The sequence below is a fragment of the Leguminivora glycinivorella genome, chromosome Z (assembly GCF_023078275.1).
Source record: "Leguminivora glycinivorella isolate SPB_JAAS2020 chromosome Z, LegGlyc_1.1, whole genome shotgun sequence".
Taxonomy (NCBI): Eukaryota; Metazoa; Arthropoda; class Insecta; order Lepidoptera; family Tortricidae; genus Leguminivora; species Leguminivora glycinivorella.
Window position 1 is genome coordinate 36456899 of NC_062998.1, and position 69044 is coordinate 36525942.

At 37.8% G+C, this 69044-nt stretch overlaps 1 protein-coding gene across 1 annotated transcript; it reads right to left on the reverse strand.

Moving 5' to 3' along the window:
- Nucleotides 1–703: 703 nt before the first annotated feature.
- LOC125240660 (multidrug resistance protein homolog 49-like) lies at nt 704–49990 on the reverse strand. Its single transcript, XM_048148662.1, has 26 exons — nt 49883–49990; nt 48407–48446; nt 40257–40453; nt 39731–39875; nt 37059–37159; nt 34088–34259; nt 33705–33829; nt 25007–25199; nt 24665–24889; nt 24348–24534; nt 23965–24107; nt 23219–23427; nt 22763–22857; nt 22369–22539; nt 22159–22274; nt 21210–21350; nt 20759–20941; nt 18354–18557; nt 17519–17648; nt 10589–10784; nt 9217–9379; nt 3770–3964; nt 3248–3457; nt 2410–2556; nt 1168–1275; nt 704–846 (listed from the first exon to the last, which is right to left on the reverse strand). The coding sequence occupies exons 1-25, from the start codon at nt 49906–49908 to the stop codon at nt 1228–1230; spliced, it is 3762 nt and encodes a 1253-aa protein (XP_048004619.1). The 5' UTR covers nt 49909–49990; the 3' UTR covers nt 704–846; nt 1168–1227.
- Nucleotides 49991–69044: the final 19054 nt, after the last annotated feature.

The window sequence follows — 69044 nt, forward strand, 5'->3', positions numbered from 1 at the left end:
ATGAACATTGTCAATCCTTTATAAATCATCCTTGGTCGAAATGTATCGCTTTAACGTTTAACGAAGTTAACTTTTTTAGTAACGGATTTAGCGGTGGTCGAAATGCGGCCTGGTAGCGACGTCCTCTGCACAGAGTTTTTCGTGATACCCCATATTAATAAATAATAGTATTTTATGCAACTGACGTTTAAGTGAGATTAAAAAAACGAGTGGCGTGAGTAACAATTTGAAGCGAAGCCGAAAATTGTTAAAAAATACACCACGAGTATTTTTTACTCAGTTAAACACCGGTGCATACAATACTTTTTCTACGACCATGCACTTACTTTCTAATAGTTTTCTAGAATAACTTTCGTGAAATTCGCACTGTTTCCTGTATTTTGACTTGTCGGCCTCCCCTCTGTTCCTGCCTCACCCTGTCGCTCGCACGACACGCGCCCCCCTATATCAATTAAAGGCTTCCTAACAATGTTTTAAGAGCTATATCGTTTGCGTGGGTGAGCGGGGCGCCGGGCCCTGGCTGGCATCTTTTATGTAGGGTTTTAAAGATCTATGCACGACACTGTAAATGACGAATAATACGGCCAGTACGGGAGTAGAAAAAATAATTTAACAATCACCTCAAATCATAAATTCAACTTGCTTAATTTAAAAATCAAGAACCAGGATCAAATATAAATCATACAAAGTATTTAGGAAGTAATATAATTCTTTAACTAAATGACTTTTTTATGTACAAAGAAATACGTTTTCAACTTCAGGCGAGGTGTTGTCCTTTTTCCATTCGGTAGTAGTAGCCCTTCATCTCTATCAGTTGATTGTGGGTGCCTTTTTCGATGATTTTACCTGATAAAAGAAGTATAACAGTCATATTATTAATAATGTTGGAATTGTTAAAAGACGAAATTCAGAGAATGTAGCCAAGAGTATATACGCAACTGGCTCTGTAACACGGCCCCGTAGTCGAATGGCAATGGAATTGAACTCTGCGGCGTAAAATAAGCAAGAGCGATAGAGATAGATAGCTACGAAAGAGATATTATCGTTCGTGCATTCGACTACGTACGGACGAACGATAGAGAGAGACAACTACGATACGATACGGAGCGTCATTGCATTTTTGGCTACCGGCCCAGAAATGTAACAAATAGCACTAAGTGTCCTTACCTTTGTCCAGTACACAGATCAGATCGGCGTCCTTAATAGTGGACAGCCGATGAGCGATAGTTATGCACGTCCGGCCTTTCGACGCTTTCTCCAAGCTTCGGTGACAGCCTAAACAACAACATTAAAGATAATACAGATTAGAAGAGTGATGATACAGAGGAAAACTCATGACTTATCGAGAAAGCATGATGATTATTGTGTGTAAAGTCTATGGGAAAAGAGCAGTTACACTGTATAAAACCCCTACACTTCACATTCTGAACAGACTCTTCGTGATTTGTATTGAAAGGTACTATGAAGCAACAAGGAGACAGAGACAGAGGACGTATACAATATTGGACGTCCGCCCGATTCATAGTAGTGACTAGTGAAATATACCTACATAATTATTTACAAATTATTAGACTTATTACAAGGGCATTTTCAGAATTTGGGACCCCCAATTAGCGAAAGTTGTTAACAAAAATTAACTCACTGTCAGTTTTGTGACGATAATTAAAAATGAAATGTCAATAAAAATATTGTTTTTGTGTTCATTAGGTACATAAACTTTAAGCGATAATCTACATTCAGAATGTGAAAAAAGTAAATTTTTAGTCAAATTTCATGCTTAATTGTCGTCACAAAACTGACAACGAGTTAATTTTTGTTAACAACTTTTGCTAATTGGGGGGACCCAAATTCTGAAAATGCCCACATATAGTATTCGGACTCGTTTGAGTCGTTTGCACAGGAAGAATCCACCAATTGCCACAATTTGGGTAGTAGTCGGTGTCGGCTCGCGATCATGGTTTATATGTATATGTATTAATCAAGGACTATAATATAATACCGGGACAGACAAAGCCCATACAAAAAATCGTACCAGCAGTCAACCAAGCTTACCTAAAACTAGATGACGTTGTTTTGCAGCCTGGAAGTGGCCAAAATCATATTTCCCCCAAATATTTTTGCGTGTTTTTTTTTATAAGAACAAATGACATGTTTCTTTATTTTATTTAATACTTATCATGATATACGTCAATACACATATTGAAAAAAATAAATGTGTACTAGTGTAGGCATCACCAGTGTAGTTATGATAGTATTGAATAGGTGGTGCTAAAAAAATGAGGTACGATTCTTAGTATGAAGATTGTAAATCCTATATAAATGATCCGTGTTGAGTTGTAAGATTGCTGCGCCCTTGCACCCTGCAATATTATATTAAGTCCAGGGTAATGCTTGCTTGTTTGAGTTCACCTTTTCGCTGTTGGCGTCTAGCGCGGAGGTGGCCTCGTCGAGCAGCAGCAGGCGCGGGGAGCGGATGAGCGCGCGCGCGATGCACACCCGCTGCTTCTGCCCGCCCGACAGCTGCGCGCCGCTCGCCCCGAGGTTTGTATCGTATCCCTGCCGACCATGTACGTCAATCAAACAACCACATCTTTGCGCTTATTAGGTGCCTAACAGTTGTGCCTATTTATTGATTCGTTCAGCGCTCCAAACGTCATTATTGAATGTGGTAAGAATTTGGAGCAACGTTTTTAGAAACACGTCGTTGAAACAATATAGGTTAGACATGTTTTTATTTTTCAGTTTCCGTAGATTTCAGCTATATGAATTGTGCATAGTTTTTTTTTTTCATTAATTTCGACACGTCGAGGCTCGGTATCCCCTTAGAGGGTTTTCTCACCAAAATAATTGACGCCCTGTGAACCTTGTGATTTTAAACAGTGAAGGTCCTTTAGGTATACTTAGTACTTAAAATAGAGAAATCTTAATACTTATTGATAATTGTCTTTTGGCAACCGTAATTGTCACTTTAACGAATGTAACTTTTGTCAATTAACATTTGGCCTAAAATGTATGTGCCTAACTGTAACATGAGTAATAAAAAAGTATTATTTCTTCACATTTAAATATATGCATGCATAACCTTAACGAAAATCCTGAAAAGTTTTTAGAATTAAGTATCATATGATTAATGATAAACTGACAATCATTAAATTATGACTTGTAATAATTATGTCAAACAGAGAGATCCGATTGAAAACTCAACACAATACCTACTTACCCATAATGTGCAAATATGGAAGCAAACCTGCGGTAAAGATACGATGAAGTCGTGTATGTTGGCCTGCTTGGCGGCGGCGACCACCTCGTCCATGGAGGGCGCGCGCGCGTTGTCCCCGTAGGCGATGTTGTCGGCGAGCGAGCGGTCGAACAACACGGGCTCCTGCTGCACCACGCCGAGCTGCCGCCGCAGCCGCGGCAGCGTCAGCGACCGCCGGATGTCTCGCCCGTCCAACTCCTAACCAAACGTACAAATCGTTTATCAGCAAATTAAGACTGAATATGTTTAGTTTTGTATGTTATTTTATTAAGTTTGGTGTCTAGTTATGATTAAATTGATTAAAGAAATAATATTTATTGAAAAACTTTCTATTACATTGCGCAGACTGTAAGATCATATCATAAGCAGAAGAATTCATTTTAAATTGGTATTGGTATTAATAATAATAATAATTGGTCCCACGTGTAAAGTAGGCTTAGTTAGGTACCTATAGCCTATAGTAGTCTGTTTCAAGAGTGTGTGTAGGTCACAACTTTTGTCCCAACTTACGACAGTCCCCGAGTCAGGATCGTAAAAGCGCTGCAGCATCTGCAGCACGGTGGACTTGCCGCAGCCGGAGGCGCCCACCAGCGCCACCGTCTTGCCGGCCTCCACCTGCAGCTCCAGCCCGCGCAGCACGGGGATGTGCGGCCGCGTCGGGTACCTGAACTCAGCTTCTTTGATTCCGAATTTACCGGTAGCAGACTATAAAAGACAAGCAATCCATTACCCTAATTATGGACAAAGATTCAATGCCAAACATAGAGAGAGATCATCATCATCATCAATTCATCGTTTAAGCCTCCAATCGTTCATTACAGCTTTATTTATTCAGTGATTTACTAAATATAAGTTGTTTTAATGTATTTTGTTATATTTCTTTGTTTCGCTAATCCCTTATTGGGTAAAAGTCTCATTAGTGCCTAGGCAAAATTTACTTTTCCTATTTCTGAGCTAGAAATAGAAATGGCTTGAGATTTTCCTAAGATGGAGAGAATGTATAGGTACAAGATTTTAGCTTCGCATTTTTGATGTAAAACAATCAAAAAACAGTATACTTATGCCTTTTTTTAATTTTTGGACATTTTTTTTTTAATTTTGTTTTACTATTTTTGAATGTAGGTACTAGCTGCAAAAGTGCATCGCGAATTTATCAATGTTTTCATTCATAATTTCTGCGTGCAATTTTGCAGCTCACTGTACCTATTTAAGTGTTTAAAAAAAAACAGATCGGGGCGTGTTTGGTCCTTCTTCTCAGAATCACCAGCTGATTCGATCCCGACGATAAAAAAAATGTGTCTTCATGTTTTTCCTTTACGTCACGATTTTAGTAACTTACCTACTACGAGCGTGACATATTGGAAAATTTGGAAACTTGAATTTGACCTCATTTTTGAAAGGTTTACTTCTCACTTTTTGACACCGTCAATGAGGATAACTTGAGATTATATTGGGTTGGTAAGAAAGTAATGAGCGATCGATTGAATTCCACATAAAATTTTTGAGAGAGTTCTAGAATCTTCTGTGGTCGAAAGTATATAAAGGGCGAGTCGCACAGTTTCTCGTCAGTCATTCACTAGCTGTCGCCGAGCTAATACACCGTGTTTCACTTAATACTAAAAACCTGAAAACAGTTTGTTCAGAATCGAGAGTAGAATCGATTGAGCTATATCTTGATGGGGGTAATATTTTTATTTAAATTAGTATTATTGGTTATTTTTTACGTGCCTATTCTATTGTACTCGTAAGACAACATTGTGTATATCGCATTGCTAGAGGTTGTTTACCTTTTTCAGTATTTAGGGGTATTAATACTGGCTGGTTACTTGGACGATTATTTTTTCCGCTACGAGTTTGACGTTGTTTGTCAGTTTAATCTTAATGTTTATCATAAGTCATAACAAATTGAACTCGTACCTAATTACAACCTTGTCATTTTGAATATTGGGTTTAAATTTGCTTACTGCGATTACCTGTCCAATTTGAAGTTTACTGTGACAAAGCTTTAAAGTGTTTTACAGTGACATCTTAGCTGTCTATTAGTAAACCTTATGTCGTTGCAGTAACGTACACAAATAAATAGTTTTATGCTTTATGGTGGAAGTTAGCAATTATTTTATTGAGTGTAGAACTAAAAGTCAAGTAGAACTGTACAGAAAATTAAAAATTCAATTAAAAAAAAAGTAACCATCAGATTAAAAGATGAATACTCTCGATGAGTTTAAAAAAATAAAAATCAGTTGGGGTGTCTGAGGTTTTGAGTGTTACCGGAAACACGTTGTATAAGGAAGAAAATGGACGAATTAAAAGTGCATGTAAGGCATTGCTTACTACTTATATGAATTTCAGTCTGGCCATTCAGCCGCCGAAGCAGTGCGTAATATATGTCAAGCGTGTTGCTCCTGAAGTTGTGTCTGAGGCCACGGCGAAACGATGGTTCCAGCGGTTTCGTAGTGGCGACTTTTCATTATCAGATCAACCTAAGTCTGGTCGACCGGTGAAGATTGATGTAGCCAAATTAAAAACCTTAATTGAAGGAGATCCGAGGCTAACGAGTCGTACTCTTGCTACCGAGTTAGGCTGCTCTCATGTCACCATAGAAACACATTTACACGACTTGGGAAAAAACTACAAATACAGTGTTTGGATACCGCACGAACTTGATAGAGATCAACTAAACCGCCGTGCCGATATCTGCTGCATACAACTTCTGTCTTTTCGCCGCACATTCAACTGGTTGGACCATCTTATCACTGGAGATGAAAAATGGGTCTTATATATAAATCACACACGCAAACGTCAGTGGCTAGCTCCCACAGAGAACCTCCTATAGAGTAGCATTCTTGTATATTTTGTTCGCGATACGAGTCACCAGTGCCAGGGGTGCGAGGAGCGGGCGGGGAATGTGTTAAGCGCTCTGTGATTGGCCTTTTCAAGGACGGCGGGCAGTCGCGCCAGATGAAAGGGACTGTCCCTCTACTGACGCGTAAGTGGCCAATGTAAGTTGACCTATGCCGGCTCTGAATAAATTATAAATATGACTTTTATGTGGAATGTAATGACGTCTGTTTTTAAATTTGAGCTTCTTGTTACCTTTCCACACCATTTCACACTACAGGTGGACATCTTTAAGACATCAAAATACCCTTTTTCAATTTTTTTACTGCGAAAAACACGCGCTGCTTTCGGGTCTGTTACTTGGTCGCTACTGATCGGGCACGGCGAGCGCCCGCGCTTATATCAGTGCAAATACTAGGAAGGCTGGCGACCGCGAGTCGTCTTGTAATGGATGTCTATAGGGGTTGGTCTGTGCTAGCTCCAAACGAAAAAGGAATAGAGGCACCAAAAACAGAGCCTCACCCGAAAAAAGTTATGCTGTCCGTTTGGTGGGATATTCATGGTATTATTCACTGGGAACTCCTACCAAGTGGAATGACTGTTACCGCATCAGTATACTGTAATCAGCTTGAAAATTTAAACCAAAAAATCTGTCAGAATCGTCCACAGCATGCTAAAGTTTTTTTCTTACACGACAATGCTCGCCCACACATTGCAAAAGTGACTCGGCCAAAGCTATTGGAGCTAGGTTGGAAAGTGATACCTCATCCACCGTACTCTCCAGACTTGGCACCTACGGATTACGCATTGTTCAGATCGCTAAGCAATGCCTTGAATGAAAAAAAGTTCGATGATCAAGCCCATCTACGACAGTACATAGCTGAGTTTTTTGAATCTAAACCTAAGAACTTCTTCGCCGATGCTATTCATTCTTTACCAGAACGATGGAGACAAGTAGTAGATAACGAAGGCCGTTATATTTTTGATAAATGATTAAAATAATAAATTAAATAAAAATTACAATATTGGTTAGGATTCGCTCATTACTTTCTTACCAACCCAATAGGTTAGTTTCCTACTAGTCAAATCAGCTTCTTTTTATGAACTGTCAAAACGATTTGCTAATATGAAATTACTATGAAATACTGAGGAGTGACGTCACGGTCAATTCATTTACTTTATATCTTTCTCTTTGACTTATTAAATAAAAAGTATGTTTAAAAATAAGTACCGTCCATATTTTTCTACTAATTATTTCGTGCACTGCATAAAATATTTTATTTTAAGTATAGGAAACCAGCCTATTCTCCATAATGGCGTCAACACCGTTAAAAAGGTCTTTTGTACTGGGTAACCATATTTTTTTTTTATTGGTAATAAGTAACTCTGAAACTAGGCGATATCCAGAAAAGTTTATATGATGACATTATATCAAAATTGTGTCAATTCAACAAAATTTTTGAAAAAATAGTCACTAGCCAGCTTTCTCAAGTAGTTAAAAACCATATCAGCCCCAATCAACATGGTTTTTTCAAAGGTCGGTCGGTAGACACTAATCTCTTAACTTTTACCAATGATATTTTAGTCGCAATGGATGGAGGCTCATGTGTAGAGGCTGTGTACACTGATTTTGCCAAGGCCTTTGACAAAATTTGTCACAATAAGCTTCTTCTTAAGCTTTGGCACCTCGGGATACACGGAGACCTTTTTCGTTGGATCAAATCTTACGTTGAAAATCGAAGCCAATGTGTAGTATTATCAGGTTACACTTCTCAATGGAAAACAATTAGTTCCGGTGTACCCCAGGGATCTCATTTAGGCTCGTTGCTTTTTACGCTATTTATTAACGATTTAGATAAATATATCAAACACTCAAAGGTTTTGCTCTACGCAGATGACACGAAAATTTATAAAGTCATAAATACTGTTGAAGATTATTATTTGCTGCAGGATGATTTAACTAGTTTTGAGACATTCTGTAAAGATAATGATTTATTTTTAAATATAAATAAATGTTCTGTAATAAACTTTACACAAAAAAAAAATAATGCACAATATAACTTCACATTATGTAATAATCACCTGCGTAGAGTAACACTAATCCGTGATCTTGGAGTTCTAATGGATTCTAAACTATCGTTCATACCTCATTTAGATTCTGTCATAAAAAAAGCTTACAAACAACTGGGCTTTATTCTAAGAGTTGGTAAACCTTTTAAAAATAGTACCACCTACAAAATCCTTTTTAACAGTTTTGTTCGCAGTCATCTCGAGTTTGCTAATACAGTATGGAAACCTTATCATAATATCCATATTGAACGACTAGAACGGATACAGAGAAAGTTCCTTAAAACTCTTGATTTTAGAACTGGTCACACACATGTTAGTTATAGCGAATCTCTAATCCACCATAAATTTCAAACACTCAGTAACCGTCGAGATATCGCAGATTCCGTCTTACTCTATAAAATTATGCGCAATGTATTAGATGTCCCCTCACTACTACACCAAATACAGCTCAGAGTTCCCCGTAGACGTCAGCGCCACTGTCAGAAGAAAAGATTATTCTCGATTCCCAACAGTAGAACGTGTTATGCACAAAATATGTTCATAAGACGTGCCTGCAAACTATTTAACGAAAATGCCAAGCTTTCTAACATAGATATATTCACTTGTTCCATCAATACTTTAAAACGTGCTTTTGTTTAGGTAATAAGGTACCTTTTCCTTTTCTTACGCTCTCAAATGTTTAGTTTTGGTTAAGTAACATTTAAAAAAAAACAGACTGTGATTTTATGTAACAAATTAATGAAACTCTAGGTCTATATACTTTAACAATATTGTATAAGTACTGTTTGTAAACGACTGTATGTTTCTAAAATATAATAAATAAATAAAATTATAGTCTCTAAGGCCCACTTGCACCAACCACTTAACTCAGGGTTAGTGAGCCATTTTCGTTGGTGCAAGTGGCCCTAAATGTGGTCAGTAATACACTGTTGAAATATTTCGAGTTGTTCGGGCCCACGGCAACTGAGATATTTCCTGAAATTCACTTCCTCAATTGACGATACAATGAGGTGATTTTTTTATTAGTTGCATCATGTTATGTTACTGACCCAGTGCGGGGAGTCGTTGACGCCGGGCTCCGTGGTGACTTGCGGGTGGCGGTGAACGACGGACAGGATGCGCGCGCCGCAATCCTTGGCTGCCTGGAAGCTGGGCGCGTACACCAACGATTGGCCCAGCATGTATGCGCCGTACATTACTGCCTCTGTTACCCTGTCAGCGAGCAGATGCAATCAATTAAGCTAATCAATAAGTAAGCAAGGTACAGCATGTCAATTTCGACTGGGGAGCAAATGCAACTGATCCATTTTTTTCCAGGTTTTACAATGGTTGCATTATTAATTAGAGTGTCCTAGTTATATAATATAGCACGCGTGTTCAGCGGATACAGGCGGAACTCAACTTAATAGTGTAATAATGGAAAAAATGGATCAGTTATAATTGCCCCCCAGTCGGGATTTGTCCCGCTGTACCTTACGTGATATAAGGAATATTGTCATCCTAAGCGACATTTTTTTTTCAATGTTTTATTGCATTTTCCTAAAGGTCACAAGGTTCGATTTCACGAGATATCTAAAAATAAAAATTTATTGAAAAGAACTTTATAAGGCTACTATTAAGACGATACAGGAGGGCTCAATTCTCCATACAAACGTTCTCGACTATTTACTCCCTGGTTTTCGAAGATAGATTTTTTCAACACAGATTATTATTATTTTTATCTGTGTCGGGCAGTTTTGATTTTTTTGATATTCTTATTTTTAAAGACGCTAGAGGCCATCAAAAATTTGCAAACATGGCCTTATTGATAATGGCGCAAAAAAAGGTGTGATATTCAAAATTAGTAACAATTAAAAAATTGTTTAAAACATAGTAAATACGCGATTAAGTCCCGTTTGCAATTTTAAATATAGTAACAATTAGCCAAAAAGACTAAACGGTCCGACACAAATTAGGGAACGTACCCAAACTACGTGACACGTTTAGGGGGGTCGTCAAAATACTACGCATCTTGATGATCAGTTCTTTTCATATACTACGCTTGGACACGCAGGGGGGGAGGGGGGCAAAAAACGGCACAAATATGGTCACGTAGTTTGGGTATGTTCCCTTATTTCATTGTTATTCAGATTCTCAAGTTTCGATTGATTAAGTTTTGAAGGAGGAAACAGTCGAGAGCGGAACCTCGATTTTAAAGATTTTTTCGGTATATCTTTTAACTGAGTTGTTCTGAATGGATATTTTTTTTCGATAAATCTAATTAAAAATTCCCTAATTGAAATGCTCCTTTGCATTTTAGCATTTTCGCTCCTGCAGCGTCTTAACTTCTCTGGCGTTATCGAAAATAAATGGCATTTTAATACTTTTATACTGGAGCTGATGAACGTATAACTAAAGACAGAAAGTGTGAAAGTGTATTACAAGAAGACGATGGAGAAGGCGAGCCCCTCGTAGGCGACGAGCGTGGCGCCGTAGACGACGACGCTGCAGAACGCCATGAAGGGCACGTACACGCCCAGGCCCAGCACCAGCCCGCGCCAGCGCCCCTTGCGCGCCACGGCCGAGCACGACACCACCAACTCCGCTTCAAACTTCTTTATGAAATTATCTTCTATGCCTATAACGACAAAAACATAGTGCGTGGAATCCTCCGCGCGGTAGAAGTGAAACTTCATATTGTGTTGTTCTTCAAAATTAGAGTTGGCAACACTGAGCGTTAAACGTTTACGTAAGGCCGCATCGGAAAGCCTTAAAATTCATCTTTCTCTTTCAAATATCTGTTTTTGTGTAGGAGTGTCGAAGTTTCTAATGTGTTGGCAACGCGCACGTGACATAATTCCTAGAGTTGCAGGCGTCCATTGACCGCTTTTCATCAGGCGGTTTTATCCGTTTCCATAGTTTTATTTCATGAGTAACTATCGCGGTAACCGAAGACAATATTTTGAACATACCCGTTTTCATACAAATTAAAACTTAAATAAATCCTTATTATATAGAAAACGCTCCGTTCATCTTTTGGCTAAGAAATCAACGACCAACAAGCAATCGACTTGATGTAACTGTACGGACTACAATTGCGTTAATATATTACTTAAATAAAATTGATTAATTTGAAGTAGCTCCTGAAAATATTGCATTAAATTCTTACTGTAGCTATAGAAGTGACTTCGTCGTCACGTGGTATGTTTTTGCCATCCTCATAATACCTGAAAATTGATATTGATACCTACACGTGAATATTTACAATCTACGTGCCAAACCATAACCACTGGCAATATTTAGGAATGTTATTTTTAATCTTACGTGAATGTCACTGTACCAAAGAACCTCCCCGCCACCCGATTGGCGTGAGTTTGGGTTCTTTGGACAAAAGGGCGCTGGTTCTGTCCGGAAATCGGCACCTAAGGAAGATTTTCACCGTTTCGGGGTGCAAAACAAAAATGAAGAGAACTTAAAGGAAATATATATATAAATAAGCCCTACACTCACCCGCGCTTCGTGTTGTAGGTCGCCGCGTAATATGGTACGGCTTTTGCGCTCACCGTATATTAAACTTTATCCGCAGTCCACCACCGCCGTGGACGTCAATTTTCTTCCTTCCACTGACATTATTTTATTCTCTTGTCATAAAATTTTTAAACTTAGTTCCAAATATAAGTAGCGTCTTTTGCGCATGCCCAATTCCCCATACGAAATAAATATATATGATAAAATGATGTGCGAGTGAGACATGACATGTAAACAATTTAGAAACGTTCCGAAACTGGTATTAAAACTAAACAGTCACATTCTCTAATTCGGTGTATTTCAGTGGAGCATTGTCGCGTTTCCTATAAAATAAAATAATTTGTTTGCATCTCAATAGTCACAATACCTTAATGCTTCAGAAAATCATAAAAAGATACATACTCTTCCGAATCACATGACATTTGGTCCAATGACGACTCCAATGGTTTGATTTTCAAACTCTGTTCTAAATCTCTGAAATATGTGTCCATTACCAAATATTGAAATAAATTTTGTTTAATAAAACCTTTTTAATACTGTTAATTATTAAATATACGTTGTATGATGTTAAATTTAATTATATAGAAAGGTATAGGTACTTGTTAGTTTTTTATTTTATTTATTTATTTATATCTCCATATTCCAGGACGTTAGAACTATTTCAATCAGATGAAATTTTGTCTAGATATCTAAACTCTTTGACAAATACTTTAAAAAAACTCATTTGATTAGACGATGTGACAAATAGTAAGTCAAATGATAATATTTACCTTTTCTTTACCATATTCTTAGCACGTTCAATCATCATAGCCTTTCTTTTTCTGGTTTTACCTGGTTTATTCGCCATTTTATGTAGTGTTTTTCTCACGGATGAGCTTTTTGTGGACTTTGTTTTTAGAAGCAAAAACGACTAACGTCCTACGCTTGTGGCCGGTGACGGCAGAGTGAAGGGGCAGCGATCTCATACAAAAATGCTTGCGCACTAGCTTATTCTATAAGGACGTATGCGGAAAAACGGTTTTTACCGCTTATAGTATAGAAAACAACAATTATTCGATAAATCACAGTGATATTATTGAAGTGTGTGTTGCGACTAATCTACATGGTAAGTTTAAAGCTTTAAATCCGCCCCATTTGTCTGTACCAACCAAATCTTTGTAAAAAAAGAGTCATCTTTGAGCCGAAAATCTCTGCTATGAAAGTTAAATAATCGTGTAACGACGATTACAATAATGTAGTAAATATCCTCAATAGTAAAATTGTCATTCAATATTCTAATCGGTTGTGTAATTACTGAGATACATTGGTATATCTGCCGCTAATATATACGCTACCACGTCTTAATTTGACTCTTAGACATTGTGAGAATACGAAATTTGAGAAGTAGGTTTAAGTCATTTCGAGTTTTAGACATTATGAGACTAATCTGGTTTGGTATTGCGACGTTATAGGAATAGGTATGATATTATAAAATTTGGTTGTAAATAACCGTAATCAGAATCCTAACAGTAGGGGAAACTGGGGACACTTGATCCCCACTTTGATTTTATGATCTTACGTGTACATTTTCTAACAAATATAGCACGTGTATAGAACAAACGGTGCATAATTTAACCAAGTACCTGTTTATCGGTAATTAGGATTATACCATGTTATTTATAAAAGTTAGTGAAGTAAAACTGGTATAACAGGTTTGCATCAAGTATCCCGTATGTAAGGGAGCATGGTTTAGTTACATAAATAGGTGAGGATCATGTATCCCATAGGGACACGTGGGTCATTAGATAGAAGTAAATGGCTACATCAAGTGTGAGTTTTATTTTCCCTCCCAATAATAATCTGATAATTTAGTAGTGAACTTAAGGTAATTAATTACGGCTCATAATCAGTAATAAGACGATAATTTTTTTGAACTTTTACCTCAGTAGGATCATGTCTCCCGTAGAAAGAAATGCAATAGTGATAAGGTGGAATTAAGTTAAAATTTATTTGAAGCTGGTCCATTTACGTAAATATAGCCTAAATATTTACGTAAATAAATCAATCAGTCTTGATTACAAGTTACTAACTAATATTGTATTCAGCTGTACCATCTGTCCCACATTGTAAGGGATACACGATCCACCTATTTGGACGGTGGATCAAGTCTTAGACTAAACGATGCATAATTTAACCTCCTGGGGTCCGAAGTGATAATACTAGGACAAAATCAGTTTGCAGTGAAAACCCAAGTATCAAAATATATACTTGGAGCAAAGACCCAACGTGATAGTACTAGAACAAAATATTTACACCCACCAGGTGCGTTTGAATTACCCGCCATATCACTTTTACGTTACTGGTTAGTCTGTGGATATATTTGGCATTGTGGCAGCACTGCTTAAAGTGAGCGGGAAGGGATATTTTCGGATTTCTGTCACAAAACGTTGCAGCAATGACACGTGAAACGAGAAGAGGTTAGTTTAACTTATTATTATCTTTTAAATCTTTATATTATACTGACTGTAATTAGTTTTATTTTCGAGAAAAAGAAATAAATTATTCGTAAATACTCTTAACTTAATTTTGTATATTTGAATATGAATTTTGTGTGAAAATGTATTTGTACTAGTACTAGTACGCTGGGCAGTTATACCATAATTTGCCTTTCATATTGGTTTACTATCCTTCTTACTCTAATGTGTTTACGTGCTCGTGTGATAAAGAAAACAATAGATATTTACATAATAAAACAACTTAAATTGTACTAGTATTAGGCTGTCGGGCTTATAAAGTTATTTACAGCTTTAAAATTACTCATGTGTTGGAATTACTCCAGCCGTCTGATTTTGAAGACGACGAAGATAATCCTTTTGGAGGAAATGATACAGATGACGAGTACATTTCTGGTGGGGACAAGGCCAGCGAAATTGACAGCGATAGACATATCAGTTCCGAATAAGAGCCTGTCAGTCTGAGCCCTCCACCGGCCCCGAAAATTTTTCAAGGACGAAGTCGAGGTGGCGATTTTAAATTTCGGTTGTAAAACATGCTATTTTTTGTATCTTAAATGATAAAAGTGATAACTTAGTTGATCTCTACTAGTAAAAAGTGTCAAAATTATGGTTTTCTGTAAGATTTTTAAGAGTGATTGATGTGCATTTATTATAAGTAAAAGCCCAATGTGATAAATATAGAACAAAAGATTTTGGTGTTTTTTTTTAATTCCCTGGCAAGCACCGTAGACCGCATCATCACTTACCATCAGGTGTGATCGTGGTCAAACGTCTACCTATCTATACTAAAAAAAAAAAAAAAAAGCCTAAACCGTTATTATAACACCCCTAAAATATGAGACTTGTATTTGTTACGATTAATCAGATATGAACAATTTTTGGTCTGGGCGTTCAGTACTTCATTAATTAGTTCTAATATTAGGACATTGGGTCTTCCTCGGAAGTACCCTCTAAAAATTTGGGCCGTAGGAGGTTAACCAAGTACCGGTTTATAGGTAAAAGGATTATATAATATTATTTGTAACAGTTGTTGAAGAGAAACTAGTAAAACAGGTTTGCACCAAGTGTCCCGTATGCAAGGGAAGGATGTTGGACGTCCTAATCCGAGGCGGATCATGCCTCCCATAGTAAGGGAGACATGGTTTAGTTATATAAAATATGGGAGGATCTTGTGCACCATAGTCAGGGACACATGGGGTGATCTAATGAAACTAAATTGTTGATATAAAGATATCTAACCAAAATCGAAAATAGCATAAAATAACGTTTACAAAATTATGTTTTAGTATTAAAAGAAAAAGAATATCTTAAATAAATCAAATATAGTATACATAATTTTGTTTGATATTCTATGGTATTCTATGCTAGACATGGTCCCCTTAAGGGAGACTTGATCCTTGGTGATCATGTCTCCCGCAAAAAAATGTACCAAGTCTCCTTTATAGTATTAGGTTAAGAATTATTTCGTAAGCAAAGTTATACTTTAGATAAACGCTATTTTTCAATCAAAACGCATGGCTAATCAAATATCTTACAAAATGAAACAGTTTCTTCTGCAAATCTATACTTTTTTGTAATAAATAAAAGCCTACAAATACTCATCAAAATGCTCTTGCGCCGCCATAGAACATGTGAAGACCTGTCACTTTGAAACGTCATATAGTTGACACATCCGACTGTGAAAAAAAGTTTGCCCGTACCATAGACAAAAAGTGTTGCTAGCTAGTGTTATTTAGGAATTTTAATTAAATATTTTGCAACTATTATTTTTTGTTATATTTTTGGCTACTAGGCTAAGATCTAAAACCCAATATATACTTTGAATTTGATAGTTTTTGGTGTCATCTATTAATTTATTTCCCGGGTCCCGAAACAGATGCCTTGGCCAATTTCAACGTTTTAAGTTATCAGTTGCTTTAATTCTCTATTTATATTATGCGTATGACATGATCTTGTTTAGGTATTAAATAAAAACCGGCCAAGAGCGTGTCGGGCCACGCTCAGTGTAGGGTTCCGTAGTTTTCCGTATTTTTCTCAAAAACTACTGAACCTATCAAGTTCAAAATAATTTTCCTAGAAAGTCCTTATAAAGTTCTACGTTTGTGATTTTTTTCATAATTTTTAAACATATGGTTCAAAAGTTAGAGGGGGGGGACGCATTTTTTTCCTTTAGGAGCGATTATTTCCGAAAATATTAATATTATCAAAAAACGATCTTAGTAAACCCTTATTCATTTTTAAATACCGAATCCAACAATATATCGTTCCACGTTGGGAGTTGGAATTAAAAAATATCAGCCCCCACTTTACATGTAGGGGGTACCCAATAAAACATTTTTCCATTTTTTATTTTTGCACTTTGTTGGCGTGATTGATATACATATTGGTACCAAATTTCAGCTTTCAATAGTGCTAACGGTTACTGAGATTATCCTGGACGGACGGACGGACGGACTGGACGGACGGACGGACGGACGGACGGACGGACAGACAGACATGGCGAAACTATAAGGGTTCCTAGTTGACTACGGAACCCTAAAAACTGAACAAAGTAATATCATATCAAATATCATGCACATTTTTAATTGTTTCCTCACGACCACCGGTCTAATGTAGGTAGTAATCTGTCCGGTGCAGTGCAATTGATGGTCTTGGGTTCGAATCCCGGTATGTGCATTTATTTTTGTGATAAGCACATACATGTTTTCTTGAGTCATGATTTCATGAATAAATATAAAATATAAGTAGTCACAGTCGTTTCCGAATATATCTATACGTTTTCGCAACTTTTCCCACATATCATTGCCTTCATCAGAACAGTGCCTTAAACGAGCAAGTAAGTTCATCTTATTCAATAACTTTCATCTAGTGCCTTTATTAAGTAGGTATTTTGCCAAATTAGTATGCAACAGCCAAACAAGTGTCAAATTGGAACAAAGCCACGCTTTCAAGTGTGGTACACGGCAAATTAATGTCCAGATAGGGGTAGCAGTGTATGCGTTAACTGTTTCTGTGAGGACGACACAGGAGGCGTGTCATCAAGGGTTTTTGCGTGTCATTCTAAGGCAGCGTCCACACTCATGAGACGCATGTCTTGCGGCGCGGAACGGACGTCTCCGCCACGCCGCCAGGACGTCAAACGCGCCTCCAGGCGTCGCGGCGCGCATAATGAGGAGACGTTTTTTGAATTACATTCAGGCGGCATGGCGGAGACGTCCGTTCCGCGCCGCAAGACATGCGTCTCATGAGTGTGGACGCTGCCTAAAATCGACAGGTTGTTCACCGCTACAGCGAACAGATTCAGTTTTGGAAAATGGAACACGCAACGAATCGGTTATGAGTAAGTTACCCAAGCTCTGCACGGTCCTGATGCCGACGACGGCCTCGGTGGCGACGGAGGTGGCCGACTCCATGGCGTCGCGCTCCTGCTGCACCGACTTCTGCGCCATCATGCCTTCCAGCCAGATGCTGCCCACCATCTGCCACCAAACGGTTGTCCTTATATTACCTACTTACTTCCAAAAGAGAAGTATGGGCGTCGAATGCCATCTCACTTTATGTGGTGCACATCACTGACGTTATACTAAACAAAGACGGTCTATTTAATTGAAAGCAAATACCTACACTGCGGAGAAAACAGCTGCCAAATAATACTAGATTCTACTAGTACCGTTGTGTTCCTGCACATCGTGCCGGTAAGTAAAGTTGCTACCGTTCAACGAGGCTGCGAAGTAACGCTTATGTAACACCTCGAGAGTTGCGAGGGTAGGTAGGAGGGGAGGTAGACTGTATAACATGAGGTGAGTAGTATGCTAGTTTGCCGGGCGGATAGTAAGTCTAAGGACGCTCATACTGTAGGGCGTGAAGCGGGGTGGAGCGTGTGGCGTGCATGTCAAACAATGGAAGCTCAGTATCCTGTGTGCGTAGCCGAATTCACAAACGCTCACGACAATATCTCTTTCGTAGCTATCTATCTCTATCGCTCTTGCGTATTGGCGCGACAGAGCCAGACTGTATTTCTGCCCCGTTTGGTGTCGCAGAAATGCCATTTGGCTACGGGGCCTGACGCTGTATAGAATATATGCACGCTCGCCCGCCCCACTGCACGCCCCGCCGAACGCTCCGGTTCGGGCGTCCACTCAACCCTTACATTAGTGTAAAAAAGTATTGAAAAACATTCATACTAAAGGCAAGAACGCGGCGCCGAGTAGCGCGAGCTTCCAGTTGTAGCTGATGGCGAGCAGGAAGCCGATGACGACGGAGCTGACGCCCTGCAGGATGAGCCCGATGCGCAGCCCCGTGGCGCCCTGCACCTCCGCCGTGTCGCCGCTCAGCCGCGCGCACAGCGCCCCCACTGTGTTGCTCTCGCGATCGAAGTACCCTATTTCCTTGGGACAAATTACAAATTCATTTTATATTAGATGTAATATCGTCACTAATTTGAAAAAAACTCGAAGCTTTTTCTGTCATTGAAAAATCAGACCATAAGAGTGCATAAGGAGTTATTGCGTTTCAATATTGCAGTGTGAGATACGAGATTTTTCCAAAGTAGTGACGATATCTAACAATGCGTTTTTAAGGCTGGTTTAGCTTTGTATAATTTTCTTGAGATAGAATGGTAAAAGAAATATACTTATTGTTTTGAGACTTCATAAGTAGGTATCAAAGACATATATAACTCCGTATAGACAGATAAAGTCTAAGAAAAAAACGTACCTCAGTACAATAGGAAAAAGGTACGGTTGCCTAGATGGCATTACACCTTTGGGGTCCGCTCAGCTAGATGGCGCTAATATTAATATTTGACATTTTAACACATATCAAGCCAAGTATATGGCCCAAATTGTCAAAACTGAGGTTCAAAAGTTTTAAGCCTATGTCAAGAGATGGCAGTCTATGCACTGTGATTACACATTTTACTTCGACAGTAACTCTATAATACTCGATCCTCTTTGGTAGGTATGTATTGGGTTGGTAAGAAAGTAATGAGCGATCGATTGAATTCCACATAAAATTTTTGAGAGAGTTCTAGAATCTTCTATGGTCGAAAATATATAAAGGGCGAGTCGCACAGTTTCTCGACTTTCTCGTCAGTCATTCGCTAGCTGTCGCCGAGCTAATATAAGGAAGAAAATGGACGAATTAAAAGTGCATGTAAGGCATTGCTTACTATATGAATTTCAGTCTGGCCATTCAGCCGCCGAAGCAGTGCGTAATGTATGTCAGCGTGTTGCTCCTGAAGTTGTGTCTGAGGCCACGGCGAAACGATGGTTCCAGCGGTTTCGTAGTGGCGACTTTTCATTATCAGATCAACCTAAGTCTGGTCGACCGGTGAAGATTGATGTAGCCAAATTAAAAACCTTAATTGAAGGAGATCCGAGGCTAACGAGTCGTACTCTTGCTACCGAGTTAGGCTGCTCTCATGTCACCATAGAAACACATTTACACGAGTTGGGAAAAAACTACAAATTCAGTGTTTGGATAAGTACCGCACGAACTTGATAGACATCAACTAAACCGCCGTGCCGATATCTGCATACAACTTCTGTCTTTTCGCCGCACATTCAACTGGTTGGACCATCTTATCACTGGAGATGAAAAATGGGTCTTATATATAAATCACACACGCAAAACGTCAGTGGCTAGCTCCAAACGAAAAAGGAATAGAGGCACCAAAAACAGAGCCTCACCCGAAAAAAGTTATGCTGTCCGTTTGGTGGGATATTCATGGTATTATTCACTGGGAACTCCTACCAAGTGGAATGACTGTTACCGCATCAGTATACTGTAATCAGCTTGAAAATTTAAACCAAAAAATCTGTCAGAATCGTCCACAGCATGCTAAAGTTTTTTCTTACACAACAATGCTCGCCCACACATTGCAAAAGTGACTCGGCTAAAGCTATTGGAGCTAGTTGGAAAGTGATACCTCATCCACCGTACTCTCCAGACTTGGCACCTACGGATTACGCATTGTTCAGATCGCTAAGCAATGCCTTGAATGAAAAAAAGTTCGATGATCAAGCCCATCTACGACAGTACATAGCTGAGTTTTTAAAATCTAAACCTAAGAACTTCTTCGCCGATGCTATTCATTCTTTACCAGAACGATGGAGACAAGTAGTAGATAACGAGGCCGTTATATTTTTGATAAATGATTAAAATAATAAATTAAACAAAAATTACAATATTGGTTATGATTCGCTCATTACTTTCTTACCAACCCAATATATAACAGCATAATATTTAGGGCCGGTTGCATCAAACCATCTGTCATCGTTAAAGCGTTCGGTAAATTTTACTGTATGAGAAGTTCCATAGACGTCTGCTGCGTGATGATGATGTGTCTGTCAAATGTGGTTGGTGCAACTGACACTTAGAGACGTTCACAGACGAATATCAAACGAATTTTATTTAAGATGTTACTGAATTTTATGAATCGTATCGGAGCTAGCTGATTTCAAATTACTTAAATTGGCAGTAGGTATTTTCAATAACGTAAGCTATCAATCCTACATGTTCCCTAATAGCAATCATGTAAGCAGACTTCAATATTCAATAAGGCGTTAAAATAGTTGGACGGTCTAACCTGCACGAGTAAACTGGCGAAGTACTGCTGGCGAAGGCGTGTAGTCATCTTCAGGCCTGAGTTGGTGAAGGTGACGCTCTGCAGACACATGGTCACTCCCGCCACCGCCGCCACCACCACAAACAGACCCGAGTACAGATCCGCCATGCTCACTAGATACTCGGGGTCAGAGGACGTGAAAATCTGAAATGAAAAGATTTATATTTTTTGTCATTTTCATTCGGAGTGAAATGGTTATACACCAATAACAATAGGGTTCTCAAAGGTCGGTAACGCATAAGTAGTTCATGGGCGGCGATGACTGCTTCCAATCAGTCGTCAGTTCGTTTGCTGCCTATATCATTAAAAAAATATGGCGGGTGATACCTCTGTGTGCACATGGGCAAGAGCACCATTGCCTTTTCGCACCCCTTACGTTTCATTAAAATGTCAAAAGGATGTCATTACTTACCGCTACAGTGTACCCTAAAAGCACAGCGAACGCCGGGAAGCAAGCACCCTGGATGGTGGCGGCGATGGCTCCGATGGTGAGGAGCGGCCATTCTGGTGCATTCAGCTTCAACAAGTCCCAGTCACTCACGGGTTTCACTTCCTGTAAACAGGATGGATTATGGAGATTTTTTCGCAATAATTTGTTGCAATTTGCACTGACTGGCCCTCTAGCTAAAAGTAAAACTGTTGATGCTCCATATCAAGCTGTAGTTATCTCTCTCTTTCTATCGCTCTTCCGTGTTGGTGCGTCAGAGCCGATTGTGTATCTTTCGTTCGCCTCGGAGTGTCAGCGATTACAGGGCCTGACTGATACGAGTACGGTTCAGGATAACAGGTTTTATTGATTTCAAATGTCTACGTAAAATTCTCTCTTTTGGAGAGAAGAGAGAATTTTACGTAGACTTTTGAATGACATTCTCTATTGGAGAGAAGAGCCTATAAGGCTAGTTTCGTACTAGTCAAATCAGCTTCTTTATAAGAACTGTCAAAAAGATTGCTAATATGGAATTAGGTACTATGAAAGGCGGAGTGACGTCACGGCCAATTCACTTACTTTATGTCTTTCTCTTTGACTTATTAAATAGAAATTATGTTTAAAAATAACTACTGTCCATTTTCTTCTAATTATGTGGTGCTTGATTTCGTGCACTGCATAAAATATTTTATTTGAAGTTATAGCAAACTAGCCTATTCTCTCGCTCTTCCTATTCTCTTTTGGTATTCATCAACCTTATTTACGAACGGATAATGAACATCTTTTTAGCAATAACGCGCGTGGCGAATCAGGAACCCTATACAATTAATTCCTCAAAAATAATTAATTTCCTTTAAAAGTTGGAAGTCAGTTTTCATGGTTTTAAGTAATTTTTCAAAGATATCTCAAATTACTTTTTAATCAAAATACATACCTCCTGGTCGTCCTCTATTTCCCTTATTTCTTCTCCATATCTACGTGAAAAGTTTTGCAAACCATTTGAAACTACTGAGGAAATGGAGCTACGAGGAGTCATCCAGTCACAAGGCTCTGTAACAGAAATGTTGAAATAGGTATCAATCCCATAATGTGACATTGGGCACTTTCGATATAGGTATAACAGAACGTATTTGGGGGTACTTACCTTTTCTACTAGAGTACTGCCTGACTATTCTTTTAGTAGAGCGCCTTTTGATTTCACGGTGAACTTCATTCTCTAGTCGCTCAGAGTTATTTTCTTCTTCTTCGGGTAAAGATTCTGTTACGACCACTTCTTTTATATTACCACTGGCGTTGACTAGTTTATAATAAAAGCCTGAATTGACAAATAATAGATATTAATTTCCAGGAAACTAAATCAACTTGAATTTTCAAGTCATAAATCGAATTATAAAATTTTCATATAGGTTCTGAAATTGAATCCAGATCGAATGCATATTTTATTAAAATTTATCCCGTGTAAACTAGTGACCCTTTCAAGTAAACATAGATACCTCAAAGTATGGTAAAGAAAAAAAAAAGAAAATGAAAACACGTACCTTTGGCTTTCAAAAGTTCTTCATGTGTGCCCGACTCTACTATGACACCCTGGTCCATGCATATTATACGATCAGTGTTGATAATGGTTGACAATCTGTAAAAGCCATGTCCATGTTTATTAGGTATCGTAGGTACCTTAGATATGCTTAGGTACCCCGGTAACTTCCAGTCATGTTCTTAAATTCGCTCTTTTCTGATTCCACAACTTTCCTAGGAGACTTGTCTATCTTGTTGATTTCGCCAATGAAATCAGCTAAGCAAGCTCATGATGGGCGCAACTTCGCCATTCGAATTCATGCTCATATTCAATGCCAGCGCGTGCTACGTGCTACGAGCGTAGCCCATAGCAAAAATCGCCACAGAACCCGATATCGGGTCATTGTCCCTAAAAATATGTAGAAACGTAGCACGGGGGAAACAAGTCGCGCCGATCATTTGTAAAAGATGATAGAAACCTATGGGAGACGGTGAGAGTGGTCCTGCCGACGCTGGCCTTGTCGAGCGCGGCCTGCACCTGGCGCTCGGACTGCGGGTCCAGCGCGGACGTGGCCTCGTCCAGCAGCAGGATGCTGGGCTGCCGAAGCAGCGAGCGCGCGATGGCGACGCGCTGCTTCTGCCCGCCCGACAGCGACGCGCCGCGCTCGCCTATCATCGTGTCGTAACCCTGGACATATTCATCGTTTACTACAATTAAAAGTAACTATAATACTGCTACGGTGCCTGCTGCTGCCCATGCATCACCATCTACACATGATACACCAAGTTCTACCGAGTAGTCGCCGCAGAGGTGCGCTTCTGATGCTTGTACCAGAACCCGTGTTGTGTGGATGTCATATTCTCACAATTGTTGTTGCGTGATATATGTATAGCAAAACAAAAATATTAGCTATGAGCCTATTTAATTTTTTTTTTAACAATTTCAATAGCTGAAAGAGGTCCATAAAATCCAACATAAAGGTACCTTATCTAGTGAAATATTTTTGTAAAAGCTGGACATAGGCACGTACATGTAAAAATAAGTTGATTGGTTAAACGTGGTTAAACTAATAATTGATGATCAAACGAACTTCTTGAAGTGAAGTTCGATCGAAATTATATGAGTCACTTCATTTGAAGATATATATTTATATTAACCATGTAGTTGACCATGTAGTTGAGTGACGAAATATAATTTGTATTTAATCAATAATTATGCACTTACATTAGGTAATCGGCTTATAAAATCGTGAGCATACGCCATGGTTGCTGCTTTGACAATTTCTTTATCACTCGCTTCCGGATACCCAATCGCTATGTTGTCGCGGATTGTACCTCGGAATAGTACAGGTTCTTGGCCGACGACACCTAAATTTACGCATAAATCACGTTAATATATGGTCATTTAGTATGATAACACCATCTGTGTGCGTAGCCGAATGCACAAACGCTCACGTAACGCATACGATAATATCTCTTTCGTATCTATCTATCTCTATCGCTCTTGCGTATTGGCGTGACAGAGCCTGACTACATTTCTGCGGCGTTTCGGTGACGTTTCGCGTCATTCGGCTACGGGGCCTGTTTTGAAAAGAATGTATGACTGACCTAAAGAAGACCTCAAGTTGCCAACGTTTAAGGTCTTCAAATCGTAGTTATCAATTCTAACCACGCCGGAGGCCGGATCATACAAGCGTTGCAAGAGTTGTAGTATCGTAGATTTTCCGCATCCCGACGACCCCACCAACGCTACGTTTTCACCAGGGTTTATGCGAAGAGAAAATCCTTTTAAAACCTGTTCAAACAACAATGTACTTATGTTTATTTCGGTTTTAACAATGTATGTGTTATTTATGAAACATGAATACCACTAAAATGCGTACACCACATGTATATTTTCGAATGTAAAATTAGAGCGAACTCACTTTTACTTCGGGCCTCGAAGGGTAACTAAATGTTACATTCTCCAGGGTTATTGAACCAGCTAACTTTCCGGGCTTAAGTCCCTTAGGGCTCAAACTATTTATATTTGGCACGCGGTCCAATATACTGAACACTCCGGCGGCCGCGGCACGCGCCGCTGCAAAAGACTCCGCATGAGGTACTATAAATGTTATGGACTGAGTTGCCATGTACACGCCGAACATAATCTGTAAAAAAAACCCTTCACATTAGGCGTATATTTAGATCTATGTAGGTATAGAGATAAACATGCAGTCCAGGTTAAATCGGCGCGGTAGGGTAGATATAGATACATAAGTACTTACGGAAAACATTTTACCCATCACGTATCGGGTCGGGTCGGAGCTGTCTATATCCCGAATAATGAGGCGAGTTCCGTAGCTGAGGCCGATGGCGTTGAGCGAGTAGGTGAGCACCCAGTTGAAGCCGGTGCCCAGCCCCGTGTACAGCCCGCGCTTGCGCCCGTACCGCTCCGCAGGCGCCAACAATTTCTTATACCTACAAACCAAATCGTTCCTTATTGATTATAATACAGTGCAACATAATCCAATATTAATAATTAAATGTTAAATAATTGCACAACGTGGGAAAAAAACAAAATCCCTAAAGCTAAAGTCACTGATATCTTGATAAGAGTATTAGTTATATAACAATAATTATGTACTTAACCTTAAACAAATGTAATAAGATAATAGATAAGTAAGATAACGCCGTTTAATATAACAAGTTCCCAGGGCTACCAGACATGACTTATTTTCTCATAAATAATATGTATAGGATAAACTACCTAGTGTTAAGGTATCTACATACCGGTGCCTACTGCCTATGATCTATGATCGTTAATTTTACTATTTCTCAAGTTTGATATAAACTTGCAGTTTTGTTAATAGTGTTAACCGAACGTGAACATATAATTTAAGCTCATTCCCACTTACAAAACTATAACATTATGCATGTAAGAAAAGTTAAGGCGCCAGTGGTTATACATACATATACAATACAATACAAATACACTTTATTGCACAACCTCAGAAATGTACATAGGAACACACACATTACAGTAAATTTTATTACAGAGGTAAACAACAGGCGGCCTTATCGCTAAAGCGCGATCTCTTCCAGGCAACCTTTGGGTAGTGGAAAAATGGTATTCATAACTTTAACTAATTAGGAGGTGCAAAAAAAACTAAATTAAAAGTAATTAATAGTAGCTAAAAAGCATATACCTACATAATACATATAATACCTACACATACATATACATACATACTGTTTATATATTATATACCTACATACATATATAATAATACATACAATATTTCGTGCCAAACGTGTAAGTCAAGAATTTACAGAGACACTAATGAAGGGACAGATAATAGTCTTTCAGATGGGATTTAAAAGTAGCAAGGGATTGAGCGCGTCTCAATTCGACAGGAAGAGAGTTCCAGAGCCGAACAGCCCGAAAAGTGAAAGAAGAATTGTAGAATTTGGAAGAGGAAGGAGGAACAGAGAGAAGCAAGTTTTGTGAGGATCTAGTGGAGTTTAAATAACTGAATCGTTCTTCTATATACAGGGTGGTTTAACACTATGTACCTTATCGGGAACATAGCGTTATACATATAAGTGCAGCAGAGTAGATTAGTGAAGGTTGGAATGATAAATTACACAAATTCACTAACTTTTGGCTCTGGTGATATAACCCTACATGCACATACCATATTGTTAGATTAAGGGATTGCAATCGGGAAATCTCGGACATTGTTTGCATTATTTCCGAGCGTTGACATTAATACACTGATGTATGAATGAATGACGCATGTCAAATACTTAATAAATGAAATAATGGCAAAAATATGATTATCAATCTTTATAACATACTTTTAACTATTTTTAACACTATTTTCACGTTAACATCCTACGGTGTTCAAAAGTTCAAATGTTCTTCCATCTTCGTAGGTATGCATGATGTCCCGTGACGGTGTAGTCACATGATACATGATATTTAATATTGAATGTAATTAATGTTTCCCTGAATTCCGGCGATAATACCGCAGTATTTTTTCATCAAGTCTAGCTGCAGGCCCCGCGGGTTGATTCGTTGGTCATTTTGTGCTTTTTCGTCATAGCCACATTGGGATAAGTTTGTAATCTAAGTGACTATATCATGAGCACGTAACATTTGTTCTATGCCCAACCTGATGCGAGAGTGGATTTGATTTGTTACTTTTGTTAACAATCAGTCACATTACAGTTCCATTGCAGTTTCACGTAGACAAAATTTCAATAATCTCGATGTTTTAACATAGGCAATTTTAGTTGAATAATTATGATATTAGGTTAAATGACAATACCTACCTATCATTTCAAGCGTCAAACAGGTTTTTGACTGAGTTTTTTTTTTCGTATAATACAAAGAAAAGTAAGTCAATTTGATTGAAGAATGTTTTATACGTTTTTTTTAGTAACTAATCTGGCAATACATCACAGTGTCGGAAAGAGATAGAACATAGGAGTAAAGGTGAATGAACCTGGCTTCAACTTCTTATCAATTTTCGACCACGCAAAGAGTTTCGCTAGTCATTGAAAATGTAACCTATTAATTTTGCGAACCAAATAATAGTTAAGAACTAAGTCATGCATGAAAAAATGTACGCCCGGCGTTAAAAACAGTGACGTGAAAAGCGGTTATACCTATTATTACATTATAACAGTCTTAAGTAAGATATACATAACTTTTTAGGGTTCCGTAGTCAACTAGGAACCCTTATAGTTTCGCCATGTCTGTCTGTCCGTCCGTCCGTCCGTCCGTCCGTCCGCGGATAATCTCAGTAACCGTTAGCACTAGAAAGCTGAAATTTGGTGCCAATATGTATATCAATCACGCCGACAAAGTGCAAAAATAAAAAATGGAAAAAACTGTTTTATTAGGGTACCCCCCCTACATGTAAAGTGGGGGCTGAATTTTTTTTTCATTCCAACCCTAACGTGTGATATATTGTTGGATAGGTATTTAAAAATGAATAAGGGTTTGCTAAGATTGTTTTTCGATAATATTTATATTTTCGGAAATAATCGCTCCTAAAGGAAAAAAAAGTGCGTCCCCCCCCTCTAACTTTTGAACCATATGTTTAAAAAATATGAAAAAAATCACAAAAGTAGAACTTTATAAAGACTTTCTAGGAAAATTGTTTTGAACTTTATAGGTTCAGTAGTTTTTGAGAAAAATACGGAAAACTACGGAACCCTACACTGAGCGTGGCCCGACACGCTCTTGGCCGGTTTTTTTATGATGAAAGAGGTCGCGATATCGTCTTTAATTGTTAATGCCTTCATGTTTATGATTAGTTTATAGTCAGTGGTTGTCATATCTAATGTCACTTGAACAATTTTTGTGTTGATATTATTAAAAATATGTATGTAACATAAGCTTTCATCTGATAATTAAACAAAGGGAGCCACAAAGTGAATGGTCCCTGAAAATCCTGCGACGTTTGTTACCGGTGTCGGAAACAGATCCAAAATGGTACGGCATCAAATTAACCTAGTACCTAAATGTTCTGTCATCTAACGATTGTTTACAAGTAAGGTCATTGACCCTGTCATCTGTTTAGGGTTTACACCTAGTACATTTTTACAAAAATGTTTGAAAGGCTATAAATTGAAAATAGTTATAGTAAATTTTCTATAGTTTCTAGGGGCAAAATGTTGTCCTAAGGCTACACTATCTCCCATTTCCCGAAATGATCGTCGTCCGATTCCACGTGGTATATTATTGTATGTACTTTTTTGTGTAGGTAGGTAGTTGCAGCTTGTTCCGAAGGCTACTTGACCGGTTCTAAAGTTAAGGTAAAATAATGCTTATAAAGTTTTTTTTTAATTTGATACCGTAAACAGGACAAATGGCCACCAGGCCGAGCTAGTAAATACGCATACATTTAAAGTTCACACTGCCACTACTTTATCCCACACATTTTATCCTATACCTTTAAACGAGCAATTCTTGTATATTTATTTATTTATATATATTTATACCGACGATCTCGGAAACTGCTCTAACGATTTCGCTGAAATTTGTTATGTGGGGGTTTTAGGGGTGAACAATAACCCAGAAAACGCAAATTTTCGAGTTTTCATGCGTTTTTCTTTCGTGTTAGTAAACGTAAAATATGGTCGTTAAGACGTGGTAGCGTATATATTAGCGGCAGATATACCAATGTATCTCAGTAATTACACAACCGATTAGAATATTAAATGACAATTTTACTATTGAGGATATTTACTACATTATTGTAATCGTCGTTACACGATTATTTAACTTTCATAGCAGAGATTTTCGGCTCAAAGATGACTCTTTTTTTACAAAGATTTGGTTGGTACAGACAAATGGGGCGGATTTAAAGCTTTAAACTTACCATGTAGATTAGTCGCAACACACACTTCAATAATATCACTGTGATTTATCGAATAATTGTTGTTTTCTATACTATAAACGGTAAAAACCGTTTTTCCGCATACGTCCTTATAGAATAAGCTAGCGCGCAAGCATTTTTGTATGAGATCGCTGCCCCTTCACTCCGCCGTCACCGGCCACAAGCGTAGGACGTTAGTCATTTTTGCTTCTAAAAACAAAGTCCACAAAAAGCTCATCCGTGAGAAAAACACTAGGTACATAAAATGGCGAATAAACCAGGTAAAATCAGAAAAAGAAAGGCTTTGATGATTGAACGTGCTAAGAATATGGTAAAGAAAAGGTAAATATTATCATTTGACTTACTATTTGTCACATCGTCTAATCAAATGAGTTTTTTTAAAGTATTTGTCAAAGAGTTTAGATATCTAGACAAAATTTCATCTGATTGAAATAGTTCTAACGTCCTGGAATATGGAGATATAAATAAATAAATAAAATAAAAAACTAACAAGTACCTATACCTTTCTATATAATTAAATTTAACATCATACAACGTATATTTAATAACACTGGTTAACAAATTTTAAGGTTTTGTTAATCCATGAAATGAGTTGTGCTAATTGCGAAAGAATACCTCTAAATATACATTTTGATGTAAGTTTTAAGGTCGAGTTAGCTCGCGTTTTTTGTGGAATCAAATAAAAATCTTTTGACTTAAGATAACATTATATTCATAAATCACATATTATAAAATTTAAAAATGAGTCAATATATTGCTGTTCCGTTTATAAATAATATCTACAGCCTCTCTCTTCAACGTCCAGCAGTAGTCTGCTAACATAGCAGGACTCTATTTGCCCTGGTATCGCTGTTTCATGCCTGAACTTTTTGCGCGTATTAAGCCCTTCTGTCTTATTTATTCAAAAATAACAATCTTCAATGTGATCCTTTTAGGCAAACATGATCGGCGGCCGGATAGCCAATCTCGCAAGTGTTTACCACAACTCGAGCATATTACATGCGGAACCCAGGGTTTGTCTTGATTTTTCACTGGTATTCCGAAATAAAGTTCGTAAGCACGACAGATTCTGGGACTGAAGTTTTCGCTCTTATTTTTTGTAGTGAATTTACCACAAACGTAACAAAAATTGTTAGGATTACTTTCACAGGAACGAGGCATATCAAAAATATAAATTCACAAAGTTTTAGTTCAAACTTCACAATAAAAACTAAAAACAAAATTTGTTTGATACACTTAAGATGTTGCTGTATGTTACAGTGCTATTACCACGTCATACACTAATTGTATTTTCACGGTGTTTGTTAGCGAACGCCAGCGCAATCTTAACGTTCTTTATGATGTATTAAATCTAGTAAAGTAAAGCTGTGCTATAATAACGAACAAGTCGAAACTTGCGAGAGTGCGGCGAAGGCAATACAAGATTAAACTTGCAAAGCTCGAAAACTCGAGCTAAGACACTTGTAATATTATAATTGATGATTAGTATTTACCAAGTACTCTCTATTTTTGTATTTCATAATTCATGGGCAAAACCATTGTTAACCAGTGTAATTAACAGTATTAAAAAGGTTTTATTAAACAAAATTTATTTCAATATTTGGTAATGAACACATATTTCAGAAAATTAGAACAGAGTTTGAAAATCAAACCATTGGAGTCGTCATTGGACCAAATGTCATGTGATTCGGAAGAGTATGTATCTTTTTATGATTTTTTGAAGCATTAAGGTATTGTGACTATTGAGATGCAAACAAATTATTTTATTTTATAGGAAACGCGACAATGCTCCACTGAAATACACCGAATTAGAAAATGTGACTGTTTAGTTTTAATACCAGTTTCGGAACGTTTCTAAATGGTTTACATGTCATGTCTCACTCGCACATCATTTTATCAAATAAATATATATATTTCGTATGGGGAATGGGGCATGCGCAAAAGACGCTACTTATATTTGGAACTAAGTTTAAAAATTTTATGACAAGAGAAAAAAATAATGTCAGTGGAAGAAAGAAAATTGACGTCCACGGCGGTGGTGGACTGCGGATAAAATTAAAGAAAATTTGTGTTTAATATACGGCGAGCGGAAAAGCCGTACCATATTACGCGGCGACCTACAATACGAAGCGCGGGTGAGTGTAGGGCTTATTTATATATATATTTCCTTTAAGTTCTCTTCATTTTTGTTTTGCACCCCGAAACGGTGAAAATCTTCCTTAGGTGCCGATTTCCGGACAGAACCAGCGCCCTTTTGTCCAAAGAACCCAAACTCACGCCAATCTGGTGGCGGGGAGGTTCTTTGGTACAGTGACATTCACGTAAGATTAAAAATAACATTCCTAAATATTGCCAGTGGTTATGGTTTGGCACGTAGATTGTAAATATTCACGTGTATCAATATCAATTTTCAGGTATTATGAGGATGGCAAAAACATACATACCACGTGACGACGAAGTCACTTCTAAAGCTACAGTAAGAATTTAATGCAATATTTTCAGGAGCTACTTCAAATTAATCAATTTTATTTAATATATTAACGCAATTGTAGTCCGTACAGTTACATTAAGTCGATTGTTTGTTGGTCGTTGATTTCTTAGCCAAAAGATGAACGGAGCGTTTTCTATATAATAAGGATTTATTTAAGTTTTAATTTGTATGAAAATGGGTAGGTATGTTCAAAATATTGTCTTCGGTTACCGCGATAGTTACTCATGAAATAAAACTATGGAAACGGATTAAATCGCGTATAATGAATTTAAAATACATCCCGACGTTTCGAACTCTTTACAGCGTTCGTGGTACAATATTCAAAAAAAAAATATATATATATATATATTGTATAACTAGCCTTATTAATAGTGTGTGAACCTGCCTTAGAAGTCTATATTATTTGTGGTCATGGTTCGTTAATATTTCTTGTAAGTGGGTAGCTTTTGTACATTTTAATTTATCCTCAGTCACCCGTTGACCACGAACGCTGTAAAGAGTTCGAAACGTCGGGATGTATTTTAAATTCATTATACGCGATTTAATCCGTTTCCATAGTTTTATTTCATGGGTATGTTCAACTAAAGAATCTGTACCCAAAACGTGAACTAGGAAAATTTTCTGGTTCATCTTTTAGGTTGCGTTCTTTTAGGATTCTAGTAAATGAATTTTGCGTCAAATTAGTTCGTTCAATTCATTTATGTTGTGTCCAGAACATGAACCAAATAAATTAATTCGTCCAAGTTTTAGGTAGTGGTTGCAAAAATGAACGCTTTAATCTTCAAAATATTTCTATTTTTTTTAACTAACGCATGTTGTTTTTAAATATTGTAAGACCATTTTATATTAATACTAATGCATTTACAATAGGCGCAAAGATAAACTGTTTCCCACAAATGCTACTTTTGCCCCCGTCTGTTCATCTGTTGGAGTTACATCGTTCATATATTGGGCACCTTATTCTGACTTTATCCTGGTTCATCTATCGGGGTCAAATCGTTCAGAGATAGGGCACTTTGTTCAACTACTGGGAATTTTGACCCCTTTTTAGATATAATCATTTTTATAAAATTACTAAATCGTAACACGAGTCCCGAAAGTAGCTTATTCTAAACTCAATTAAATGCGCTATCACATAAAAAAACATATAGAAATAAATTGTCAAAGTTAGGAAATTCGCTTAACTGTTCATCTATTGGTGATTTCACCCTAGTAGGTAATTTTATCTTCTATGCTTGTATGAATTTATTACAATTTCACTACACGTACCTACGTATCTTGAAAGTCTTGAAAACGGGTATCAATGATTTCACTGTTCCTTGTAAAAAAATATTTGGTACCTACATACAAACATAAAATACTGTGTATTTGCTTGAAAGTCCTAACCACAATTATGCGAGTAATATTCACTTCCAATAGGAAGTCTGTAATATCATCCTAATAATTACATACATATGTATATAATGAACGTGTCGAATTAGCAGGTACAAATTATTTGTAGTCGGTTATGAATACACAAATTTAAAATATAAAGTACATTACAGCTCTAAGATGTCTATGTCCTACTGCAACGGGCGGTTGCGATCCACGATGACAGTCATGACATTCATGACGTACACAACCGTGTTAAAAAGCGCGCGCACGGGGAAAGATTGCGGGGGGAGCATAGAGGGGACTGCGTGTTGCGGGGTGCAATCGGCACATTTCAGATTTTATTGTTTACCACTTCCACGCCTTAATTTCGCCAATCGCGCGCCGTTCCGCGTAGCTCAGTCGCACGAGGTCGGTCGAATTTTCGCAGACACATCGCAGGAGTCAGGGTTTCGATTCACGGCCAGAAAAAAAGAGTTTTTCTTATAAGAGTTTTTTATATCTAAAGACGTGATATAATAAAATAGAACCGAGCGAGTCGCCCAGATATTAAATGAGAAAAAGAGTATTAATCTGACTGGCGACCCTGGGATTTTAGACTACAAATAATATATTCTTTCGACTCAGACATTGTTAACTTTATATACACTTTTTTATTTGATCTGAAAGGATTATGATAGCAATTATTATATTAAATATAAATCATCAAACCTGTCAATTTCTTTTTTTTCACCAGCAAATGCCACGATTGTTTTGAAGGATTTAAATATTTCTTCGGCATGTTTTCCAGCCTTACTATACGCCATCAACTCACGCACTGAAGATTTGGATTGATACTAAAATAGGTAAACAACTGTTAGAGTCTTGATTATATCGTATTGGATAATAAGCGGACATCGTACCTTTTTCAGCAATTTTGGTGCAGCATTGTCGCGTTAAAAAGGTATATATGTCCGAAGCCAGCTGGAATAGGTAGGTACTTAATTGGAATTAATAACGGTGATCATTTACCTAGAAAACACATGTATGAATTCATTTATTCACCGAAATTTATGGAAAAGTTACGACGTCTGATATAAGAAAAAGATAATTACATCGGATAGTTTTATGGAGGCTGCCAACGAGAACGGTAGCACCGTGAGACACGCAAGCGTGAGTTCCCAGCCGAGAGGGAAGGACTGGCAGATGCTGATGATGGCCGTGCCCAGCAGGTTGGACACTACCGCCAGCTTCTCGCCCATGCCTTCCTTCAACTTCATCATGTCCCTGTCAACATTCATCACAACATTCAAACTGAAAACATTCGTCAACGATAGCTTTGATTTAGGAGAAGATGATATTAAAAGTAAATATTATTAAATTATTTTACAAGAAAATTATGAGCAAATGCACTACCGAAATGTGTCAAATTTCCTAAATTGATAAAATCTCAGACACCCAAACATGTATCTTTACCACAAACCACAAGTCATTGAAACTATCAACACTAACATATACGATAACGTTTCCATAGACGTAACGTAACTGTATGCAAAGAGGATCGAGTATTATAGAGAGTTACTGTCAAAGTAAAATGTATAATCACAGTACATAGACTGCCACCAAGAATCTTATATATATCTCTGGATAGTGCGTGCCGACCAATGAGTTGAAGCCAGAAAATTTGACCTTGAATTACGTCACGCCGGTCTTGCATCTCTTTCTTTAGGGTGTCCATGATTAAGCATACATTAGGGATATCCCGCGGAATTTGACGTATTACATCTCTCGACACAGGCTTAAAACCTTTGAACCTCCGTTTTGACAATATTCTCAGCTTGATATGATATTGATATGTGTTAAAATGTCAAATATTAATATTAGCGCCATCTATCTGAGCGTACCTACCCCAAAGGTGTATCGCCATCTAGCTCACCGTACCTTTTTCTGTATGGTTTTCAGGTAAGTTTTTTTCTTAGACTTTATCTGTCTATACGGAGTTACATAAGTATTTGTCTTTTACTAACTGACACCTGTGTTTATTAAAGCATGCAATGGAATATTTTAGTGTTTTGGTCATCACAATAATATTTTGGTAGTAACTACTGGGAAAACTAATCCCAGTAGCTATCAACCCCCGGTGTGGTAATTAACAATGTGGGGGAAATCCCAGTAGTTAGGACAGGTAAAAACTTGGTGGTAACTAGTGGGAATAGCCACAAAAATATAAGGGAAGTATTTGTCAATGGGGAAATAATGAAATACTAGGACGTTTTAAAACAGTATCTTTATTCTTAAGCGCCGCCCCAAATCTCAAGGAAGGTGGTTCTCAATTCGTACGTATTTCAATTCTCTTCGCATGTATATATGTATCTCAATTTAATGTTTAGGTCACGATATATCCGTCGTTACTGGACTGATTTTTAAAATTTCTTTCTGTGTCATAATCTTCAGGCTTAAAGTGCAAATCTGCAAATTGTCGAACGCTCTGAAACATTTCCTTTTATCGGTACAATCGACAGCCAACAGCCAATGCTGCCTCCTTCCTTCATCTTTTGGAACACTGAAAAGTTTAATATTATTCATGTTAATTGTAAAGACATAAATTATATAAAGTTGGTATTATTATACTGTGATATGAACTATGAACATAGAAACCGTACCAAGTTGATAGATTTAGCTCCATTCAATAAGAGTAAATACCATGCAAGAAAAAAGATTGGTCACCCTAGTCGTAAAACCACACATAGCATTATTTTTCTTTAAAGGTCATATTTATCGTTCTAAACCTATTCGTGGGAATTTTGATATAATTTGAGACAATGAAACCAATATAATGATAAGAACTAACCAAGATTACAAGCAAAATAGAAGAAAATTTATTGCCAGTGAGGTTTATGAACATTTTTGTAAAATAAGTACTTACTTGTGAAATTTTACGTCGGATTTCGGTTTCCATTTACTTCCACAATGGTTCACTATGCAATACATAGCTCAGAACTTAAGTAAATCGTCGAAAAACGTTTATTTTGCAAAATAAATCTCTGAATCGGTGAATGAATTTTGACAATTCTGACATATCGGGCATATTTTTTTATTATTAGTGTTCCCATAGTACGCAGGAGGTAAATACCGGAGAAATAAGGTTTTTGATTGAGTTTTTTTTTGTATAATACAAAGAAAAGTAAGTCAATTTGATTGAAGAATGTTTTATACGTTTTTTTTATTAACTTATCTGGCAATACATCACAGTGTTGGAATGAGATAGAACATAGGAGTAAAGGTGAATGAACCTGGCTTCAACTCATTGGTCGGCACGCACTATCCAGAGATATATATAAAATTCTTGACTGCCACCTCTCGACACAAGCTTAAAACTTTTAAACATAAATTTTGACAATTTGGACCATATTCTTAGCTCGATGTGTGTTAAAATGACATATTATCGCCATCTAGCCGAGCGTTCCCCAAAGGTGTAACGCCATCTAGGCCACCGTACTTTTTTCTCTAGGGCTTCGAGGTACGTTTTTTTAGACTTTACCCGTCTATACGGAGAACAGTTACATAAGTATGTCTTTGCTTTAAGTGAATTTCGCTAGAACTTACAGATTAGTTCAAAAGTGTTTAGACTGTCGATGTATGTGGCCTGTCGTGGTACGAGCCGTGTTTGTATGATATGAAAGTACCTAAATCGAATTAATTTATCTAGAATTTACACGTGCGAAGAGGAAATTCGTAACTTCATTTGGTCGTGTTTTAATTTATGGCCAACTTCCACTTTTCCGCACTTGTATTGTAATGTAATATTTCAGTACAAGTGGTGCTACTTTATAGCACTAGTGCGAGAAGTGGTGCTTTTGCTTTATGTGCCTAAATATGTCGAAATTTAAGGGCTATGTATACTGAACAACGTTACAAACACACGTACGAATAAGATATGATTCGTAACTCGATTTAAAACACTTCGTAAGGTCTTGTTTTAATTTAACGCCACTGGTTTCGAACTTCCTCTTTTCTGCACTTGTATCGTAATGTATCATTATTTACTTGTATCGTACAAGTGACGAGATAAAAAACGAAACTCACTCAGACATCCTCGAAGCAAGATTGAACTCGGAATCAGTATCGAACCATGCCATATCTTGACCCAATACAGCAATAAGAAATTTTTTTCTTACTTTTGTAATCTGAAAAAATAAAACTTACATTACATCATCTGAAAATATTGACATACGAGTAGGTAGTGCATTATTTACTACTGCAGAGTTGCCGGCTGAGTAGTTATAGGCTGATAGGGATACGAGGCCGGCAAGCCCTTTTTTAAGGCGACGCATAGATACCTAATTAATGCTTTTCTCGAATGCGCAATGAAACAAAAAAATATAATGACTATTTTATGCCTTAATTTCATTTTTTTTAGTGCGTGGATTAGGGGAAGAAAACGCTATTGTTTTTTTTAACCTATGATACACGGTTTAGAAAACAGCTTTTTTGTTATCGTTTTTTTTTTCACTTTAGAATGTTACTTATGTTACGTAGACTAAGTAACATAGGTAACATTATAAGTAATGCTGAAATAGTTACCTACAGGGCTGTATCTTCTATACAGGTACCTATTTCATATCTTATTCTGATTACAGACGAGTAACATAGTGTTTAGTATGTTGACGAGGTTGTAAATTGAGTGATTGTCATCAAGGTCTCATTAATATCCCTAGCTTAATCTCACTAATAGTGGAGGCATTATCCACCATCCTTATCTTTGTTAGTGTGGCTTTCATATCTATTCAGACACTTCAATTGCACGTACTTACCTACTCGAGTAAATACTTTCTGTGACGTTTAATCAGGAGTTAGTACTAGGAAGTCTTGGAAAATAATAGCTATTTGTATTCGAGAGAGTGGAAATGTTACGTGATTTCCATAGGAAATCTTAAATCTAATGATAATGATCATTTCCATACATTATAATAATGCCTTAATAACGAATTAAGGACTAATCCATCGTATCAGAATTTCTTGTGGAATAGAACTAGCAGATGAATTGGTCCTTAGTGCATTTGAAGAATAAGGACCCTTCTGCCAGAGATAACACATTTTTTTTACGTGGAGGTATATTATTATATTTATATATATATTTCTGCCAAACATTCGTCTAATACATCTTTCCTTGATTATTTTTTTTCATAGAAAAAGGAATGTATTAAGAATTTAATAAATTCTATTATTATGTTACAAAAAATAAATTCTATTAATTATTATGTTATGAACTAATATGAAAAATTAGGTTAAATTACACACCAGAAGCCTATTATTACCTAAGATATTACAGGTTTTCTTGGCGATAACTAGGTATACTACTGTATTAGGAAATGAATGAACTACTCATGTTGTATGGCATCGATATAGGTACCTCTACTTCTACTTGAACCATATACATATAATAATTTTGGAATCTATCAATGAAAATCGCATATTAAAAGTGTGATATTACGTAGTGTTTTTTTATCCAACAGCGTAATCAACAAAGGGTAGTTCGTTTAGGATTTCTCATCACTAAATACTTTTCAAGGTTTCAGAAAAAAATATGACTTTTACTTTTCCATAATTATAAAATTACTGATTCGGCAAGCAAATGCGTGCTACGCGCTACGAGCGTAGCCGCTAGCATACATAATCTCGTAGGTAGGTACTAATAACATTAAAAAAAACATAAAGCGCAGCAACTACGATCAGAGAATAAACCTAATGACCCGACGTCTCAATCGTCACAAGTTAAATTAAGAGCAAAAATAGTATTTTATACAATCGTGATATAATACAAAGCTTTTCGTTAAAAGTCGAGTACCATGTTTAGGCCACGAAGCTTGCTGAGTGGCCTAATAGTACGGTACGAGAGTGAAACTATTGTATACAATACTTTTTCTACGAGTCATCATCTTCATCATCAATGGACGGAAATATCATCATACATGCAAGTTAAAATTAATATTAATACAGTCGTTCACCGTTGTATCAACATCGAATTACCTAGCAACAAATTGTTTGTAATAACCGTCTCTGATTGGCCGATAACGCGACAGATTAAAAAAATATGTGTTTCAGATGCAGGAAAATTTGCCAGGTATCGCAAATTAGTATAGAAATTGTATGAAGTTCTATTTTTGAAATTATTACAGTTAACTAAAGTCAACTATAATGAGCTTATTATAATTGAGTCGGAACTGCCATAGAGTATCCAACACTGAAAAATTAGCATTTATAGTTTAGTCTGTGGTGTCCTAATTGACAGATTACAGTCGACAAGTAGAAAAACAATTTTTTTATAACACTAAAAACCTACGTCTAGTACTTATCGCCGTTGAAGGCTGCGCGGTGCGCGGCACACGTGACCGACATAATGCAAAAAAAAACGCGGTGTTCCGCGGGTACCCTACATCCGACGTACTTTTACAAGTACAATTTATATTTGAGTTATGAACTCTAGAAAAAAATAATGTTAAAACTTCATAATCGGAAAAATGGTTACTTTCCTTCTAGTCAAATCAGCTTCCTTTTAAGAACTGCATGTTAAAACGAATTTGAATGCTTTACTGTGCATAGCTGTCAGGTACTATGAAGATGGTCGTGGCACAACTGTTCAGCCAGAACATTCTTTAAGTAGTTAGTAATTAAGGTACTTCGATTGACTACGAAAATAGCATAGCCATCTAATTCAACACGCTTTTTTGAACATATAGGAAAGAAGCAAAACCGACCTGTCTTAAAGCACTCCAATTGATGAGAGCCACGGACAGCATACAAAATAGTATGGAGATAATAATAGACACGAACATTCCTATGCAAACGGCATGGGCATCTTCGATAAGGGCTTGCATATTTTCTTCGTGTGATGCATTTACACTGAAAACCAAGAATAAATGTTTTTTTTTAAGCTTTAACTCTACCTATTCAATAAATACCAAATGGTAATAGGTAAATAAAGTTATCGTTTGACGGAAGTAAGTGTACTCGGTTAAATAATAACCCGCTTGTTAAAAATCATTCGTTTCTATCTATCATACCAATAAGTCGGAAAGGGACAAACGACCAGGTGAGGACCGGGGGAGGTTGACTGGAAGAGATTATAGGGATAAGTTCGCCTTTAGTACACCATAACTATACTATATTTCTATGTCCTAATAACTTGTCTTATGTACAATAAAGTGTTTACATACATACATAACATACGACTATTAGCGGTTTATTATCTTTACTTTAGTTAGGGGTTAGTATAAGTCTCACAGTTGTCTCCCGCCGCCGAAGAGGCGCGTGAGCGGCAGGTAGCTGGACAGGCGGGCCGTGCCCACGGTGCGCTCCACGAAGGAGGTGCTGAGCTCGCCGAACTGCACCAGGTTGTAGCACACGCCGCCGCCGCTGAGCAACCCCAGCAGCACGCCCAGCAGCGTGGCGCCGATCTCCGCCCAGCTCGCGTATCGGAACTGCATGCACACATTACAACTATTACAACCAAATATTACACACTTTCAATAGTCGGTAATAGACTTAAAGGCCCATGATAACGAGGTGCAGTCCAAAAGTTTCCGGCTCGACAAATATGGTGGCAGAAATAAAAAAGTATAGCTATGTTTTACTTTTTATAAAGCATAGTTAACATAGTATTGGCACGCGTTTAGCGACGAATAAAAAAAATATCTTTAAAAATAAAAAAAAACTGATAATCTCATCTTAATTTTAATACGTTGATAACTCTATATTAGAAATTTGGTTGATCTAACTTTTTGCGTTTGTAAGTTATTGATGATGGACGTTGACCGGCGAAAATGCACTGTGAACAAATACGTGAAAAATCCCCTTGGTCTAGCTGGGTCAATGATTGCTAAATTGTTGAATTTCCAGAAAACTACTAGGCAATAATTATTGCCCAAATCATTATTTCATTAAAGGACAATTAAATAATAGTGGCAAAATAATTCAAAATATCCACTCCTTGCGGTCCACACGGAATCAACAGACAAAAAAGATGGATGAAAATCTTGTTCAGAGGATGTTGAAGGACCTGCGGATACGAAGTTCCTAACGAACTATTGTAATAAAATAAAACAAAACGGAAAATAAAATTATGGAGATTGATGGGGAGCCAAACTCACCGATGTTGTCGTCTCGAGAGTTTATCGGGTGGCCACCCTTGCAAAGCTTGGTTCTCTCTTTCCTTGCACTGCACACTCGCGAATCGTTCTATTATAATATAATTAATTAATAACTTAATTCGTTGCGGATATTTTTATTCACCATTGACAACGACTTTCTTTTCGCGGATTGACACTTGACGTATTTTATATTTTTTTAAGAAGTTTGGCAAAGAGGCGGGTGACATGACAATTAAAAATGAGGTTGAACCTATCATAAAGAAGAGCGAGCGGGATGGACGATATGAATGATAATGAATGAAAAGGGCGCGAACATTTCTCCCCGGCTTTAAAGGGTTCCTTTAAAAGAAAGAAGTACTAAATAAAATAAATAAATAATGACCCTTTTCTTCGAGTAAAATAATAGCGAAAAAAATAATATTATTCTAACATAATACCCATTCCATTACTGGTTAGGCAAAGGACACAACCGCACGACAGGACGGACGAAACTTCCTTTACTTGTCCTGACAGTAACAACGCGGGTTGAGCCGTCCTTTGAAGGATGCACTGCGTCTACAACACCCAATGGCCATGAGAATGGCGGCGCATTATCTACTTTAATGACGACTACTGTGCCAATTGCGATGGGAACTGATGGCGTTGTCCATTTAGCTCGAGATTGCAACTGATGCAGATACTCTGCTCGCCATCGTTGCCAGAAAGACTGCACTATCCTATCTAGGAGGGCATGTCGTTCACGTAAGTTACCTGACTCGACCAATGGAGTAGGTAACGACAACAGTGGAGCAGTATGGAGAAAATGAGCAGGAGTAAGAGCTGATGGCTCAGCGGGGTCACTGCTCAAGGCTGTTAGAGGCCGGGAATTAACGAGCGCTTCTATCTGAGCAAGCGTCGTTAGAAGTTCTTCGTACGTCAGTATTTGCGTACCGATCACCTTGAAAAGGTGATTTTTTACTATTTTCACCATAGACTCCCATGCGCCTCCAAAATGAGCAGAAGCAGGAGGGATGAACTTCCAATCAATGCGGTTCTCCGCTAGTTCCATCTCTATAAGTGGACGATGAGCATCCAAGAACTTGTAGAGGTCACGCATATAAGAATTGGCGCCAACGAAATTAGTTCCATTGTCCGAATACATGCATTGGACGGGACCACGGCGTGCCAAAAAGCGCTTTAACGCAGCCATGAAGTTGGCGGTACTCAATTCCGTCGCTATCTCAATGTGAAGACAGCGCGTAGTGAGGCAAGTGAAAATACATAACCAAGCCTTGCGACTCTTCACTCCTCTGCCACGAGTAGGCGTATATTGCAGAGGGCCTGCATAATCACACCCTGTATGCGTAAACGGTTTATCCACTTGATTCACACGACAGCCCGGTAAGTCTGCCATGAGCGGAAAAGACGATTGTGGATTCGCTCTGAAACAAGTGTTGCATTTGGCAATGCGGTCGCGAATGACACGACGAGCCGACAGAATCCAATACTGAAGCCTAAGTATAGTCATCATTGACTCGGGACCAGCACATGCAAATGCTTTCTGTGAACGTAGTCAACGATCATATTGACTACATGATCACGTCGCGGGAGCACAATTGGGTGCTTCTGAGAATACTGCAAGTCTGTATTTGTCAACCTGCCTCCAACACGAATTAGACCGTCTTTGTCTAAGAACGGTTTGAGCTTTTGTAAAGCAGGTGAGCAATATTTCTTGCTCTTAATTTTCTCAATATCGTCACAAAAATGTTCGTTTTGCAACGATGAGAGAATTTTGCCTTCAGCAAACTCTAAGTCGGATCGGGTAAGGGCCGTGGGGAGCGGTTTCGGATTAAGGATGCGGTACACGTATACGACGATGCGCAGTAATCGAGACCACGACGATATCCGCTGCGCGAGGGAATAAAGTGGTGACTCTGACACATCCGTAGTAGTAGCGTGTGCAAGAGGCTTAAGCTCCGGCACTTCTCCGATGGACTCTCGATCGAGCTCCCTTAAAGGCCATTCTGATGGATGCTTGGATGCCCAAGCCGGTCCTGTAAACCACAAAGGATGATCCACAAGCTTAGCAGGCGTCAGGCCACGCGACAAGCAATCCGCGGGATTTTCTAAGCCCGCCACATGATGGAAGCAGCTGGCCGGTACAGCTTCAATTATCTTAACAACGCGATTGGCAACGAATGTTTGCCAGCGGTGTGGTGATGACTGAATCCAGCAGAGCGCAACTTTCGAGTCAGTAAAGGCGTAGATCTCGTTAATGTTGTAACGGGGCTCGAAATTATCTTGCACCTTCCGCATGAGCTTTGCCAGGAGAACAGCAGCACACAGCTCTAATCTCGCTACAGAGACTGTTTTCAAGGGAGAGACCTTCGACTTGGAACACACCAATCGAACTGTCACTTCATTCCCGTTTATGACCTGAAGATAAACTACACCTCCATATGCCCGCTCGGAAGCATCACCGAAGCCTAAGAGGTTTATAGTACAACCTTGTACTACCCCGAGATGACGCGGTATATGAATTTCATTCAATTTTGGCAACTCAGAACAAAATCGTTCCCATAAATTTACAATATGGGTCGGGGGAGTCTCATCCCAGTCGCATTTGATCAACCAAAGCTCCTGTATGAGGAGTTTTGCGTAAAGGACAACTGGAGCTACTAAGCCGACGTTATCCCATAGGCGAGCCACTGCAGACAAGATTGTCCTTTTAGTGCACGTTGGATCTGGCTCTGTCACCTTGAAATGGAAATAATCGCCAGATTTATTCCAACACAAGCCAAGGACCTTTTGCGAGACTCCTGGGTCTATTTCCAAGTCTACGGAAGCCCTATGAGAAGCAGGTATCTCACGTAGCACGGTCTCTGAGTTGCAGGTCCATTTGACAAGATCAAATTGACCGCATTTGAATAGGTCAATAAGCTCCTTAGCCGCAGCGATAGCAACAGATTCATCCTGCTGTTGCGAATCATCTGACATAATGCTGAAGCATACGTCATCCATGTATGTGCAGGACGATGCGATCGCTGCTGCCATTGGAAACTTATTTCCGTCGTCTGCAATCAGCTGGCGAACGACGCGGAGCGCGTGATATGGGCTCGACTTCATACCAAAACACACACGGTTAAATTCGTATGTCGAAATGGGATCTGCCGGGCGGAATCTATATAAGATTCGTTGAAACTGGCGGTCCGATTCGCGAACACCAATCTGTAAAAACATTTGGCGACAATCGGCTGAAAGCGCTATTTTGAATAAGCGAAAGTTCAAGAGGATTGAAAATAAATCCCCTTGAAGATTGGGCCCTGAGTGCAAGACATCATTCAGCGACAGGCCTGTAGTTGTCTTGCTACTCGAGTCCAGGACCATACGAACTTTGGTAGTGGTCTTATCCTCACGCACGACAGCATGATGAGGAATTATGTATGCGAGGGCTGAAGAGGTGTTCGCGTTGAGAGAGTTAGTCACGTCCGATATATAACCCTTACTGACGTATTCACGAATTATATCGTCATAGGCGGCACGTAACACACTCGATGACTCTAGCTTTCTTTCAAGACAAAGAAAGCGCCTCTTAGCAGCCGAATGCGACTCTCCGAGCTTGAACACGTCATCTCGGAAAGGCAATGCCACAGTATATCTACCACTAGCGTCGCGCGTAGTGGTGGCGCGGAAATATTCCTCGCATTCAAAGTCATCCTGGCTTTGAGCGGGCGGAGCGGATACTTCCTCAAGTTCCCAGAACTTTTTGAGGAGGTGGTCCATGGAATCCACGGAAGTACAACAAGCTGAAGTATATTTACGCGGTGGCTGTAAAGCAGGCACCGAACCCATTAAAATATACCCCAGTACCGTCTGTATAGCTGGTGGCATATAGTCCACTTCGCTTTTGACGATGTGCGGCAGCAGCAAATGTGGAAATATAGTTGCACCGACCAGTACATCAATGGCGACGGGCGTATCCAACGTGTCGTCAGCTAGAGGGAGACCATGAACATGTGTCAGTGCTGACATGTCCACGGGCACTGACGGCAGGTCGTCGGTGATGCGATCGACCACCAAACTCGAAACGTCGAAGTTGATATTATCGTCGAATCGCGAAAATACTTTTACGTTTGCGTTCCCCTTAACAATTTTCTTGGTTTTTCCAATGCCAAATACAGAGCTTGGTTTCCTATCAAAAGTTAAACCTAAGCGCCTACAACATTCTTCAGTAATGAAGTTACTTTGTGACGCGGTGTCAAGCAGACATTTGACAACCTGCGTTTCACCCTTACTGTCGCGAACGATGACCTTTGCGGTGGACAGCAAAACCGTGTCACACGAAGATGCTGAGTCTTGATTTGACATTTTATTGTTAGAGGCAGCAAGTGCTTGCGTCACGATAGACGTGTTACAGGACGTGCCTTCCGGCGGCGAGGATGTTTTAATAGCTGCGTTGCTCGTAGATGCATTTGACTCATCAGAGGTCGTAGCTTTTTCATCCTTGTTCTTGTCAAAATGCAACAGAGTATGATGCTTTTGATGACAAACTCGACACTTCACCTCGGAATTGCACTCGCGGGTGCGGTGTTTTATGCTTAAGCAGTTAATACATGCTTTAAGCTCTTTAGCGCGTTTGAAGCGATCAGAAGACGTTAAGTCGTTGAAAGAAGGACATTTGAATAAATGTTCATGGACAATATTGTCACAAATACATTTAGTAGTGCTCGCGCAAGCAACGTAGCTTTGTAGTTTAGGTGCGGCACTACGCGGTTGAATCGACTTAACACCTTTTTCGCGCGATGGATTTACGGCGGCGGAGACGGCGGTACATGGTTGCGAGTTTTGATAAATCCTAAACTGACTTTTCATGAAATCTGACAGATCGCGAAATGTAGGCAACTTCGTATTTCGATGCAACATCTCAAATGCTCGAAGAGTTTCCTGGTCTAACTTCTTTAAAGCTATATGCATAAGCATAAAATCGCTTAAATCATCCAGCTTAAGCGATTTAAGCGCATTCGCAGCTGTCACAAACTTATCAATGAATGTCTGGAAGTTAGACGAGGAAGCGGGACCATTAATCTTCAAATTGAGCATTTGATCCATGTAAGTCGAGGCAAGAGTGCGCTTATCTTGAAATCTGTCAAGTAGACTATCTAGAATAAGCTGATAATTGTCAGCGCTCGGAGTTATACCTGCAAAGACGGCTTGAGCTTTTGGTGACAATTTCCCAATTAAATAAAACAGCTTCTCCTCGTCGGTAAGTGACAGATTGTCGTGCACTCTCGATTTAAAACTAGCGTAGAACAGCGGCCAGTTACGTATGTCTCCATCAAACGCTACCAGTTCCATCGTTGGCAAAGAAGGTCTAGCTCTCTCCACCGATAAAGGCGGCGAAGAGGCCGGCGGTGCGGCTGGTTGCAGTCGCTTGACCACTCTCCTGATGCGGCAGTACAAATCTTCAAAGGCTATGAGCGGCTGATAGTTAGGGACAGCAGCCGTCTTAGTCCTCAGTAGCGTGCGGTTGTACTCATTTACCACTTCTTTGAACTCCGTCCGAAGTTCGTCAATAGTGTCAGCAGCGTCAAGAAAACTTTCGCGACTCACTGCATCTGTATCGGCAACTAGCGACTTTTTATAAATACCCTGGACGAGTTCAAAGAAGACGTTGCGTTTTGCTTCAAGCATTGACAACTCGTCTTCATAACACCAGCTGTCAACGCTTTCGGCTTTTGTTTCTTTTGCCATTTTGCAGGAGACGGGTTAAATATGCGGTAAATCAATTTATGTTCCTATGAAAGGATAAACTCTTATAAACGTATACCTAAATTGCGGGTGCGGTTAAGAATATATATTTAGGTAAATAATTTATAAGGGCGGAGCGACGAATAAAGTAATACACGTATAAACAAATACCTAAACTGCGGGAGCGAGTAATTAAGAATAATTTAGGTAATATTTATACGGGCGGTGCGGGAGGAGAACGATTCGCAATGAATGTATGAGGAGAAAATAGGGGAACAGGGAAGAGAATCAGGTTCGAAGACCAGAAATGTTGAAGGACCTGCGGATACGAAGTTCCTAACGAACTATTGTAATAAAATAAAACAAAACGGAAAATAAAATTATGGAGATTGATGGGGAGCCAAACTCACCGATGTTGTCGTCTCGAGAGTTTATCGGGTGGCCACCCTTGCAAAGCTTGGTTCTCTCTTTCCTTGCACTGCACACTCGCGAATCGTTCTATTATAATATAATTAATTAATAACTTAATTCGTTGCGGATATTTTTATTCACCATTGACAACGACTTTCTTTTCGCGGATTGACACTTGACGTATTTTATATTTTTTTAAGAAGTTTGGCAAAGAGGCGGGTGACATGACAATTAAAAATGAGGTTGAACCTATCATAAAGAAGAGCGAGCGGGATGGACGATATGAATGATAATGAATGAAAAGGGCGCGAACATTTCATGATGAATACTATTTTCAGAAAAGTCCGTAATTTTGTGCATAAACATACTGAATGATTGAAATATATGTGACACGCTATAAATTAATAAACGATCTTTTATATTCTGCAATAAAAAATATTGTTTACTTTTTTCTTTTCATTTAAAAAAAAATTAAATTCCTCCCATCGCGTACCAATTCTAAATTAACTATGCTTTAGTAGTGTAAGTAAGATAGTTTTTCTAGGTGTCGGTTAGTTGAACAAAACCAAACTTTCATCGTTCTTACAGCGATATGAGTACAAAACCGCACGTTCATGAAACTTTAGACCAGTAGGTATATTGCGCCGTGCTGAGAATTTTATGGACGCAATTTTTATTGGAGATGAAAATATGGTTATTTAAGATGATAATATATCTAAAAGGAAATTAATGGAGTGACAACGTCTTGGTGAATAACCGCCTAGAAAAGCCACGGTCACAAAAACCACTAAAAAAGATAATTGGCACCTTATATTCGACACGTGACTATTATTTGTTCTGAAAACTGTAGATGAAAAAGAAAATATTCGGATGACGAAGTGACCCGTACGGTTTAGGCCCATTTTGAGGACATAAATCTTTATTATCTTTATTAGGTGATACAGAAATCTTTTAGAATAGAGGAAGATTATATCGAAGAATAACGATATGTAAGTAAGTAAGTAGGTAACTAGGTAACTTTTCAGTGTTAGACTGGAAACTTTTGGATCGCACTTCGTACACACATGGAAAGTAAACTAACAAAACCTCAGATTACCCAAACACGTCAGTATTGTAGTCAAATAACGTAGGCACTTGTGTACTTACAATTTCGAAGAACGCAACTCTTTCAGGCAATTCAGGTTTCCTGAAATAAATATGCAAATATCACTATATATTATAATAAATAAATATAGTTATTAGATTTTATTGTATCAAGCGAAATACTCGTATTCCTAACAGCACTTCAGTGGAGTACGTAATACGTACTCGTATGATACAAGTCCGTATAAGCACTCTAGTATCTGATAATGTTCTGTTTGCTTTGCATTTTGAGTTTTGTAGAGAAGGGATTAGTCGCAATGCGTGTACTTTATATTATTTATTGTGAAGTTTTCAATACTACTAATACTACTTATATTATACATATATATTATACTAGCTCTTGGCCGCGGCTTCGCTCACGTTAGAGACAAAAGGTAGCCTATGTCACTCTCCATCCCTTCAACTATCTCCACTTAAAAATCACGTCAATTCGTCGCTCCGTTTTGCCGTGAAAGACAGACACACACACTTTCCCATTTATAACATTAGTATTGGATGGTCATGCATGGCAATAGTAATCTCACAAAGCTTACAACATGGTTTACGCTTGAACCATATAAATATGTAATTTCAATACTCAAAATGATTTTTCTATATAATTGACGGTCACAGTTTACATGTTTTTCTATTCATCCTATCTTTTGCGGCAACCGAAACACAATATTTTACCGTGAGTTGACCATACTCTAGAATAAAACAAGGCCAGAAGGTAAATAGGCCGGACGTTATTGTAAATTAGTTTTATTATCATTATTACACAGACAAGAAGTAAACAAGTAAATAAAAGAAAAACAAGAGGACCACAAATTAAATAATATTATGTATATCCTTAATGTCTATAGTCATCGCTAATTTTATTTCTAGATATCCTTCCTAACTTCCTATTGCATGAATTCGAAGACAATACACATGATCACAAATATACGCTAATATTTCTATTTCGCTTAGAAGCGTTTGTTAGAAGTAATAATTGTAATAAAGTAGCAATTGATTTTAGCACAAAAAAAACTTTTACCTCAATTAATGATTTAATTAAAAAAAAATGTTAAGCATTTCAATTATTTCCATGCAATGGACATACTTAGATAATTAATTATAAAAACTAGTAGATACAAAATAAATGATTTTCTATGTGATTGGAAGGTCTCAGGCCAAACTTTACCCTTTCGGAAGTGTAAATAATATCTGAGTTTGACGAAATTATTAAGCCTTGGGTTTACAGAAATAGTGAGGGGTTTTACCAAATTCAAACTCAACCTAAACCTCTACAAACAGCTAATATTAAGTCCATTTTTTAAACCGTCGCTTTTTATTCAGAAAATAAAAGTAATACCTACAATTTCCGAATAGGCACTGTGTACCTCTATTAAATAGGCACTGAATCCAAATTACAGAATTAAACCGTGTTAAACAAATTTAAAACTATAATTTTCATATTTTCGCGTAGCAAATCGTACCCGAAAAACTATCTTCACTTACTTTTCTTCATGTTTTTCAGCACCCATTATTACGATACTATAGTAGAAGCAGCTGTTCACGGGTGAATAAAACAAGCACGAGCGATGCAAGGCCGCAGCCGATGCGGTATCCACGGGGCCTCCAAGACACTACTCTCGAAGTGTCGCGCGTCGTTCCATTTATACGCATATACCTTGAGTACCATGCGTGTTTACCCTCAACGTAGGTACTCGTACTACCATCATTTAATATACATATTTATTTATTTATTTATTTCGAAAATAGTGATACAGCATGACAGTATTAAATACTAAATCACTGCAAAACTAAAAACTAAAAACAAGTACAAAAACATTTTTTATACATGATAAACTGTTGAAAGACTCATCTATGTGTTCATCTTAGACAAATTTATTTTTAAATTTAACTTATTAGCATAATTTTGTATTTTCTCTCAATTATAATGTGCCGGCACATTATAATTGAGAGAAAACCAGGACAAAGTTAATTTTGAAACTATTAGGTACTTATCGGCATAAATGGAAAACACGTGAATTATTTTATTACACAATTGCAATTGCTGGGACTCGAACCCAGGAGTATCGATTTAATTGTCTGGTTTAGTGCCCACTAGGAAAACCGTTAATCAAAAGAAAGGGAATTTAACGCAGATCTGATAGTTTTTTTTCAGTACAGATGCTGCTTTTTTTAACGCAGTAGTGCGAGCAAATCAAGCAATGATTCATTTCTTGTCTGGTCGAAACTCTTAGCTTAGATTTAGGTACTGAAAATCGTCGTACGATACTCGTGCGAAAAGGACATTCACAACTCGTGTCGATTTAAAACACTCCCTTCGTTCGTGTATTAATTTATCGCTACTCGTATCGATTTTTCTCTTTTCCGCACTCGTATCTACAAGTATTTTGTTTGGGTTACAAAAAAAAACACATTATTTACTCTACTACGTTTTATTTATGTCTCTTTAACATTACAAATTTGTGGACACTTATCTCTACAAAAATCTTGACAAAAGATGTACAGATCGCTGAAATTAATGTTGATAGTAATATTAATGACGACTACTTCAACAAGTGTCAATTGTGACATGCCGCAAAATACTAGTTGCTCTATAGAAGACCATAATAATATGATCCCCGATCCTTTACAACCCAGCAGCTTGGTACGCACGTTACAATTTTTTTTTAATCTTCTTTAGTGAGGATAACTGAGTACGACGGCATATTTAATTGTTTATAAAGTTTGAGGATACCTGGAAAAAATGAATCCAATAAATATTCACTGCATTCGGTCACGCGTGTACGCTGCGACCATTTTGCGACCGTGTGTTGACCGTTTGGTGACCGTTTGGCGACTGTTTTTTACATGGAATATTACCCAGTCTTAATCCATATTTTAACAACTTTATTGGTTTTCTAGGCATTATTTTTATTATTTCAGTAAAGTATATGCACCGGAGCACTAAAACTTCACCAAACTACGCAAACACCGAGTAGTCAATAATATTATTACTGGTTAAACTGAGGTAAATTGATGGCGCGTTGATAAAATTAGACTTATTTTATGAAATCACTCGAGCAATTTAATTGGCCATGGTAATTAGCCCACATTATATTACAAATGCAAACAATATTTATCTTTAACAAATTCTTACGCTATTACATTTTAATGTCAAATGATTTTATTTATTTTTTACTTTGACGTCTCTGACAGTCGCCATTTGAAAAGAATGAAATGAACGAATGATTTTGGGAAAGTAGTCGCCAAACGGTAACAATGTGTGCACGCGTAGTGCACACTTCTGTCACTTCTGTGACCATTTGTGCCTGTTACCAATCGTCCCCATATGGGTCGCCTCGGCTAAACGTCGACCGTACTGCGACTAAGCATTGAGACCCGAAGACCTGTGTGTACACAAAATAGGACGATTTGCGTAGGAACGGCGACCGATTATGGTTATATGGGCCCGCCAAGTCGGGCATTATATTGTATTAAGCTACCTACTTTCCTTCCAATCTAGATACCGATTACTACTCAAGTAGGTAAACGTTGGTATTTACTTGTGCCTGTTCTGCATAAAACTATTTATAATTGAACATAGTCACAGTACACCTCAACTGTAGCACTTAAGACTTGCTTAACACATTCATGCTCTAAATCTATCGTTTTAAAAAGCTTATACTAGTTCTATTAGGGGTGATCCAATATATCCATATAAGTATATCCTTATATTTTTATGATTAAAAGTAATTATTTTGTGATTTATTTACATATTTTAATTTTTCCATTTATTTATTTTTCGCCCCCTTTAAAAAATAAAATCTTAATGATAGTCTAATTACCATGTCAGTAAGCACTTCACTTAATTATACTTCAGAGTAGCGATTATATTACAATTTTAGTTAAATGTCGGGTATATACTATAATAATGGCCCTCATAGTGCCTTCAATGTGAGGTATGTCACTTGTACCTTTAAATACTCTAGCAGCACCCTTGGCCAAATTGAGGGTTCGGCCCTGTAAACTGTCATTTTGAAGGCCCAAAAAAATTTCGTTTTTTGTTTAAAATTTTGTTATTGTAACTAATATTTATTTTTCATCCCCCACCTTGTGTCAATTGTTTATATATACATATCAGTGAAAAGGAAATGCATGTAGTCAAAATTGGAATCTGGGGGCACGGTAGTGGCCCCGCCAAGACGAGCCGAGTCAAGCGCAAGGGCAGGGCACTACCTACCGTTTCTCGAAGTGATTCGTCGTTTTTTCGAACTCTATTTCACAAAGTCCCTTTATTTAGAGTATGTAGGCACTTAATTCACATTCAGAAGATAAATTTTATCGTATCCAAAAAACACGTCGCTAGCAGTAAATAATAATCCGTTGGAGAACATTCTTATTGCATCGTCACGATAAGAAAGGCAAATATAACTAGCGGAAGTATTATATATAAGTACTATCAACGTAGCTAATGCAACGTGCATAGATAATGTGAGGAAATTCCAATATATACTGTAACAGAACAAGCGTCTATGACGAGGAAATGGACTCGTTATGACATATAAAACTTACGGCAAATCAACTTTCCTTTGACCAACTTTTTGGTGCATATTTCCTTCGGGATTTCATTGAATATTTTAACAAATAATATCTGTGATGGTTAATCACATGTTTAGTTACGTCATCACTCATAAAATTCACTATTATTCGATGCACAACTTATTGGAAAAAGTTTATTTACAAACTATATTCTCATGGATGGATTGTTGACACTAACAATCTGATCTGTCAAACGAATGGCGTTCCGATATTGCGTCTTGGTTCCAATTATTAATAATCACTGATATTGATTATTATACTTCCTGAATATATCATTCAATGTAACAATTAGGAACAAATGTGATCTTTCATTGCGAAGTTACTTACTAAATTGATTTAAACAATCTTTCACAAAATAATATTTATCGATTTACGGAACGCTCCACTATTGAACTAGATAGGTATCAATATCAATAGCTCCGTCTCTCTCTAAAACACGTGCGATCTGCACCTGTTGACAAGCAAACAACTGTGCGTTGATTGTGAACTTTATTGCGTAGGGCATATGACTTAGTAAACAAAGCACTTATGATCTTTTTCTTATATGAGTCCCAATTATGTCCCAAGTACCAATTATGTCCCAGGTATGTCCCAGTTGTGTCCCAATTATGTCCCAAGTCCCAATTATGTCCCAGTTGTGTCCCAATTATGTCCCAAGTCCCAATTATGTCCCAGGTATGTCCCAATTGTGTCCCAAGTATGTCCCAAATATGTCCCAAGTATGTCCCAAGTATGTCCCAGTTTTGTCCCAATTATGTCCCAAGTCCCAATTATGTCCCAGGTATGTCCCAGTTATGTCCCAGGTATGTCCCAGTTATGTCTCAGTTATGTCCCAATTGTGTCCCAAGTCCCAATTATGTCCCAGTTGTGTCCCAATTATGTCCCAATTGTGTCCCAATTATGTCCCAAGTCCCAATTATGTCCCAAGTATGTCCCAGTTATGTCCCAGGTATGTCCCAGTTATGTCCCAGTTGTGTCCCAATTATGTCTCAATTAGAATCTATAAAAGGGTCGGAGCGAGCCGACGCGCGTCATTCTTAAAATATCTAGAAGACTAACAGTGTCTCTGGCTTTCGTGTGTTATACTGGTGAGTGAAGTTGTTCTGCTATTATTTCTCTGTTTGTTTTTACTTGGAAATTATTCTAAGTGATTGTAAACTTTGAAATTGTGTCTCTGTTTGATTGTGCGGGGACAATATCGTCGTACAGTTGAACTTGGACCTGTAGTGGAATTGCTTTACCGTCAGTTGTGGGGTTATTTTAGTGTTCTATTTATAGTGTAGTGTTACATTTAAATTAATGCATAATTAATACATCTTATATGTATAACAATTCTTAGCCTTTAAGAACAATCACTGTACAATTATGTTTTTATTAATAAATTATTTGTAATTTGTATTTATTTGTAATGTGTATAGTGAAGTTTTCTGTGCTTTGTTTCTTGAGTGCCGTCAAGCAATACAAAGACTGGGTCGATGTATGGCTGGTGCTTGGAGATAAGTCTGTGTTTGGTTTTGTAGGGAGTAATTCTTGCAAAACTAAGCTTAGATTATAGCACGTAAAGAAAACTTCACTCGTTTGTTTAGTTGGTCAGTAAAATTGAATTTAGTAATTTTCTATGGGGTTATTTTGTGAAAGTTATAAGCCAGATCATTGTTTGTGACAGACTGTTGTCCGGCTAAGCGCTTTATACCTTGCGGCTGTTAAACATAAGGCGTTTAGGGGTCTTTTTGTTCCAAGTGGGGGCTTGGACGCTCAAAGAGTCCAACTGTTAGATGGAAGTGAGGACTTTCACGATTGACGAAAGACATTAGGAGTAATCCTTGCTCACTGAAGTCGGCAGTATTTGAGGCTGGGGTCCTATATTTATATATATTTATTTACTCGGTGCTCTAGTCCATGCTGGTGTTGGTCGCTGGGGATTTTGGTTGTGATCGATCCACATCTAAGTAAAGTTTGATCGCGGCTGGGTCTCCCATGTGGCTGGTACTGGTGTGTCCTAGAATACTGGATATATACACGGATAGGGCGATCTACTCTCTGCTACCCTAGCCTGCGGGCAAAAGCAGAGGGGGGGATCAGAACACAAGCCTATAGGTTGCCTATCTCAGCTTCGCTGGCTGAATTGTACAGTTCTAGTAGGGATACACTTGTGCATATTTTGAACACAAGATCTATGGTAAGTGAGGGTCTGTGTTTCAGATATGTTAGAGTAGGGAAAACAATAGGATTAGGGTAGCGTCACACACTATTTCTATGAAATTAGGGTTGTTTTACGATTGGTCTTGAAGTATAATTGATAGGCGTGTATTTCTATGGATTAAATGGACTTTAAATGTGTTGTTTACTATCTTAAAATATGTGGTAAAACTGGTAATACATAAAATCTCTTAATACTTAATTTATCTGAGTGTAATTAATAATTGTGGTAGCAATTTCTGATCTCTCGGTGTAATTGCGGATCGCTAAGTGTTGCTAACTGGTTATTCAAGGTAAATTCTATCAAATTGGCTAGGGAAACAAACTGTCTTTGGAATAAAAGGATTTGTTTGTTATAGGGTCCAGTGGCATGCGAGCGCCGTCCACTGATGGAAAGTCAAAAGCTTAGAAGAGTTAGTAGACTTACTTAGTTCTCATAAAAGTTAGCGACTACTCGGTGTTTCGTTAAAACATTAGAAAGATCGAGAAGTTATGGTCTATTAGCAGTATTGGGGAAAGGGGGGTTTAGCTAGGGAAAAAGAAACAAAACAAAAAGGGGGTTAGTTCGTAGATAGATAGCCCTTCAGGCTTACTTGCTTAGGATCCTGATAAAGTGGTTTGATCAGGTCAGGGGTCCCATACCGCATCGCAAGCCCTTGCCCAAGCCGGGACCACTAATAAGGCGTAGCGGATGATTACCAAAATATTTTTTAATATTTATTTCATATATGCTTCACTCACTAACTTTTATTGTAAAAATTTCTTCATTACGTCATTAATTTTCTCTCTCATAACTTTCTAGGCCTAAATCTGATAAAATACTCTTCTATAACACTATATTATTATGCTACAATAACCTTTATTCTTCTTCAAAATATAAATAAATAAAAATTTAAAAATTAGTCAAAAATACAGCTGATACTCATTAAAGGATCTAGGTTATCGCGGTTCACTTCGAAGGGTTCTATTTATTCACGCTAGACGATCACAAGGCCAAATTTACGGGGTATATTTAAAGGGGGGTTAGCTATACTGTTCATTAGTCAAGTAAGTAAGTAAATAAGTAAGGTGAGAGGAGGTTTAGTTACAATACCGTGTCCAATAAGTTCGAATACAGTACAAATATCGAATAAAACAAATGAACAAATAGTATAGAAATAATTTTTAAGAAAAAAAAACCGCCGCCTTTGGGGTTCTGGTGAAAGCTACTTGCGAATGCTGGATTACGTATTTCGGTTCTGACCATCACCAACAGTTCCACTGCACCAAATGTCACTATTCTGGACGTAAGTGCATGCTGTTCTTATAAAAATACCAAAGTCACTATAAACGTGCCGTTCAGATTTGAGGAGTTCGGTTCTGACCATCATCAGCACTTCCACTGCACCAAATATCGCTGTTCTGGACGTAAGTGCATGTTGTTCTTATAAAAATACCAAAGTCACTATAAGCGTGCCGTTCAGATTTGAGGAGTTCCGTTCTGACCATCATCAGGAGTTCCACTGCACCAAATGTCACTGTTCTGGACGTAAGGGCATGCTGTTCTTATAAAAATACCAAAGTCACTATAAGCGTGCCGTTCAGATTTGAGGAGTTCCGTTCTGACCGTCATCAGCACTTCCACTGCACCAAATGTCACAGTTCCGTACGTAAATTTATGCTGTTCCTTTAAAAATACAAAAATCACTGTATGTATGCCTTTCAGATTTGAGGAGTTCCCTCGATTTCTCCAGGATCCCCTCATCAGAACTGGGTTCTGAGAAAAATGGGACCAATCTGTATGCATATACATTCAATAAAAAAAAAAATTTTCAAAATCGGTCCAGTAACGACGGAGATATCGAGGAACAAACATAAAAAAAAAACATACAGACGACTTGATAACCGTTCTTCTTGAGAGATATGAGGCGACGGTTAAAAACCTACTACAATTATAATTGAAGTAGTTTGAAATCGATTTATTTTATATTAATGAAATAAATAATATTTGTAACTAAGTTTTGTCGTTCACCTTCCGTGTCCCAACGCGGAGTACTCATGTTTCGAGTTGTTAAAAGTACACAAATTTTTAACTTTACTTACCTTTATTGCTGTATTTTATTTGCATATATCCTTAAATTTTAAAACTAGACTATCTGATAATAATATTACACTTATGTTCCAAGTTATTTGGCTTTAAAGTTTGTCCACGGCCGTTTTTGTCGTTGACCTGTCGAGACAAACTCGCAAGCACTGTGCGATCCCTACTCCACCTCTGCCGCCCCACCCCGCATGAATCGAAGCCGCCAGTATCGGCCATCACCTGCAAGCAACGGCACGTGCTCACTATGCCTTGATTAGAAAATAGAAAATTTTAATTACCTCGAACGGGAGTTTGTAACGAATAAGTAGTCGTTATTCTGTCAATCGTAATTTGGTTATTGTTTGAGATACTGCATTAACTGTAACATATGTTTCGTATTTTGTTACTTAATTTTTAGGCACCTAAATATTTAGTTCGTTCGGCAAATACTTTTTGAGTTTTGGCGAAATAACTGGCATTTTGTCGGTCACCTGTGCATCGTTCACCTGGCTAAAATAGGCAAGTGAACGACATTTTGGGACAGGGTGACGACAATAATGATAAATTTACCAATCGTAATAATACTTTTTTACACCTTCAATATTTGTTTTGTGCGTTAAATGAGAAAAGTATTACTGTTATATCGGTTTAGGCTGCATTTCTCCAAGGATTGTTGTTTTTTTGCGGTGTGTGTCCTTCACCTGTGCGATAAAGCCAGGTGAACGACTCAGTGACAGAAAACCGACACGTCGATCACTTGTCATAAGCCAGATGAACCATTACGAGGGGCGATCAATCGGATCAATAAGTAATGATAATGAATATTAAAACATAATCTAGAATATGAGTATTCTTATATTTTTATAATTAAAAGTAACTCTTCTGTGATTTATTTACATATTTTAATTTTTTCATTTGTTTTTTGCCCCCTTTAAAAAATGAAATCTTAATTATAGTCTAAATACCATGTCAGTAAGCAAGTGCTTGCTTGAAGTGAAGTCACTTCATTATACTTCAGAGTAGCTATTATATTACAATTTTATTTAAAGGTCGGGTATAAAATATTAATGGCCCTTATATTGCCTTCAATATGAGGTATGTCACTTGTAGCTTTAAATACACCAATTAAGCAGCACCCTCGGCAATTTGAGGGTTCGGCCAATTTTTATTTGATTGTTTAAAATTTTGTTATTTTAACTAATCAATTTTTTTATATAAAAAAAAAATATATTCTTCTTTAATACTTGCTGATGGGCAGGTGAATGACGTCCATATCAGGTGAATGACCACCAAACTACAGGTGATCGACTACGGACGCAGGTTAGCGACGCTTGACGTTAACTTGTCAAATGTGTCATACAAATTTGTACTAATTTGTCGTTAACCTGCTGCTGTTGGCGATAACCTGTGTATATTTATCCTTCACCTGATCATGATGTCGTTCACCTGAATTTTAATCGATCATAACTTCTAAAATAATTAATTGATATCGGTGCGTTTGACATTTTTGAAATGTTTGAGACGCATTCAAAACTTAACTATGAATGTTCAGGAATAACTCCAGCTTTATAGTTATTTGTTTTACAAGGGGGCAAAGTTGTTGTAGCAAGCGAAAGATTCCAATATTGAACCGGATGTGGAATATAGAGCGTTGCGAGGGTTTCAAGGTATGAGGGTTAAACAAACTTTGCCACCGAGTGAAACACAATTTTTTCACCACACCAACATGAAAAAAATACTGACTATAAAACATATATCAAACAAAAAAAAACCACCAGCCAGCCGAAGACATCAAGTTAAAATTTGTATGAAATTACTTTGCACTCTTGTGGATAAAATGCACTTTTGCTACCTGTTTCCGAATAGCAAAGAGAGCCTTTACCAGTTGGTGTGGTCAAAACTTTTTTTTACCAGCTTCAAACGCTTCTCTTCTAGGCATTTCATTCCAAATACCCTCGATACCTAACCTGTTTGATTCTTCAAAAAATACTGGTTTCTAAAAATACGAGCTCCTTACACTTCCTGGTATGGAGGCCGTTATCTTCGCACGAAAAAACCGACCTGCTCGAGGCTAAAGTAGACAATTTATACATATAAAACTATAAGTCAGTATATAAATAAGCTGAAAACACCTAACCTAGGATATAGACTGCTATAATTCGAGCCACCAGCATGTGCATACGAGGCACACGTCACAAATTTTAACCTGCAGCGAAACTGTTGGGTTTTGATAACGGAGCAAGAAGCCATTCCCAACTCCAGCTAAACCAAGATACTCCAGCTAAAGCGAAGATGTGAATTATTTGTTTTGTTTTTATTATCTATTTACTCTATTATATAAAAGTTTTACTTTCAAAAACACCTAACTCGAACTTGGCGATCTATAGAAACGGTCCCTATTTTTAGGGTTCCGTACCTCAAAGAGGAAAAACGGAACCCTTATAGGATCACTCGCGTGTCTGTCTGTCCCTCTGTCACAGCCGATTTCTCCGAAACTACTGGACCGATTTACTTGAAATTTGGCACACGTATGTAAACCTGTGGCCCAAAGATGGACATGTAATTTAATTAAATGAAATTTAATCACAGGGGTCACTTTTGGGGGTAAAATTGAAAATTAAAAATCAAAGTTATTAAAACTATATTGTATTACATATCAAATGAAAGAGCATTTTATCAGCATCTGAAATATATTTTTTTTATATTTTTTGTTTTGGTAATTTAGAAGTAATTTAAGAAAATAAGCAAAAAATGACCATTCCCCCCCTTATCTCCGAAACTACTTAGCGTAAAATTTTCAAAAAAATACACGAGATAGCCCTCTCCCTGTAGATTACAGGAAAACCTATTAGAAATCTACAGTCAAGCGTAAGTCGGACTTAAGAGAAAAAAACTCAGATTACGAATTTCACTCACTGCCGCTGCAAGTAGTTACTAAACGTCGTAAAATTGTGTAATCGAGTTGGACAGGTATAAAGAAATTCATTTCTGTCTTTTTCTTTTTAGAACTTGTTCAATTTTTTTTTCATTTGTACAAAATGACTTAAGTTCCTACTAAAAAGGAGGCGCTTAAGACCGTTTCTAAATTGACTGAGCAAAATTTTATTCAAATCGGTCCAAAAAAAGGTGTCTGTTGACGAAAACAAAGAATTTGTGCCACCGAAAGCCCAAATCTGAGGTCCATTTTGCTCTATCTCTTATCGTTTCCGAGATATATACGTAAAGTCTTGAAAGTGCGAAACGTTAACTTTGCCATCATAGTCGTTCAGGCGCTCATGAGTTCTTTGTATGGAAAAGTCGAAAACCGACTCGCACTTGACCAATGTTCATAGAACGTTGTGGTTTTTTTTTATTAGCAAAAATGACTTAAGCGCCTTCAGAAGTGCAGGTGCTTAAGACCGTTTGTAAGTTAAAGTTAGCTGTGATGGCTCAACGAAGAAAGAAGATTTCAATATCCTACTTATACATATTTCATTAATTTAACTATACAGTTTTTATTACTCAAGCCAAGCGTTACGTTAGCTATTGCTATTGAAAGGAAAACTTGTGTATAAAGCTTGAAACAAATTATGGGACGCGTCTGACGGACGCGGCTGACGACCGCGACTGATAAGCCGATGGCTTGCGTGGGCGAGGCGACGGTCGGTAAGCGATCGGACACTTTTGAGTGTCGAATTTGTAGGTGACAGTGTACCTATCTAGCCTCGTGGCGCCGAATGTACTTTGATACTTTCTAAAGTACATATAAATGGTTTCAATGGAATTTTAACTCTCATGTAAACAAATAAAATATAATTTCTTTTGTTTCTAAAATTTTTCGAATAACTGAAATTGAATTCAATCTCAAGTACAATAAGAATCAAAATTCCCTAGCAAAAAATTTGTATGGTGGGTGCCACGAGGCTAGGGAAGTTTAAATCGATGTTATCGCATCGATCTACTGAGGGGGGCGGTGCCTACAACAGTTGTAGTTGTATGCATACCTAGCTCACGCACACAGACGCGTCCACTGGCGCCGCGCCGGTGTCCGCGTGCGCTCTCTGCAATGTCTCTGCAAATTCTATCACAGCGCAGAATATGCAGAAACCACATGGTGGTCTGTGGCAGAAACGCGATATTTTTAGGGTTTTTAAAATAAGTTTCGTTTTCTTTCAACCCCTTATTTGCCAAGAGTGGCACTGAAATCTGAGTAGTTTCATGTGCTCTGCCTACCCCTTCATGGGACACAGGCGTGATTGTATGTATGTTGTATGTATGTAAAATAAGTACCTAGGTACGTGAAGTAACATGGTAAATTAAAAATTATCATTAGATACTTATTTGCGGAGGTGTAAACAATTTCGTTCGTTTTGCCATATATCAATAATTACCTATCTATATTAAATTCATTAATCCGTATACATTACATTTTTACAATTAAGTGTATGAATTATACTTTTTATCGTACGGTCAGCTACATAAATATCTATACACCTGTATTCATTCAATTTTGAACCTTCTTCTTCAGTAATAAGTTTCGATATGTAAAGAAATTGAAGGACGATACACAGGCGGGCGGAGACACCGCGCGCCGCTGCGGGCGGGGTGGGAGGGAGGAGGGGTGTCGATGGACGATGTCACGTGGGATTCGCCGCGCGAACTCATCATTCGCGCGGTCGGCTCCCTTCGCTGCTGCCTGCACACGTTCGCTGCTCTCGTACGATTTGATATTATACAGGGTGCCCGGTATATAATGGACAACCTTTTAACCACCAAGAGGGCACCTTATACTGGTCCAGAAAATCTATGGGATATGGGTTAAATTGTGGTGTAGGCGAGAGGCTGGCAACCTGTCACTGCAATGCCATAGTTTCGTTTTCTTTTAACCCCTTATTTGCCAAGAGTGGCACCTTATACTGGTCCAGAAAATCGACTTTAAGGTTTAGTAAAAGTCGCCTGGTTTTCGAGATTTTCACAATTTTTAAAATTTTAATACCTACTACCTAAAATTTTAAAAAGTGTGAAAATCTCGAAAACCAGGCGACTTTTACTAAACCTTAATGTCGATTTTCTGTAAGGTGCCCTCTTGGTGGTTAAAAGGTTGTCCATTAAATACCGGGCAGGTGCACCCGGTATATTTGTCAAGCAATTTCTGTCGTAAGAAAGCGCGACTCATTCGCGCAGTCGGCTCACGTCTCTTGTTGTCGTACAATCTGACATTATTCAGCTACCTTTTATCGCTTGGCTTTAGTTCGCATCACAGAGAACCTCCTATAGAGTGGCAGTCTTGTATATTTGGTTCGCGATACGAGTCACCAGTGTTTGGGGTGCGAGGAGCGGGCGGGGAATGTGTTAAGCGCGCTGTGATTGGCCGTTTCAAGGACGGCGGGCAGTCGCGCCAGATGAAAAGGGACAGAAGTATGACTGTCCCTCTACTGACGCGTAAGTGGCCAATGTAAGTTGACCTATGCCGGCTCTGAATAAATTATAAATATGACTTATTTTTGGAATGTAATGCCGTCTGTTTTTAAATTTGAGCTTCTTGTTACCTTTCCACACTACAGGTGGACATCTTTAAGGCATCAAAATACCCTTTTCCAATTTTTTTGTGCGAAAAACACGCGCTGCTTTCGGGTCTGTTACTTGGTCGATACTGATCGGGCACGGCGAGCGCCCGCGCTTATATCAGTGCAAATACTAGGAAGGCTGGCGACCGCGAGTCGTCTTGTAATAGATGTCTATAGGGGTTGGTCTGTGGTTCGCATATACAGTGATACAAGAGTACCTATAGGTACCTACTACAAGGTCCAAGGCAAAATACAACAATAGATAATGTATTTACTAAATAATATTTATTTAGTAATTTCCCGCTAGAAACTTGCGTTATACTATTCTGTATACTTTTTCAGCTACCATAACCAAATTTAGATTAGATTAAAAAACCTTTAAGTAAAACTTAGAACCTTTCAGATTGTTTTACTCACTAAACACAATTATTTTTATATATCCGCATAGTTAACAAAATCCCTGATGATATCAAATTAGAAAATAATGTCAATGCATTCCATAAGAAATTGAAAAGCTTTCTCATACACAAATGTTACTACTCAGTGAAGGAGTGGAGTGTTTTTAATGACGAAACCTTTTTTCCTCCAGAGCAGAAGCTACCAAAACCTCAAAAAACTAAAATCAAAAATCACGGTGGCCCCGTCTACTCGTAGTCGTGACTTCTAAAATCCATCCTTGGGCCCAAAGGACCAATCCTATCAAAGGAAATCTTTGGTTCAGCAATAGCCGTATTCTTCGTTTTTTTTTTACAACTGCAACTATATGTGTTTAAAAATAGAGTCGAAAAGTGGTAAACCACTTTCTTGGCTGACCGTACCTATCCAAATTATTAACTAACTGGCATGATTTGAAACTTAGTATTAAGCTAGACATGTAATTCGTGTGTCCTGACAGGGTGTCATGGAAGCTAATTGTAAAATTTTAAGATCCTATGTAGGTACATGACTTTACAAATAAACACCTTATCTTATCTCATCTTATATAATTTTATAAAAATTCACCTAGTCTATAAAGCACTGGGGAACTGGGTGGCTATTCAATAAAGTCATGTTTCGGCAAAATAAATTCCAAATTAGTCTGAAACCGCGCGCGGTCGAACTGCGTCTTGTTGGAACACATGATGTTCATTCCCGAGCATCCTTTTTAACAATTTTAACTTTTTTCTCCAAAACCTCGGTTTTATAGTAAACTACGTTAATTTTAACGATTTTATCTATAAGTACTGACAGTAGTTTACCTCGCATACCAATATGGAACGGAACTCTAATAAATAGCTTAAAGCATAGAAGTCTATGCTCTACTTAAACTTCTTGTAACATTTTTCGCTTTGAGGTGGTCACTAAGTCTTCCTGCCCCGAAAGTAAGTAAATGAATACGAATATGGCCTGAAAAGTCAGATTTTCCGTGTCCAAATTTTATAACGATCGTGTTGGGAAAAATTCTCTCTTACAACTTACAGTTGATCCATCTTCAATAACGTGTGCTTAATAAGCTCGATTGTTCTCTGTTATGGGCAATGAGTCAGAGGACGACTTCTAATTATGAATTATTAAATATTATTCGATTTTATTACTAACATAGATAATAAGAATAAGCGACGTAATTTACACATTTCTTGGACCATTTGATGTCTGAATTAAATAAATTAAATTAATTGAAGTATGAGTATGAGTACCCCGCCGAGCAAGTACTTAGTATGAGTAGGTACCCCGTTGAGTCTGTATTTTTTTTTGACAAGTAAGTAACAAACATTTGTCACATTTTCATAACTTATTCAGACCGAGGGCGAAAAACAGGGCGAAAAAGGGCAGGCTGGGCCAGGCTGTAAGACAGACAAAGTGTAATTGCAAGGTGAATCATTAAATTCATGAATAGGCTTGGGACTTTTGGATGCTCGCTATGGTTCTGGCATCGGCGGAGTCGCCATTATGTTAAAAAAAAATCGAAGTCTAAGTCAAAGTACACATTAATTTGTATGTATGTAATTATAATAAAACATTCTACCGCTAGTAAACAAAATAAAGAAAAAAACCTTTAAATAACAATAACAAAAATGTCTTCTTCAATCTAACATTAGTTGTTACTTCTAAATTGCCGATGAGGTACTGGCTTTAGGAATCAATGCGTCATAATCATCATTTTTTCGGCGTTGAAATGAACATCACATAAAGAGCAAAATATAATGACTTTTCTTCGTCATATTTTAATTCCTGATACGGCTCTAACCAGGATTTAATTTCGCAAGTCGTAAAATTATTCATTTTAAAATTTTGTTACAGATTGCGTAAACGATATTTCATCTGAACTGGGTGGCTAGCCGAATGGCACAATCGCTCACGAAACGCTCACGAAACGAAGCGCTAGTAGATATCTATCTCTATCGCGCTTGCGTATTGGCGCGACAGAGCCAGCGGCGTATCGCTTTCGTTTGGCGTCGGAGAAATGCCATTCGGCTACGGGGCCAGGCCCCGTAGCCGATTGGCATTTCTCCGACGAAGAAAAGTCAGTATATTTTGCTCTTTATGTGATGTTCATTTCAAAGCCGAAAAAATGATGATTATGACGCATTGATTCCTAAAGCCAGTACCTCATCGGCAATTTAGAAGTAACAACTAATGTTAGATTGAAGAGGACATTTTTGTTATTGTTATTTAAAGGTTTTTTTCTTTATTTTGTTTACTAGCGGTAGAATGTTTTATTATAATTACATACATACAAATTAATGTGTACTTTGACTTAGACTTCGATTTTTTTTTAACATAATGCCGACTCCGCCGATGCCAGAACCATAGCGAGCATCCAAAAGTCCCAAGCCTATTCATGAATTTAATGATTCACCTTGCAATTACACTTTGTCTGTCTTACAGCCTGGCCCAGCCTGCCCTTTTTCGCCCTGTTTTTCGCCCTCGGTCTGAAAAAGTTATGAAAATGTGACAAATGTTTGTTACTTACTTGTCAAAAAAAAATTCAGACTCAACGGGGTACCTACTCATACTAAGTACTTGCTCGGCGGGGTACTCATACTCATACTTCAATTAATTTAATTTATTTAATTCAGACATCAAATGGTCCAAGAAATGTGTAAATTACGTCGCTTATTCTTATTATCTATGTTAGTAATAAAATCGAATAATATTTAATAATTCATAATTAGAAGTCGTCCTCTGACTCATTGCCCATAACAGAGAACAATCGAGCTTATTAAGCACACGTTATTGAAGATGGATCAACTGTAAGTTGTAAGAGAGAATTTTTCCCAACACGATCGTTATAAAATTTGGACACGGAAAATCTGACTTTTCAGGCCATATTCGTCTTCATTTACTTACTTTCGGGGCAGGAAGACTTAGTGACCACCTTTAATTGCCGAGATAACCAGCGGACTTCTAAACGAAGTAAATAATTACCCAATTAATATATTTTTTCTACTCCCGCAGTTTTATTTGTCTTTTGCAGGGTCATGCTAGTTTATCTACTCCCTATAATTTCTGCATACACGCAGTAAGTTGAAGGCACAGGGTCTACCAAGCGTACTGCGAGTGATTCGTGTGAAGACCACTTTATAAGACATTACATTCCTACCAACTTAACAGACTACCTAATTTGACCCAATACCATAGAGGAATAAGAAAGGGAAGAGTTGTAACTCCATACATCAGTAAATGCGGGTTATTGGTTTAGGTATAGGTATAGGTATAGGTTCAAAAAAGGAGTGTACAAGTTTCTAATGGGTCGGCAACGCGCGCGTGACACCCCTTGAGTTGCGGGCGTCCATATTAGGTTACGGTGACCGCTTTCCATCAGGCGGGCCGTATACCTGTTTGCCACCGACGCGGTATAAAAAAGAAAGCATAGTTAAGTGACATCTAGCGACAATCACGCGTCAAATAGCGTGAATTATCAGTACCACTACTCGATACTAGGTGGCAACTGTGTCTAGTCTTTTTTTTTTTGACGGAGTAGTTGGTGAGGTGAGTGACTTTTCGTTCGTCGCGACATCTATTGACAAGTAGCTGTAATGATAATTTACGCTACTTGACGCGTGATTGTCGCTAGATGTCGCTTAACTATACCTACCTATACAAATAACCCGCTTTTACTGATGTATGGAGTTACAACTCTTCCCTTACTTATTCCTCTATGGTAGGTAGGTACCTACAGGCTGACGCTTCTTTTTTCTATTAAGTACCAACATTTGCTTCTCCACCACAGTTCCTTAATCCTTTTTTTGCTTTTTATGGGTATGTTTAGTGTACATTAAGTACAGTTTTTAGGGTTCCATAGTAAACTAGGAACCCTTATAGTTTCGCCATGTCTATCCGTCTGTCCGTCCGTCCGTCCGTCCGTCCGCGGATAATCTATCAATCACGCCGACAAAGTGATAAAATAAAAAGTGAAAAAAAATGATTTGTTAAACCCCCCCCCCCCCCCCATGTAAAATGTAAAATGAGGACTGTTTTTTTTTTTTTCATTCCAACCCCAACGTGTGATATATTGTTGGATAGGTATTTAAAAATTAATAAAGGTTTACTAAAATAGTTTTTCGATAATATTAATATTTTCGGAAATAATCGCTCCTAAAAGAAAAAAAAGTGTGTCCCCCCCCTCTAACTTTTGAACCATATGTTTAAAAAATATGAAAAAAATCACAAAAGTAGAACTTTATAAAGATTTTCTAGGAAAATTGTTTGGAACGATAGGTTCAGTAGTTTTTGAGAAAAATACGGAAAACTACGGAACCCTACACTGAGCGTGGGCCGACACGCTCTTGGCCGGTTTTTTTAATGTTTTAGCACAGATTCTCTTCCGACTCTAACTAAATCTTTAAGCCCAATTATGCTCTTCACAGGTTTTACTTATTTATTTCAAACTTCAGAACGACATGCGTAGGTATCCGATTTAGAGTGCGCCTACATTATGACATACACACACGAAAGTCAGTAGGCACCTAATGAGATTGTAGCAACAGTTTTGCAGGCGTTTGTTATCGGCAAAGTGAATCTCAAAGAACTATGTCTAAAGATTTTTACTTAATATTACATTCAAACTTTACATTCTTTTTTAATTGACAACGTTTCAAAATTTTCAACGTCCCTAAATCGAAAACCATTTCGAGATATACGCCTGTAGATCACAAAAATATGTTTTTTAATATTTTTTTCCATATTTTTAGTAAAAAATTATTAAAAAATTATTAAAAAAATTATTAAAAATAGTTTCAAGGGGAAGTGACGTTACATGGTTGTTCTGAGCTGCCACTATAACCAAAAATATCTACCGTTTGGGTGGTCACTTGAGTTTGACTGTGACACTTATCACCATCTTAGTATGGAACTTAGAGGTATTAAATATGAATTCAAAGGTTTATTATTTTTTGCTTTTTAGTTTCCGTGTTTTGTCCGCTTATTTTTGAAGGCGGTTTTATTTTTAGTTAAAAAGTTTATTTATTTGTTGATTTTTAGTGGTTCCTATTGATATTATATGTATCAGTCCGAATATATGTACAGTATGTAGTAAAATAATTATCCTTTATATCCTAACCATTGAGGAGTTGACCTTCCATCATCAGCTCAGCCACATAAAGTTATCACCATCAGGCGTAAATACTGAAAACCTTTGAAAAATACACTAATATAAACATTACATGTGCCTATAACATTTGAAGAGTTCCCTCGATTTCTCCAAGATCCCATCATCAGACCCCGACTTGGTGCCAATGGGACTATCTCGGGGTTATACCTGATCGAATGAAAAAAAAAATTAAATCGGTCCATGATTCTCGGAGATATCGAATAACATACACACAAAAAAAACATTCAGCCGAATTGAGAAACTCCTCCTTTTTTTGAAGTCGGTTAAAAATGAACTCGTTGTCAGTTTTGTGACGACAGTCAAGCATGGAATTTGTCTAAAAATTTACTTTTTTCACACAAAAACAATATTTTTATTGAAATTTCATACTTAATTATCGTCACAAAACTGACAGTGAGTTAATTTTTGTTAACAACTTTCGCTAATTGGGGGGTCCCAAATTCTGAAAATGCCCAAGAACGTGATCTTATAAAGTGTGTGCGCTTTGTTTTGATTTATATAGTGCGTAAAAAAGGAAGTTCGAAGGCCGATAGTCCACTATCATATGTTTATCATAGAAATAATATTATGATCATAGGCAACATGCCGTCCTTTTTCTTCACGTCGGAGAGAAAGGAGGCATACGGACCTATGATCATATATATCTATGATAAACATATGATAGTGGAC

Bases quoted from the DNA above. Each gene is read 5' to 3' on its own strand.
- LOC125240660 (XM_048148662.1), bottom strand. From the start codon at position 49,908: ATGGGTGCTGAAAAACATGAAGAAAA. The intron at 40,454-48,406 runs GTAAGTACACAA...GTGTGCATGCAG, and splicing joins GAGTTGCGTTCTTCGAAATT to TTCCGATACGCGAGCTGGGC. The intron at 20,942-21,209 runs GTAAGTAATGAC...TTTTCATTTCAG, and splicing joins TTTTAGGGTACACTGTAGCG to ATTTTCACGTCCTCTGACCC.